Here is a 72,089-nt window from a genome sequence, read left to right on the forward strand (position 1 = left end):
ACAAAGAATATCTCTTTGAGTCTAAAGTCTGGAAAACAAGGACCTATTCAAACAAGGAAACTCATTCATTAGATTTATTTAGTATCTCCATGTAACATTCCAAGGGAATGCACAAGTAACAAGGCTTGCCCTTTCTAATGCTTGCTGTAAATTAGAAATAATCAGATACCTGCCTAATTCCCTTATATTATGTTATATTTTAGTACATTATGTTACATCAGAATTAAAAGCAGCTACAGACCTTGCTACAGAAAAGTTCAAGCTAGCACCTTCATCTCTTTACTATAAACAGGACCATGGCTCCAGGAACTATTGTGTGCTTTTCTTTACAAAACACTGCATTGCCTCCTCAATCAGTGGGGTTTACATTTACATTTCTCTGCAGTTCTAGTCCCAGTTCAAAGCTGTGCTTCTCCAGGTTAACTATAGCCTGCAGACGTTTTGAGAAGCTAGACATTCACAATAGGTTAGGGCATCATTTGCATCAGGACCTGGATGTTGTGTAATAAATGAAGAAAATAGCTGGGTAAATGCTTCAGTGCTTCCTCAAGCTACTCAAAGGAGGGTTCAATATGATAGTGGGTCAAACAGGTTTCTACAGATAATAACTCATATCTAATGAGGGAAATTTTCACAAAAAAGCTCACATGATAGGAACTTAGAGCTGCAATTCAGATGCCAGAACAAGAAAAAGTGTCCATTTGGCCTGACCTGCTCATAAAAGGATACTTTTGAGTCTAACCCTGATGTGTCTTAGTATGGTGATGACAAGTTGGAGTCAAAGAAACAAATGGGAATAGTGTTTTGCACTGCCCTTACACAGAAATTTTGGGGGTTTTTATCAGAATCATAACAAAATTTCACTTAAGATGGAATCCAGATTCATCTCTTCTTGAGTAGTTACATCCTCTGGTAAAGCTCTGTAAAAGGTTTTCCTTCCTTCCCTAGACTCCAGTAATAGCGATAATTGATTAATTGATTCAAGATAAGAAAATCTGGGTTGTATTCCTGGCAGAAGTTACTGTGAACCAAAACCTTTTTTTACAAAAAAGATGTTTAAAAATGAATTACAGGAAAAGATCAGGAATTACTGCTCTCTTTCTTAAAAGAAAAAAAAAAAAAAAAAAAAAATATATATATATATATATATATATATATATTGGGTTAATACTCAGATGTTTGAAACAATTTCCTTGAAGATGTTTTAGGTAATATCAGTTAATAAAATCAAAAGGGTTTTAAGAGTCAAATATACTTTCTTACATTTATGTGATTTGTATAACCTTTTGCACCTTAGCCCATCTCAGCAGTAAAAGAGGTTTTGCCACAAAACTGAACTGTCCAGCAGCCAAACACTGCCCCACTGTTTAACAGGCTGTAAGAGTAACAGGCAAGTTATGCTTCAAAAGAAAATACAAAAATGGTAGACATTAGAAATATTTCTCTATTGCAATGTTCACATGAAATTGAAATAAGTATTAAAGATAAATGGCTAACCTTCACATATATGGCCCATGGAAGAATTCAAATTTGTTCTATATGAGGAGAAAGAGATTTTTCATTCTTTTAAAATAATTGTTTAAAAAGTATTCCAGTCCAAATTATGAACGTCAAGCCTACAAAATGTTATTTTTAAACATCAAGCTGTTTTCTTTTACTTAGAGAGAAGCCAAGGAATAAATTGCTAAATATAGTTTATATGTTGGAAAAAGTGACACAACCTTCATTCTCTTGGTGGTGTAAAATATGTATCTTTAAATACAAATTTTACAGAACAGTATTTTGCTCAACAGAGATTTCATTTCACTGAGTGAATCACATTAATAACACTTAGCTTATATAGTGCTTTTCATCTGCAGATCTCCCAGCACTTTACAAAACGTAAATTCATTACCAATATTTTACAGAGATGCAATAAAGGGATTTGCTGAAGGTTACAGTGAGTTGTAACACAGCTGCTGAAGGAGTGAAGGCCCAAAATCTTGTTCCTGGCCTATTAGAAGACAATGTCACGTACATTAATTGGTTTTTTGTTCTTCTTTCAGATTGTGTCACTGGAATAACGCCCGGAGACTTTATTATGGTGAAGCAAACCAAGTCAGGTATCCTGCAACATTTTGTGATCCAGCTACTGCATTTCTTTGCCCTGTTTATCATTGTGGTGTCTGCATGGACAACTGAGAAAGCCACATCTATACACAGAGCAATCCCTGATGAAGGAATTAGAACAAAATCAGGGAAAAAAAGAGAGATATGACAGAGAGATGTGAGCCTTTGACAAGTGACCAACTGAGTTCATTATATCTCTTTTTTTTTTTTTTTTTTTTTTTTTTTTTTTTTGTCGGTTACCTTGGGAATCCAGAGCTAATAAAAATTAGAGGGGGTCCATTTAAAACAAAAAATACTGTAGAGGAATATTCCAGAGTGGTATATTCAGTCATGGTGATGGCTTTCTGCAGGGATTTCTCCAGCATAAGTCTCACTATGGCGTTTTCCCCTTTCTGAAATAGAGGCTTCCCTATCCTGAAATAAGAGAGGAAATGGGAGACATTAGAAATGAAGACATGAAAGAAATTCTTTAGTGCAAGAGCTCTATAACCACTCTCTCCAACCTTTCCCCAAGCTGCAGTACCCATGTTTCTTACTTCCTCCTGGCTCTTATTGGGCTCAGGAAGATAACCTCAGGGAGATCCACACTATTTCCCAAAAGATACTTATCTTCCTCATTAAAATTATCTGCAATTGATAGGAATTTAAGTGGAGATAGCAAACAGCATCTTCCCCAAGTTATCTGTATTCTGCACAGCAACGTCTCCAGAACTTGTGCCTCAATATTTTCCATCAGAAACGTTTTTCCCCAAATATCTTTTACAAAATATATGGTAAAAACAAAAAAAAAAAAAAACAAAAAAAAAAAAAAAAAAAAAAAAAAAAAAAAAACCCAAAAAAAAACCCAAACCTGAATATGGATAGTAGATAACAAAGAATTCATGATCTTAGGTAGAAAACAAATTATTCTTCAGGTAGTTTTCCAAATCCTTAACTTCAAAGGTAAAAAAAAAAATGGGATTTTGTCCTTTCCAAACTCAAATGACAGAGATATAAATTTGGATGAAGCATTTCATTCAGGAGAGTCACACTGGCTTTGTGTGGATGGAATTGCGAGCAGCATCTGAAGAACCAGCATGTCAGAGCTCACTTGCATTTCTTCCCAGAATTCTTGAGGAGGAAAAAGAAAAGTTTTCTGTTACTTCATTTGCAGTCATGCTTTTAGCAGTACAATAAAATCCTACATATCATACCCTTGACAGATGTGGAGTGGTGTGTCTCCACATAAATAGAATTAATTAGATCATTGATTCACAGCAGCTGAAAATCCAACCCTCTATTCTACAGCACGTCAATGTTATTACACAAACAATAAGATTTGCTTAACAAAAATATAACTCTGGTCTTTTCAGGTATCACTGATACTTGATTGTTTCGAGTATTGGCTTTCTGACAGGGTTTGGAATGAAGCCATTTTTATTAATTTAGTTATTTTTGCTGATATAAAAGGTCGTCTATCATGTTAATGATGTATCGGTCTGTGGTACCACCGAACAATAATTACAGAATGTTCCTAATAGTAAATCATTTGTCACAATCAGGGCTCACTACAACAACCTTTTGTTGAGCAATAGAATACATTAGGTGAATGGCAATACACCTTTATGCTTACCAATTAAAGGATCCCACACATACAGCATTTACATGAACTTTACAGTGAAGTATCATGAATTATGAACTGCTGCTCACCAAATCGTGCTAGGTATAGAACTCGCTGCTAATTTTTAACTTGTCAAATCATTTATATGTATCTTTTCAAGTATAATTGGAGCTGCAGACAGATTTCCCAGTCTGTCAAATCAGAAGTGTTTGGAAAATTTCAGAGGATCAGGGACTTTGAAAATAGACACAAATAAATATTTAAAAGACCAGCTAATCTATTCAGAATGCAAATATGTCCTGTCACTCTATTACTCCATTTAGATAGTAATAAAATCTCTTCTTGTTTTATCCTTTTGGTGAAAACTGTAAAAAGATTTCAGTTTAGGAAAGAGGATTCCAAGCTGTAATGACAGGTAGTACATGAATTACTGGCTGGTCAGCTATGAAGAACAATTTGATCACACCCTGCTGGAACATCGATTTTACTTCCAGCTGCTGAATGTCATTAGCATATATTAATAAACCAGAGCAGAAACTTTTAGCGCTTATTGTCACAGAGTTGCCACATGAAGTTGTTCAACAGAGGTGTTTCATTAATTAATCTGCCCTAAAATGGACAAATTAGTCTGCCCTTAAACAATAAATAGATTTAATAATTTCTGGGTTTGGATATTCCCTCCACATGGTTTTAAGGGTCCAGGTTGTGTTCAGGTTCAGTAATCCTGCCCTTCCCTTTACCTTGTAATACCCTGCAGAAGGGAGAGGCCATGGCTGTCACTGATGTTACGCCTATTACAAGCCATTAAATCCTTGGCCACATGAGCCCAGTAAAGCCTAGATTGGATAAATTAACCAAACCTGAAAATAGATCTTTTTTCCAGTGGTTCAGAGGCTTCTCACGCTGACTCTTGGATCGAGTCAGCATGGATTTGCCAGACCACCAGGAGATTGTCCTCTTCCCTTGTGAGGTCCTCACGTGCTTCAAATCATGGTCATCTCCTGGATCCTTCTCCGTGCTGAACTGTTGAGCCTTCTGCCTCAGGAGGAATGAGGCACACAGAAATGAGAGAAAAAAGCAGATGAGCTGCCAGAGCAGCACTGTACTCCACCCATATGCCTCAATTATCTCTCCCAGGCCTCTGCAACACCACACGCCACATCAGGAGCAGCAGAGGGACTACCAATGAGTAATTAAACCTCTTATTGCTTTGCATGGCTGAGTAGTTTTCATAACAGCACTGCACAAAACTTGAGATTCGCAGATTTTTATATAAGCTCCTCAACATTTCTACTTGCCTCTCTCTCCTTTTTTAATTTCAACCGTTAGAATAAACTTTATTGTGAACTGCTGGGAATAAGAGGATTTGAGCAGGCAAATGCTAAGATGATTGTTCATTAAACCCAATGACTTTGAAACTGCCTCTGTGTCAATTAAAATAAAAACTGTCAAATGCTCTAAAAGAGCAGCTTTGTATAATAGGAACTCTGTTGAGTTTATTGGCAAAGAAAGAGAGCCGTTCGTGAGGTTATGCAGAGGAAAATAATACACTTTGCTTAGGAATGGTGTCCCATTCTCTCTTGTTTCATCTTCAGTGAGGAAAACTGTACATAGCATATGTATTAACATATAAATACATACATACACACTTGCTGGACAGCTGGAGAAAGAAGGGGTTTGGCCTTTTTGTTTTTCCAGAGGATTTTTTTTTCCCAAGCTAACAATTAGGATTAATTGTCAACTTATAAACCACCGGGTTTTGTTTTGTTTTGTTTCTAACTGGATGCAGATTTAACACTTCGTATAACTTAAAAATGCCATTTTGTTACAGTAGCCAACCAATCCGACAGGGGATCTTCACGCCTGCGTGTCAAGTGTCAAACATAAAATAGCTGTAAAATGGGACAATAAAAAGCGTGTTACTGTAGGATTCTGACAGCCCCCGCACTTGGCAATTAGGGAGCCTTCATAACAATTAAGAGAATTGAAATCAGATTGAAGAAGTAACTGTGGGTGCGTAGGATGGACATGATGGAAGTGCCTTCCTTCTGCAGATGTCCTTCTTTCCCCATCTAATGGCAACATGTGCATGCAGTGGCCATTTCTGGTCAAGGAGAAAACAAACATGAGGCAAAGTAACTGGGTCCTCTTGGAAGAAACAATGCTGGGTCCTCAAGAGACCAACGAAGAGAAGGAGGGGGGATATTTAAAAAAAAAAAAAATTAGAAAATTCAAATGTCTCTCCCCCCACCCCCACAAACACCACCCACCCCTCACCATGTTCTGTCCAGAAGAAAAATCCCTCAGCCGCAATGGTTGTTTTTATTAAATTCTCCTCAATAAAAAGCTCAGGCAGGATTTATTAGGTACTCAGGGCGGACGTTTAGTATTTCGCCAGTTATTAAGTGAAAATCAATAGAAAGCAAAGAAAATGGAAGTCACTGCACTGTTAGCACGCTGTTGTCGCCCAGATATTATGTCGGCTGTCTTGTAGATTCATGACAGACGAAAGCGGCCGGGAGAGAACTCTTTCTGCTTACATTGCAGGAGCCAAAGTGGGGTTATTCATTAGATCAGGCAGCTGGCCAGATGGATTTCCAGTTCAGTTTTACCATTTATCTTAAAAACGCCTGTATCGAGTGAGAAAGAACACTGATATTATGTGATATCGATGGCAGCTTTATGTATCTAAATCAGGATTTATTGTTATTTTGTTCTGAAGACCTTTTTTTCTCAAGAAATACCATTTCACTGGAAGAAAATAATAGCTAAAACCTTGTCAAAGATAACCTTTCATGTTGTTCGTGCACCGCTGGTTGTAAAACAAATAGAACCCAGGGTATAAATAGGTTTAACCACATCCTTACAAATCATTCCCTTTAGGATTTTCTTTCTTTTTTCCTTTTTTTTTAATGGTACAAACGTGGGGTTTGTTCATTAGTTGTTTTTCTTGCCAGTAATTTAACTATAAATAACGTCAGCATTTGTTTTAATTGCATTAAAAAGCTCTAGATGTTTAATGTCTCTGAAAGGCCAGAGCAGAAGGGGCTTTTTCTTTTAAGTGGGTGAGTTTGGGGAGGAATTTTTTTGAAGTTTTTTAATCTTTTGCTTTTTTTAAAGCCTCCCTCTCTGTTACCAAACTTTTCACCCAGATCATCACAACAGAAGCAACAACAGCTGTTCTACCATAAAAATATGTGTTTTTAAGAGGCAGGACCAGATCTCTGAAAGAGATTAGCTCCTGCTCAGGCGCTAGAGGAAAAGTGCGGCTTTTCAAAAGTTTTCAGCATTCAGCAAGTTCCATTTTTTCTAGATCTTAGAGTCCTTTTGCAGGACTGATTTATTTTTGCCCTAATCTGGAACAGAGTGCTGTCCCTCCTGAACTTCATCTCCCTTACAAATGTGTGTTTGGAATGGTTGCAGCATGAGGTTCTTGTACCTTCCAAAAGCATCAATTGGGTGCTCGGTTTGAACTTCATTTAAATACACACAAGATTCAGCACCCTTTGACAGTTCAGTTGTTGATGGCACCAGGTCTGATGAGCAGTGCAGGCACACCATGGGTTGGTGATGGCCATCCCAGTGTGGTTTATTGAATTTTTTGTTTGCTGGTCCACAAATAAAACTTCATACTCTAAAACGCAATACCTGAAAAGCCAAACTTATGGTAAAATAAAACATGGGCTGCCAATTTCTAAATTATTCGGAAAGCAGTTGTGAGAGGTGGGAGTGAGATTGGTGTTCCTTCAGATAAAAACAACAGCCTTGGTTTATGGGGGGTTGATTGCCCACAAACTAAATTGAAAGAGACCCATTGGGACACATGAAGAAGCCTTAGAGATGCCACATCTCCATGACCAAGACCCTCTTTATGCACACAGGTGTTTTAATTCCTTTCCTTCCTCTGACCATGCTGTTATTAAATGTCTTGGCTCTTGATTAGACAGCCAGTTCAACCCATCCAGATCGATGCTTGGCCATGACAGCACCATCCAGGCTGTCCCAACCAGACTTTGCCCGTATCAGGATCTCTTTGGGAGCCTCAAACGTTTGTCATGACTCAAACAATAACTTCAAACACAGCCTTCAGCCAGTCATCCTTCAAAGAGTGTGAAGTCTGCGGAGCACAGGAAAAAATAAAAAAGCCTCTTTGAGTCAGGCAGATACATACAGGAGAACTTAGAAAGTTGTAAATAACATCACAACCCTGGCAGGAAGGAGCAGAGTGCATTGCTTTTACAGTTCTTTCCTATTTTCCTTCTGAAAGTGTCAGCCTGTCAACATTTCATTGACATGCTGGACAGTTTCCCCTAGCTCAGATGTTTTTCTAGGATCTCTGAGTGTTTAGGTTGTCTTTGTATCCACTGTACCACGGGAAGAGGAAATCGTTGTGCCCAGGATGGAGTTGCACATGTGTGCTCTTGCCCTAGTGATGGTTCAGCTATTGCTATCCTGCAAAATCCTTTGATTTAGCACCAAATCCCAGGCAACCTCCACTGTAGATGCTTAGAGAAGCAGTGGCAAAAGCAGGAGATTTTTCTCAGCCACAAAGGTGTTCTTTCTTGTGTTCAGAAATCTTTAAACACAGGGTGGACACAGTTTATCTTTGCCGTGCATGTTACTGTGTTCATGCTAGAACATCTCTGAGTCACCCACAGGCAAACTGGACCTGGTGAAAATCAAGAGCTACTGAAGGACACTGGGACCCTCTGTACTGGTGACCATTCACACTTCAAATCTTTTAAAAATGATATTTCACCAAGAAAATTAGGAGCCAGAGCATCCACCCAGAGCATCTTGCTTGTGAATACAAGCAAAGGACACATAACTGTGCCTTTTTTAAGCTCTTATATATTTTGATAGAGATGCTGGGTGAAATTCCTATTGATAAATAAATACAGCAGAAATGTGAATCTGGAGTTCCTAGGTCCCAGGTGAAAGCTGTGCAGCATTTGCAGTGGTTTCAGTTTTATATAGCCATAGGCAGTGTTTCGATGCAACTCTGCAAAATATTCCTGTGTATTTGTTCTCATCATCACATTTCTAGCTAGGAAAGTTTCACATGCAATAAAACTAGCCGAGATTCCTCTCTCTAGATAATAAAGAAAGAGTCATGCCTAAAACTGTTTGGCTTCGTTTCTTTTTGAATTTGTGTCCCCCATATCATCCCAGAAGTTTAACAGAAGCTTTTCATTCCTCTGTGACGGAAATGCCTTTTTCTCATTTTGACCAAAGTGACATGTAACACTGAGCTACCTCCTGATGGGATTTTTAATTGTAGTTATGTAACTTTCACCAAAACATTTCAGCATTTGCAAAAAGATACATTAACTGTTTAGTTCAGTTTTATTAAAAAAAAAAAAAAATCCATAGTCTTTTCTTTCTTAGTATGCAGTTCCTATGTCCTCTGGTGCTGGCAGTGGCAATTCTGTGACTGTGTACAACAACTTGAACCATTTTTGCCCTAGAAATTTTTTTCCCAGATGTGTTTTTTCTGTAGTGAATTTCTGTTTTCTTTCTTAAAATTTGCTTTTAAATGACAACTTCTATAATGAAGCTAAGGAAAATAGAATGTATTCTCTTTAGTTCAAGGTAGAAAAGTCTTCCTCCTCTAGAAGACATTACATGCATATTTTTTAGAAAAGATAACTTTTTAGTAGAAAATATGGAAAACATATTTTTTGTAGCATTTTGCTTCACTTTGTTGCTGTCTGATGTTGAAACTCTGCAGGTCTGTTTCTTCCTTCCAATGCCATCTCCACTGCCTCTCCATCCCCTTCTCTTCTCTCATGGGCACCTCTGTGGTTGGTGCAGACAGCCAGACTCACCCTACGAGCTCCACCAGGAGATCTCTGCAGTCTCTAAAGGGTTTTCCAATTTCCCACATCAGTCCCAAGGCAGAAACTCAAGTTTTCTTTCTCCCCTCTCCCTGCCTTGTCCAAACCAGTTTAGTAAGTAGTTTTCTCAGTGAGAACATTAAAAAAATACTTACACCTGATTTGATTAGATCAAGGCTTGCTTTTCTTTTTTTGAGAATTGTTAATAAAATCACACTTCTGGAAAAAAAAACCCAGGATGGAATGTAAATGCTGCACTAATTTAATTACACTTTGGCGCTGGGAGACACTAATGTAAATATTCTGGTGAGTAGGCCTAAGACACTTGAAGTAATTACTTAAAGGCTTCCTTTCAAAGAATCTCCCCCTTTTTATTAAATGCCTTTTAACATTAGCACTTTCTTCCTGACAAATTAAATGAAATTTCATTACTCTCCCTGACTTAATGGCATGAGGCTGCCTGCTGCAAGTGAGAGTTAACCCTCTCTGGATGGAAGGCACAGAGTTTGCGTGCTCTAGTTGGCTCTTGGTGTCACCACATTGTCTGAGCATCCTCCTGGATCCCCATCATCATCCTCAAATGTGCCTCTAAGTTCTGCCTTGTACCCCCTGTCCCAGAATATCCCATGTATCAGCTTATGGATGTATCCAGCTCTTCATTTTTTCCAGGTTTAGGGGAGCACAGGTTGAAGCTGGGAGCTGATCTTAGAGGATCCTTAAGAGATATGCCCATAAAATTAAAATCCCTATGAGGAATTTCACAGAATTTGTAGAAACATAATAAAATATTCATATTTATAATGACCATCAAACTGGGTAGGCTAATAATCCAGCATTTCATGACACTACAAAACTTCTAAAATATCACAATTCTGGGACCACGGGCACATTAATGCTGCATTCATGTACTCACAAAGAGAATTGAGAAAGAAGCTATGTTGCTGATCAATACTTGTGTGAGCAGATTTACTTTTTGATCAAAGCCCACTTGACCAGTTCGTTTTGTTACTTCCCCTTTCCCATTGATTTCTCTTTAAATTAAATAGAAATGGGGTCAGATTATCTCCTGTTTTATTTACATACCTACATAGAATCCACAGGTCCCAGCAGAACAGCATCCAGGCAAGGGAGCTGGTGACAAACTCTCTGTCATGCTGTTTATATACTGTCCCTGCTCAGCTCCCTAGGAGCTGAGCAAAGCTTTTAAAATACCTGTGGGAGCCAACACTTGTAGGCTGGCAAAGAAAGTAAGGAGGCAGTGAAACAATACCCCTCTGTCCATGGCATTCCAGGCAGGGAATCCCATCCTGAGGATACCTCCTAAAATCCCATCCTGTAGACACCCTCTAAAAAAAGACTTCCAGAGGTGGGCAGAGCCTGGCAGGTCAGGATGCTCCCAGCCTTCTGGAAGGTTTGATGTTGCTGGCTGCAGCAATTTCACCCCTTAGAAAACTTCTGACCCTGCAAGGCTATCAGTGTGGTACCTGTTATGCACGTGATTTTGCCCCTCTCTGTTTCTTGTTCCCTTCTCCTCTAATTGTGAGATAACTGGAGGGCCACTTCAGAGTCAGCCTCCCACCAAATGTGTCTCATGTTGACACAGAATCATAGAAAGGTTTTGGTTGGAAGGGATTTTAAAGATCTTGTAGCTCCAATACCCCCACCATGGGCAGGAAATCTTCCACTAGACTTCTCCTCCAGTGTACATTCCTGCTAACCCACTCTCTCCTGCATTATTGTCCCACAAATGAATTTCTGTGTGCACACAGCCACAAACAGAAATATTGCCCCTTTGCTGGGGGGTTCAGCTGTTGCCCCCCAAATGGAACTGATGGAGGATAGATGGTTCCAGTTGAACTTTACAGCCACCTCTAGCCAGCATCTTTCTGTCAAACAAGTCAGCAAACTCTTCATTTTACTCCAGCAGGGAATCTGGCCTTACATATAAATAGAAAAAACTACTGAGCTGCTGTATCAAAATCAATCCTGTCCTGCCTCTTGAAGCTGCCAGAAACAGGGGAAATTTATGCTAGTTTTAATAATGGCTTTAAAAAGTTCTTTGATGAAAAATTACCTCTGGGTCTGCCTCTTTGGAGTGTGCTTCACCCATAGTACATGAGTTACCAGTGCCAATTTCCATCTTATCACAGATGTCCTTTCTCAGAGCACAGAGTATTTGGGACTGAAAAACAAGGGCCTTGCAAACTCAAGTTCACATGGAACATTTTTTTTGGCAGGGTCCATAGGTCAGCCTATAAAGAAAGAAAATATCTCTGTTTTCTTCTGCAAAGTTATCAGATTTTGAAAAGAGAGCTTTCTCCTCTTGTGAGGTCCAGGTAAAAGTTCACCCATTCCCCGGCTGCTTGCTTCTGACAAACAAAAAATTAAGGACCTGAAAATAACTGTTTTATCTGAAAAAATGCTAAACATCCCAAAACAAACATTCAGCTGTGCCGCTGCCAAATTCCACAGTAAGAGAGCTGCAGGCTGAGACAGCTCTCCTCTCGCTGGGGAATAACGGGTAAAGTTTGGCCAGCTGCCCCTTCCAGCCCTTCGGGGACCCACAATCCAATTGCAGTGTCTTAGCGGATGTGAATTTCAAGGTTACACCTGGGTGTTCAAGGGCAGGGCCAAGTGTAATCGGCACTTAGATCATAGATTAATCTTATTTGCCATCTATTAGGTTTGATTCCTGCTTCCCGCTCTCCCTCCCTAAAGCCAGGATTATTGTGATAGTTTAAGATAATGGATTCTAACGGAAGAAAGGTCACGCAGGCATTGAGATTTGGAACCTTAAGATAATATGATTAATCTAAAAGCTTCTTTCTAAAAGGGGAGGGTATACTCTCATACGTTTAATTGAGGGGAGAGAGCGAGAGAGAGGGAGGGAGGGATGGAATTAGCAACATGAAAGGAGGAGTGAAGGATCCTACTTTTGTCAACTGCAATTAATTAACATAGTGAGGAAACTGTTCATTTTCAAGCTGATAAAACTGATCTTTTTTTTCTTTTAAATCTCTAAAAGTGATGATTATTCTATTTTTAGATTTTTTAATTGTAAGACATTAATTGATAATAACATGCATATTGATTTTCAGGGATACATACATGACCAATATAAACTACCTGGGGTGCATGCAGATATGCATGTAAAAATTCATGTGTTGAGGGATGGATTTTGCTGTAAAAATAAAGATATTCTAGTATCAGGTGCTTGGATTTTATAGGTACTGTAAGAAAATTCCACAAAAGAAAAATACATTGGAACAAGTTTATAGGGGTAGCCAAAATGTTCTGGGGACTGTGGAGAGAGGCTTGCTGTCCCAAAGAACCAGCAATACTATATTGCTGCACAGTGTGACATAATAAAACCTATCCTTAGTTATTTATACTGCCTGAGATTATCAGATAAAGAAATTTTAGAACAAAGAAATAGTCCCTTTGTTATTTATGTTGTTTATTTACTTGGGTATTTGGATAACCAAACATAAAAAAAAATAAAAATAAAACCGTGTCCTTATGTTCAGCACATGTTGTTTCAATACCACAGGAATTTTTTCAAATATTTTTTTGAAAAATGTCTGTCATATTTCTATTCCATTTTTAAATCATAAAAATATTTCCCTTAAGATTTATAAACAACTACTGAATACTAATAAACATGTTACAGGCTCAAATCAAGATTGCTATTAACAAGCATTTATGTATGATGACCCTGCCCACCCACTGACTTAGAATAATAAAGTGGAAATACTTTTTAATTGACTCCTGGCTCTGCAATCTTTTGTCCCATCCTGGAAATGTTCAAGGCCAGGTTGGATGGGGACCTGAGCAGCCTGAGCTGGTGGGTTCACCCCTGCCTGTGGCACTGGTGGGGGCTGGAACTAGATGGTGTCTAAGGTCCCCTCCAGGCCAAACCTTTCCATGGTTCTGGGTTTCTATGGTTCCATGGTTCAAATGCCATCCTTTCCTCACTGGTGCTTTTCCTCAGTCAAAAATATGGAAGTGAGATACACACACAGCCTTCTTCCCACTCTACAGGACTTTGTGCAACCCCTTAAAAATCATAGGCTTATGGAAAGGGTCACTGGTGTTGGGAGTGCTGTAGGGAAATGGGGTGTTTTGCATTTCTTGTGCCTGGGCTTACCAGTTCTGGGTTAATGGTTGGACTCACTCATTTTAGAGTTTTTTTTTCTAACTTAAACACTTCTATACTGGATGGATTTAGAAATCTTCACTGTTATGCTCCTTGGGGCTCAGAAGACCAACCCCATAACTTCAGCACCCTAAAGTGCACCCGCATGTCCATGTGCACATCCCCAGAGCTCGCTTCCCGGGGTGTCCACCCTGCCTGGAGCAGAGCCAGGATGCTGCCACAGTCCTGTTTACATGGAATGCCTGGAGGTTCTCATTTGAATCCCCTCCCTTCATGACCAGTTTTGTCTCTTTCCACAACACACCCTCTGAGCTCCTGCATGAAAAGGAGGGCAGGAGAATTTCCTTTCTCCCTGACCTTGCAGCCTGATGAAGAACTACTGGGGAGATCATTCCTAGAAACTCAAGAACCAAACCAAGTGTTACTGCTGCCGTGGCTGAAGGGTAATGTAATTAGAACTTGAGCTACGACTGCTTAATACAACCTGTAATAATAATATATGTCTATCATCATTCAGAGCTATTCTAAGACTCAGAGCAGTATTAAAAGCCATAGGAAATAATTAGTAGTGAAGAGGAATCATGAGTTTCAGGGTGCTGCATTCACACAAGAACCAGCTGCATATGGCTTTAAAAATGACTGTCTCCAACATATGCCATCCCTGCCAGAGCATCTATAGATAAGTTAATATAAGAAAAGATAAAATCCCACGAATGGATTAAGCTATATATTAAGCTTTATAATTCTGTGGATAACTGAGGGAAGGACATTAACGAGACTGGAGAGAGAGAGGATGGAACACTTAAGATCTAACTGTGGGTATGCACAAGTGAAATGGTTGCTGCAGTTTTTGCACTGAGTTTGTGAAAATGTGAGTTTTTTACCAGGTACTGTTGCTCTGTAAAGTGTTTTAGAGTATCATATGGAACAGGAAATACAGGTTTCCCAGGAAAAAGAGCAGTGAGACCAGACAAAGCTGCTGGGGGAGCAGATCTGCAGTAGCTGGATATACCTTTGAGAGGGGCTGCACAGGAGTAGGTGGAGGTAGGGGTCGGTCACAAGTAGTAATGGATCAGTCACAGATCAGTCAGAAATTCACTGTCTTCATTTTCAAGGTGCCACTTTACCACACAGTTAATTGTGCATAAAACATTTGAGAGCCTCTGTGTTGTTCACTACAGTTCTAATTTGCTTTCACAGAAATGTCATATTTTTTATGGCATTTTAGCCATGTTGTCATCACATTCCTTGAAGAGACTGCCTAATTCTGATGGCAGAAAAATAAATAATTAGGCCAATCCATATTTTTTAAAAATTCTCTATGAAGTTGCAAAACAGAAGAGGAAATTTAAGACTGCCTGAAATTCATCACTTAGGGCTGAAGGACCTGATCCTCCAAAACTCCTTGGCCAGGGACACCAGACATTTAAACAGACACACATCAAGTGCATAGACACTTCCACTGGCCTTGGTATAAAAGTAAAGATGTTTATGCCTCTTTTGCTGTGTCAGTACCCAAAATTTTGTGGCTCTGGGGAAAGCAATTTTCAGACATCTCCTTCAGAATCAGGCCTTCTATTTTTAGAGAAGGGTATTTCCACAACTGGCTTTGACCTTCAGGTTCAGGCAACCCCAAAGGTGCAAAGGCAAATACTAAAATATCTGCTATTTTGCTTTTTCTCCCCCAGTTTTTGCAGGATTTGTGACACACAGTGATGCAAGGGGGTGCACTTCATTAAAGAGCCATAAAGGGGATTCTGTTGTGACATTCAGCAAAAATCCTCTCACTGTGAAACAACATTAGCAATTCTCCAGGTTGATGTTCTGCCTGTTGGTAGAGCAGAAACAAGTATTTCCCATGCTGGGGTGCTCCAATATTACCCAGAAACACATTAACACCAGTAAACAAGAGGTACTCCATCCCTTCCACCCTCATAATACAACCATGCCTTTCTGAAGCATGCAGACAGCTTCAAAGCTGATAACAAACCTAGGAAAGACTTCAAGATGGAAATTAGTGGAATAAATGAAATAGAAAAGGAAAGTCTCTCTGTTGCTTGGGACGTGGGGGGCTTCACAGGCATGTAAAAGCTCCCCATGGAAGGTTTCTTTCCTACAGAACAGGGTTGCATCTGGAATTGTTGGTGCCCATTTCCCACAGATGAGTCCTAAAATCTGCCACCACAGGACAAGAGCCTAAGTGCTTTCAATCACCTCATCAGATAACATTTTAACAGAGTAATTCCTCTCTCCTCCTTCATCCAGCTGCTGGGATGAGTATGTTTTTCACCTTCCTTGGAAGTAGTTGTCAGCTCTCTTGAGGCTCTCCAGAGGAAAAGCCTCTGACTAATATATGATGTGCTTATTCATCCCAGACGTAGGGCATATCATTCTCAAATGACTGACAAGCATTCTAAAATGAAGAGAGCTCGAAGTGTGCTCTAATAGTGATGGGAAGCATTTCTAGTCAAACATAAAGCAAATTAATGTGAGCCCCCACTGCACCTTTAATCTGGAAATGTCATAAAGTAATAAGCAGAGTGACCCTGGCAATGTCTAAGGTTGGATTTCAATAGATTTACATCTTAAAGGGCAACTACATATTTTTAAGTAGTAGAGCACCAAATTCAGAGCTTCTCTTTCACCAGTGCAAATCTGGAGGGATTCCACCAGTCTCAGGTACACCAGAGATCAGTGGATGATCTTATTTTCTAAGTCTTCATTACAATAATACTCATCTCTAGATCAGTGGGAAGCTCCCCCATCAAAAAAAAAAAAAATGCTGGCCCCTGAATATCTCTCATTAACTTCAGAAAGGGCAGACTCCAGTCTGTGTGTCTCATTTCAAACTAGCTTCATCAGAAGTATATTTAATTAACACACTCTTTTGATTAGCATTCAGACTGAAAAGCTGTTTTGAGCAGCTCCCAAAACAGAAGATTCAGTAATACAGATAAAAAGCAATAGACTACAGGTCACATCCCAGTGCATAAGAAACAGTTTTCTTCCAGAAATGGAGTATCAGTCCAGACCTGAGCCTTCTGTTGCTGTAGCAAATGCCATATTTTCTAGGTGAATAAATGAATAAATGCACAAAATACTCAAAGCAATGACACCTGAGGAAATGCTTTAAATTATTTAATCCCTCTTCTCCATCAGTCTTATTTAGCGCCTTTTGTCTTCCTTCTTAAGACCTATTTTAGACGAGGGACACCAAGAAATCCATTTCCTAACTAGATACAACATTCTTCAAGAAAATAAGGAGACTCAAAGGAGTGAATATTGATGATGAAGTGGCAGTGACTCCTACGAGTTCTGCAATGCATGATGCCACATCGTGGAAGAGAAATGTGCTTTACTGGGACATCCAGTAGCTCTTTTCAGTGTTTGCAACTGTTATTTGCATTCTCTGTATGGCCTTTGCTGAGGTCAGCCCACACCAGCTGGTGCAGAACCTTCTACCACCCTGGTCATGATCCAGCTGTATGTCATACTGAGCCATCCCTGCCTTTAGCACATGACTTTGGGAAAAATCTCTTCCAGCCACAGTTGGGCACCTCTCTGGGTGAATGGATAGGTTTTCTTCTGACAGGCACGCAGGATGAATTAATATGGAAGCACCTGTGGCTCAGGAATCCAGAGCTGAAGGAGCAAAACAGGGAGTGAAGCAAAATGAGAGCATTGCCACACAGTTCCATCTCCTGCAAAAGCAGAGCTCTGCTTGAAGAGGCAACACATGCTCAGGGGACGGAAACTCAGTAAGCATGAAAAAGTTAATACAATTCAACAATTTACAGCAAGATTTCATGTTAAAGACATCTATTTATTTCTGCACGAGGAAAAAAAAAGTAAGATAGTTGTGTTTTTGCATTAATCCCCTACTCTACCTGCCATTTTCTGTAAAACACAGGAAATTATCAAGAAAAGATTGATAAAAGAATGGGAGACAAAGGCATCAAGTAGCAGGTATATCATTGTATTTGTGTGATTTCACTCAATACAGGATTACATTTCAGCTTAAATCATTCCATGGTTTGGAAAAGAAAATAAAAAAGAAAGAAAAAGGAAAAGAAATGAAAATAAAAAAGAAAGAAAAAGGAAAAGAAAATTTATTTTGTGGTGGGTTGACCCTAGATATTTACCAGGTGCCCACCAAAAAGGCTCCATCCCTCCCCTGCTCAGCTGGGGAAGGGAGAGAAAATGCAACAAAAGTCTTGTGGGTCAAGATAAGGCAGGGCACATCAACCAGGTAAGGTTTTTCTTCTTGAAATTCCAGTCACTGGTATCACTCCAGCGAGGAAACAGAAAGGCAGAGGTGTGCAAAAGCATGGGCTGTCCAACAGTCCAGGCAGGGAAGGGAAGACAGAGCCTTTGGAGCAGCAGGCACAGAGTGGCCATGTAGCCCTGAGGCGGTGGCAAAGCGCCCGGCGCTCAGAAGTGTCAGGGATGACTCCAATTTGAATTTCTGGGATCTGCAGGAGCCAGGCACCTCTTGAGGAGAGGTTCTGAAATGTTATGGTTTCCCCCAATGTAAAATGGGGTTAATCATACATCCCTAACTCACAGGGGTGTTGTGAAGATTGATCAGTTAATGTTTGTACAGAGCTTTGGAAATGTAAAGTGCTATATAAATGCTAAGGATTATTATGTTCCACTCTTTCTCTGCAGCTGAACCCTTTGGGGAAAAGGAAGAAAAATCTATTAAAAAGTGCTACTTGCATTTTATATCTCTGCTTCTTTTTCTCTTCCTTGATGCTTTTAGTAACTTGGGGGGGATGATCTCTAAAAAGGGTTTGTGGGCTCATATTCTGAATCCTCTGTCAGCCTCCCTCACCAGTAGCTAACCTCGTTTTCACTCATACATATTTAAGGTGGGATATGACAGCCTTTAACATACACCTATACACCACAGCCAGTGCTTGAGTTCAAACCACAGCTCCTAGTGCAGGATATGTCCCTAATCCTTGCTCAGTTAGAACGTGGTGGCATTGGCTGGGGGGCTCATGGACCAGATCTTCCACTTGGGTTTTGGCTTCCCCCAGGAATTGACAGCTGGATGATGAGCCTGTTATGTGGTCTAGCTCATCCCTAACTGAACATTAAGGAACATATTTAGCCCTGTGAGAGGAGCTTTTGGTGACTGGTGTCTGTGAGCCCTAAGTGTAGGTTTCATGGCAGAAGCACCACTGGAAGTTACCCCTAAATTTAAAAGTATGAAAGAAATAGGGTGTACAAACAAAATAAATTCTGTCTAAATCAAGAGTGACCTCAGAGTTATTGGGGCAATATTTCTGTCTCTTCTGGCAGAAGAAAGTTGGAGTTATTTAGCCTGGAGAAGACAAAGTTGCATGGAGATCTTATAGCTGCCTTCCAGTGTCTGAAAAGGACCTACAAGGAAGCCAGGGTGAGATAAGACAAAGAAGAATGGCTTCAAACAGAAAGAGAGAAGATTTAGATTATGTTTTAGGAAGAAATTTTTCCCTGTGAGGGTGCTGAGGCACTGGAACAAGTTGTGCAGAGAAGCTGTGGATACCCCATCCTGGAAAGTGTCCAAGGGCAGGTTAACAAGGCTTTGATCAACCTAGTCTAGTGGAAGATGTTCCTGCCCATGTCAGGGGGTTGGAACAGGGTGTACTTTAAGGCTCCATCCAACCCAAACCATTCTGTAATACTATTAGATAATACAACCCTACCTAAAGAAACTGTACCTTGTTCTAGAGCTAAATCTCCTGCGTGACATATAAAAGCTTTAAGCCCCACAAATGCAGCGTGTCTACAGATGTGTGTCACTCTGGGCACACCCTACAGGAGGGCTGATGCCTTCCCAGAAGGCATAACCCATCCCAAAACTTCAGCATCTCATGCACAGTGAACATTGTCCTGCACACCAACAGACACAGAGTCCCTTGTCCTCTCTCTCAGCCTTCCCTGACATTTAGGATTAGACCAGTGATACACTGAAACCAGTGGAAAGGTTCCTGTTGGTCCCTGGTCATGGTAATCCCTTTAGATGCAAAGCTGGTTAAGTTGCTGATGATCATACATGGAAACAATGGCTAAACACAGGCAGGTGGCACTCGCCAGCCCCGGTGCCATCCCCAGCAAACACACTCTGCCTCCTGGAAAGATGTGGAACAGTAGAGCAAGGCCCAGGATAAAGATTTGCAAGCCAGAAAAGTGGGGAATTAAACTTTCATTTGCTACAGTAATTCAATCAGAGGATTTGCAAGGATAAATTAATTAAAAGAAAGACAGAACAACAACACAAATGGTCTCAATAATACACTTTAGCCTATACCAATATCGCTACAATAATGTTTTAATAAATAAATGGTTCCTTTTTTTTTTTTAAGGAATATCCCCCTCTCAACTAAAATCCTCTTCAAGTAAGAGCTTTATTATCTCCAATTTCTTGGCAGCCACTAGAGTAAAGGTCACTTAATAAAGTGCATTTATTCCTCATTGCAGGAAAACAATATGTCATCCCTGTGTTCATTATTTACCAAATTGTCTTCATTTTTTTCTTCACCTGCTGGGCTTTGGGCTATAAAAATAAATAATACTGTAAAACGAAGCCAGGTATTTTTATAAAGGGTCAGAATTTGTCAAACATACTCAGTTCACAGAGAGTAAAGGAGAGTGGAAATCAGAGCAGTGGTGCTGAATGATTCATCTTCAGGAAAAGATATCCAGTTAGAAATGCAGACAGGGAGAGGGCTGAGTTTAAATAAGCTGAGAAGGAGTCATAAACTGTGAGTGTAATCACTGCTAATAGCTCAAAATGTATGACAAATAACAGCTGAAAAGAGTCATTTCAGGATCCTCTGATCCTGTGTTAATATTTGACCAAAGAAAAATTCAGATCTGTATTTTCTTTTTCTGAACCAGAGCCCAAATTATCATTTGACCTAATGAATCCTTGAAGAAAATAAAAATAAGCATTTCAAATCTGATAACAGATTTCAGGATCTTCGAAGACGGTACCTGGGAGCACAAATAGTCAACAGGTTTTAGGGTGTAAACATGAAAAAATATCACACATTGGAGGTTCATACATTCAAACACTCTGGTTCTTTTAACACTATATTCTTCCTCCAGCCTCTCACTTCCACCTGTGCACATCCCCAGCCCCAAGGTGAGCGAAATGGCACAAGGTAAAACTAGAAGGAGGCTAAAATCTTTATGCTTCTCAACACCATTTTTTTTCTTTTAGCAACCATTTAAATTTTTCTCCCTAGCATTTTTCAACCAGTTCCAGACAAAACTAATAGGATATGCGTCTACCACATCTGCAACTTTTTAATTTGTGTATGTTGCATCCTATTTCCCTGCTCTCCATCTGCTTGTTGTCTTTTTAAGCTAGGATGGTGCAGCAAGCCTTACACAGGCGGATGATGAGGGGCTGGAGTCTGACTGCCTATATCCCCTTTCCAAATCACAGCCTTGCTCCCTGGAAAAGAGATGTGTCCCTCCATTCTTCTCACAGTGCCAAACTCCATGGGACTAAGGTTAGAGCTGGGGGAAGACTTTATGACGACCAGGCATTATTTCAGATGCATCAGCATCCCCCCGTTGCAGATGTAAGTGCAATAAAATCACCTTACTTAGAGTGTCCGTGAATTTCTGTCTTAAACACTTTAAGTGGCAAAGCTTTACTTGTGCCTGCAGTGCATACAAGTTAGGGGAGCACCTAAAATGTAAAACTAAGCCTTTATGGGGTTAATATGCCAGCTGGAATAACTCCTTTGGTTGAAGTTTAGTAAATCCAGCCAGCAGACTGTCTGATTGCTAATAGGATTTCCAGTGTAATATCTCCTTGTAAACAAAAATACTGCACTTATCTGCTGGGCATCTCCGTTGCGTGCGTGTGTGTGTGCAAATGCGTGGTCCCACGAATCTCTTTTCTGCATTTATTAAGCATCAGGAAGTAATCTCCTCATGGTGCAGCCAAATGTAAAACCAGAAAACTCCTTAAAGCAGCCTGTAGCATGCAAAGCAAATCCCTGCAAAAAGCAGGGCCTCGGAGGAAAATTTGTTAAGTTCTTCAGAAAGCATATAAAGATATTTAGCCTCTTGATCACATATGGAACAGAGTTGTCTCTCTTTTGTGCTTCTTTTCCCTCCACCCACTGTTTCTTGTTTTTCCCCACATCCCACAAATGCACAAAATTTTGTCCCACCATTGGATATTCATGCACTGCATCCCTATAACACCAACCTGGCCAGTGTCCTTCTGAAGGGAAGTGTGTTCATTGTGTCACCTGCAGGCAGTCAGGATTATCAAATACTTTTACAATTTGAATGAGGTCCCCTCTCATTCACCTCTTCTTGAGGCTCAACAGGCCCAGCTCCCTCCGCCTTTCCTCACAGGAGTGATTTTCCATGCTCCTGACTAATTTAGTGGCTCTCCTGGACCTGGAGCTCCATGTCTCCTTGTACTGAGGAGCCCAGAACTAGAGACAGCCCTGCAGATGTGCCTCACCAGGCTGAGTAGAGGGGCAGGATCACCTCCCTTGCCCTGCTGGCAGTGCTCTTCCTAGTGCATGCCAGGGTACCACTGGCCTTCCTGGCCACAAGGATACTCTGCTGGCTCATGGACAGTCTGTTGTTTACCAGAACCAGCAGGTCAGCCCCCAGCCTGTACTGGTGCATACAAAAGCATATATTATCAGATAATAGTAATTCATGTGTCATTACATCTTAAGTTTATGCATTTATCATAGTATGAAAAGTCTCTGTCTTAAGTTTCCCATAGGGATTGCCACATGTAAAACAATGACAGAAATAGAAAATTTATGTTATCATATCAATATTGGGTAGTGGTGTCACGTGAGCTGTCTCTCAGCCCTCACAGGTAATCTCATGCAGCTTTCCTCTGTTTCTTCCCAAATGAAAGCAAGAGCAAGGCTAGGACATGAACAAGTAGCAGAAGCAGCCCATAGCCTGGTGGTTCAGTGGATGGGAAAGTCATAGGAACAGCTGGTGCTTTAATCCAGACATTTCTCCCTCCACACCTCAAGGCTCCTTTGCTGTAGCAGCAAGAACTTTCCTCCTGTGACTTCTAAGGAAAACATTCAAGACTCAGGCACTAATACAAAGTCACCTAAATTCTGCATATAACTGTAAAGCAGCCAGGATGGAACAATTGCCTCCAAAGTTATTGCTGTTATGAATGATATTAGACATTTAGATATCTAATATCTAATATTAGATATTAGATATATATTAGATATTAGATACATATTAGATATTAGATTTTTTTTTTAGTCAACAGAGGTTCTCCAGCAAAGAGCATTTCAGGAGTGGGGAAGGCACAGGCAGACAAGAATTCCCCTTCTTCATAAAGAAACACTTCATAACTTTGCTGGAAACCTCACAGGCAAAGCTGGCACCACTTTTTCTTGCTCACAGGGAGTGACCACAGGGTCTGCCTTGCATGTATGAGCATAAGAACTCACATTTTGAGACCTGAATAGAGGAACAAACTGGATAGGCCAAACTCAAACACCTGGGACGTTTCCTGATTGCCAATTCATACTGCTTGAGATACCTATTATACAGAGAAAAGTAGTTCCCAATCTTAGCCTAGAAATCCACAGACTTCTTTTTTTTTTTTTTTTAAATTAAAAGCAAATAAGACTCCTAAATTGCAACCCTCACTTATCAAATGGCTAATGTTATCTCATTCTGCAGTTTTAGCCAGCTCTCCCCAGTGGTCTGCCAAATAAATACCATTCTTTGTTTCATCCAGATTGATCTTCAAATCAGTCTGCCCTCCACCCAGCTTCTATCTTCTGAAGACACTAAATGTATCATTCTAGCACATTAGTGTAATTGCCTATAATAGAGATGTGCAGTTAGAGGTAATTTACATGCACATATGCCTAACAGTGCCCTCACATCCTCATTGAGCATAAGGGATGGCAGGTAGAACCTTGTGAATGAGTTAGATGAACATTTTCTCATTATTATTCTTTATATATTTCTTTTTTTTCTTTTTTTAATCTTTTTTTTTTTTTGAAGAAAAGGAACAAAAGGACAAAAGTGACGTCAACAGCATCTCTGTGTACTTCTGAGAGGGGGCACATTTTCAAAACAACTCTTGCTAATAGCAGAAGCTTTGCTGACAAATCAGAGCAGTTGTGTATATTTACTCCACAGCTGGAATCCCACTAGGACAGACCCTGTCCTTCATGGAAATCTGAAATGATGGGAGTAAAAAAAATATGAAAGCTTCAATAATTACTAACCTGATTGTCATGTACTTACTCCACAATTCCTTATCCAGAACACCAAAATTCAATATATAAAATACTTCATGTGATTTTCTGCATCAATATTTTCATAAAATCCTCACCAACACTGTCCTTGAGGTCCCTAAGGATAGCTGAATCTGAAAGACCTTTCATGAACTGAATCTAAAGTAAATGTTTTGAGAATTTCTATTTTAATGGGAAAGAAAAAAAAAGAAAAAAAACCTTTCACACCATATAACTTTACCTTTATTTTTCCAAGAAATTCCTACAGATTGTGTCCCTTCCAATAAAAATAGATTTTTCAAAAGATTGAAAAAGTCTTCTCTCTGGAAAAGAGACTCTTACATGAGTTTATAGGAGCCATATATTCTCTGCAATTAAAGATTTTTTTCCTAAAATAAACTATTTTTTTTAAACAAGTAGAAACTGAACTTAAAAGAAACAAAAAAAAAAGTGGTTTAGGACTCAAATTTTATGTTTTGTAAATGATTGTACTATCCCTTAATATCCTTCTACTACTTTTGCATTTTCCACATGCAGAGTAATTCCCATTCCCACTTTGTCATGCAAACCTCTGTGGCACCCAGGCTCAGCTTCAGCACACACATGACAACATGGCATTTTGAGTTAAAGAAAAAGGTTACTTAATGATTGAGCTGAAGTCCCTGCACTGGATTTTAAACATGGCCAGATTTTACTTTCGGTGCCATAGAGAGGATCTACCCCACTGAGTCATGAAGCTGAAAATAAACCAAACCTAACATTTAAATTATGATTTCGCGCAGCTGAGATGTTTCTTTCATACCTCATTGAGTAATTTGCAATGTAAAACTGCTGCCATAGAAGATCCTCATTCAGTGATTTTTATATGGATCTTGCTATTTAGGGAGAAGAAGCAGAAAGAACCAAAAGCCTGCTCTAGAGGAGGTGTAAATCAGACTATTTCTCCTGAGGACCCAGTCTGGAGTGTCAGAAGCTTTTCTAGTCAAGTTCTGAAAGTGTAGTGTTTTCTTATGTGTCCAAAATTATTTAAAAACTTGTCTTACATCTAATTTTTAAGCAATCTTCCTACCTAAAGGGCTTTTGTAGCTGGAACTCTTCACCCTCATACTGTGGAAAATCCCTTATGCTGCATTAGTGGGGAGGAAATCTTTGTAAACCACCCTTTGGAGAGTTTCATACAGTCTATAAGTCTGGATTAGCAGGATTTGAGTCCCCTTTCTCATCAGAGCATAAACCCAGGCCACATGGAGAGCACTTTTGTGGAGCTTGAGCTCCCTTGTGAGCACCATGCCAGGCAGAGACCTCCTTGCTTCTTGTTGTTGCAAGAAATCTCATTTTTTATGTTCTCCATAGTGATGAGGCTCAGTGGGAGGCTTCAGGCTCAGTGTTGATGACTTTGGTGCCAACACACTTACACCCTAAGCCTGTTTCTTCAGCCTTCTGCTTCAGGGAGTCTTTGTGGAGGAGAGACATGGGTGGGAGAGCTATGGCAGGAAGGAGACCCTGACTTATCACAGGGAGACACAGATCTGTGTACAGAGACATATTGCAGAACAATAGATCATGTTTTATGGCACAGGTTTCTTTCCATAAACTGAAATGCTTATGTAAGTAATCATTGACTTTTAATCTGTATTAGTGGTATAAATGGATTGGGCAGAGGCAAGCAAATTTACACATGGTTAAAGAAGCTTCCTCAGGGACTTCTCTCTTCTTTGTTCGCCAGCATCAGGTACATTTTCTCTGCCTTTCTCCTGTAACTTTGTCTTTATTGATTTTATAATAAACCACATGTTTCAATGATCAGCAATTTTTCAGATACAATGATAATACTTTTGCTCTTATAGAATAATATTTTGCACTCCTAGCTTCTTCCATTCAAGTATCTCAAGCACTTTGCAAGCTTCACTTACTTAATGCAGATCAATTACAGGCAGCACCTCTTTTAATAACTCGGCTTTTCCTTCAAGGGAATTGCATTTGGCAAACCTGAATCATGGCTTGGTGTTAACATAAACACACAAATAATCCAATACAAACATAAATGACTTCCCTCGTTTACAAAAGGCAGCGTGACACGTGGCATTAACCGCTAATCCAGGTTTCCTAAGGTTACTTTTTTTTTTGGTTTCCCCAGAAATGAAAGTGTGTTCTGATTTTCCTCTCATCATTTGTTGGGGTGGAGAAGTTGTCACTAGGAAAGCCTGAAACTATTCCCATCTCTTCCTGTCTCAGCTGTCATCAAGTCCCTGGCAGATGAGGTGGTTGAAGCAGGATGCCTCACCCTCTTCTTCCCCACACTTGGGGTTTCAAGATTAGGGAAAACCACCACTGTTCCACACATTATAAAACTTTTAGCAAGAGGCTAATGAAATGCAAAGCTTTCTATAAGGCCAACACTAGCCTTCCTATCAAATCATCTGAAATATTTATTTGCCCTCCTGAATAATTGATAGGGGCATCAGCTCTCCCGGTCAATTGATTTATTAAGGGACTGTTTGGAATTAAACAGCTTAAAGATATTAGATTTAGCAGCGACCTTGCTTGTTAGCATATTCATTTACCTACGGGAGCTCCCATTAGATATTGTTAATACATGACGTTCCCAGTCACGGCCTGGATCTCCTCAAATTGCATTAACACTGGGCTGTTTAGCCACAGAATAACAGGTTTGATTGAGTGCTTGGGCTTGGTGTAATTAGATTTTCCTAGAAAAGGGGGAACTATTTTAATGCTGTGTGCGTTAAACTGGATATGTCATCAGCATTACTGTAATTGGCAAACAGGAGCTTTGGAGACCTGGCTGTGTGTGAATGTTTGTGTTTATGGCTTGTCCTGCCATTGTCATAGATGCCATATAACAGCCCTGCTTATTTTCCTATGACACTGATAGAAAGTAGCTGGTCTCTTTAATACACATCCTGTTTGAAATCAGTGGAATATTCTATACTGAATAATGGGATCAATTTATTGCTAGTTAAAACTGCCAATTATTTATGGTACTGAAAAGGTCATGAAACTGGTTAATCAATGATGAAAACATAGCATGTGTTGGTGTGTTTTCATTCTATGGCTTTGTTAAATATACAGGAATGTAGAATCAGAGAATGGTTTGGGTTGGAAGGGACCTTAAAGATCATCTCATTCCACCCCCTGCCGTGGGCAGGGACACTTTCCACTAGAACAGGTTCCTCAGAGTCCCATCCAACCTGGCCTTGAACACTGCTAGGGATAGGGCATCCACAGAGAAAGATAACCTTCCCAACTTCCCTCATAAACTCTACCAAAATTTACCAGAGAACATATTTACACCCCTCTACAGCACTTTGAGCAGGGCACATTGTTCATTTCAATTATTCCAGCATGAAATAGAATAACAGAGCAGGGAATCAGGCACTTCATTTTTAATTACACACACAGGTAATCAAATGCTCGCTATCCATGTCTAACCACAAGAATCCTTGAGGGTCAATACCTTTGGATACATGAAATTGCCATTGGCTTTAAAAAGCTCTGTCTGCCAAAACTCTCTTACAAGTGCACCCATAATTCTGTACTGGACACTGAATTAGCAGGAACACAAGGGTGGAGCCCAGGGAAGAGCTAGAAAAAAAAATAAAATAATAGAACATTGAGGAGTTTCATAAATCTGAAGAAAGCACAAGTGTTCATTGTGACTTTGAAAGGCAAAACCAGAGAAAAATGGCTGGAAGATGTACTCAACTGCTCTGTAAATTTCAGTGAGTGCTCAGTGTGGTCAATGGCAGCATTGTCTCCACCACCAGTTTGATTATAAATTTTTAGGATGGCTCATGAAAACACAGTTGTTCACAGCCAATTCAGGACGCTAACAACGAGCCTGTGTTTCAACAAGTTTGGAAGCTACTGATGCAATTACAGAGGGCAGGGAATGTATTTATTTATATGAGTAGACACACATACGTATATTAGAGCAACTTGCTCAGCAGAAATTGGACTGAAGTTGCTACAGGAGAGAAGTGCTGTGGAAATAAGGAATGTGCTGCAGTCAGGAGGCTGGATGTAAAGCAGTGTTGTCAATATGGCAACTTCCACCGCTTAAGAGAAGGAAGAGCAATGGGAAAAATAAATAAAATAAGAAAAAATATGGTTTAGCCTCCTTCTGCGAAACATCTTGAAAGATATACCCTGATATTAAAAAGTCAGAAATACCATGCTTTCCTTAAGTGTGTGTTCTCTGTAATGAATAGATTTGTTCTGCTAGTTCTTCAACAAGTGAGGAATCCACTCTTCCCTTATTTTGGCTTTTTTTTTTATTTTTCTTTTTTTTTTTTCTTTTTCCAGTGGGACAGAAATACTGGAAATGTTGCAAGCTGGTTGTTTTTTTTTAAAAGCTAAATTATTTCATGTGCCAAAGTACCATACTTGGGAAAGAAGCAATTTCCAAGAAGGGTTGTGTGTACAGCCAAAGCAGTAAACAAAAATGAACAACAAAAGTCATTTGTCCCTGAGCAGAGGCTAAGAGGATTTTAAGTTAGAGGAAAGGACTTGAAGCAATAAACTGGCAGGTGACTGGCAGAGACAGCTGCCTGAATATTTGAAACTAGGCTGAGTTTTGTAAAATGTACTTATTTTAATTGAGCTCAAACATGCACTCATTAGTAATGTGATCCTGCTGCTGAACGCCGGGTCAGTCCAAGGGTGCTCAGAGCCAGGGCTCCAGAGCTGGACTCCAGTCCCACACAGGCAAACCAAGACTGGAGAAAGATTACTCTTGGTTACACAAACAAAATAACAAAACAGCTCTGATTTTCCCTAAAAGACGGGCACAAAACCAGAAGAGAATGACCCACCCTCAGAGTTTGACTCGGGCCCAGAGATGTCAATACGCGCATTTATTTTTGCAGGACTCATGCAAATTGTTGTTATTGTGACACTGCATTTCCTGGCTCCAGCTGACCCTGGAGCTTCTCAACCCGTGTATTCCCTTTACAAGGCAAGTTTCTTGGCTCACAGGCACATGGGTCATCAGCGTGCAGCTAAAGTTCACCAGAGTTTGCGATGCAAATTTCCAAGTGGTAACAAAATGTGGCTTTTCAGTTTGAAAGCCTCTGGCAAACTTTTTGAGGGCAAAACTTGGATATTTTTAGAGTAAGACTGTTGGGAAAAAAAAAAAAAAAAAAAAAATAAAAAAAAAAAAAAACCCAAACACACAAATAAAAGTAAATAAATTTCTCCTGTTTTAGTACTGGAAATCCCAGGAGGATCAGTAAGGAAATCTTATCATAAATGCAAAGTGCAACTGGCAACCTGACTCTCCCCTCTCACTCAGAGAGAAACAAAATAAAATCACCACTGTGATTAACAAATAAGTGAGTAGATTTTATTTGCAGTACCTAATAATCTATCCTTTTTTTTTGTTTTTTAAATCAACAAATCTTGTACTAGTTCACATTAATTAATGGAAAAAAAATGTAAAACAGTTTCCAGAATCTGGAGTTCTCTGCAGAATAACCCTTAGAAAGAGGCACATATTCCCACACCATGGATCAAGCCTTTATCCTTGTGCACCCAAAAAAGCCACTTCCCTCAGTGACTACCACAGTGCCCATGTAGTCCCACACTAATAATCAAATAGTCCCTCACGTGCAATCAATTCTGTTCAGTGGTAAAGAAATCCTTGCTGTAAATAAAAGTAGAATAAACTGGAACTAATGATTTATCCCATGTTTTCTGTGAATTGCTATTCCACTAGGCATGACATTGAACCAGGAAAAAAAAAAGACAGAGTAGATGTTGAATATAAACAGAGTAGAGTTTGCATTCCTGGGCTGATGTTTTATTTAAAAAGGCAATTCTGGTTGCCATTCTTTATATATATATATATATATATATATATATATAAGGAAGAAAATGAATATTTCCTGAGTATTGCTTTTCTCTTTCATTCATCTCATGTGCAAGAAACTAGTCCCTAAAATAACTTGGAGCTTTTTTTTTTTTTTCTCCCAATGCCTGAGCAAAAAAACTTGTATTCAACAGCAGAAAGCACTGCCCAATCCTTAATCATTGCTTACTGATTTAAGTCTGTTTTATTAGCAGGCAGTCCTTTTCCAGAAAGCCATTTTCTTGGCAGGGAGTGTTTGTGGGGGCAGAGGGCCTGTCCCCTGTGGCTGTGCCCTCTGGGGCTGGGCAGCCCCCAGAGGCAGTGGGAGTTTGAGTGCCAGAGTTTTGTCTGACAATACTCATCTCTGGTAAGTGTGAATGAGTGTTAGATATAAAGCAGAAGGCCGGACACAAAGGACCCAACAGGGCATAAAAACAATACATATTGCACACTGTGACTCCTCTGATGGGCAAGGCAGGGGTGGAGGGAGAGAGAAACAGAGAATTGCACTTTTTACATTGAGGGATTTTCTTGGTTCTGGGCTTGTTTGCAATTGTTTGTGTGTCAGAGTAAAAATAATGGATTTGGGGAGAGCGACCTGTTAAAAACCTTGTTTTAGAACATTCCCTCCCCCCCTCCCTTCTCTAGTCACTATTTGTCACAGTCAACTACTGAAATCCTCTATTAATCGCTAAATCCAGATAATAGCGGAGGTGGGTTGGCTGACCTGTGAAATTAGGTCTGCATGTAAAAAGGAATTGAACTGTGCGAGCTTTGGAAATAACTCTGTCGGTATTTACACTAGCATTTGAACATCAAAGATCTCCCCTGGGCTCCTGTAGGTGCCTCTAATCCACGTACCAATCAACCAGCTCAGCTTTTCCACCCAGCTTGGAGACCCTCGGAGATGTATCCCAGCCAACCAAGGGGCAGGTGAGAAGCTTCTTGCTGGTTGTCAGCCCCCAGGTTTCCATGAGAAAGGGGCCTTGGGAAACATGCTAACAAAAGAGATGGGAAAAAAAAAAAGACAGCATTTTTATTTCACAGGAGAAACAGCCTACTCACCCCGCAAGCAAGCATGTGCACAAATTGTAATTACCATCTTTAAAAGAGGCCTTTAAATACAACAGGCTCAGCAGACTACGGGAAAGTAGAAATTTAAAGGAGGAGTAGAAATTATTTCCTTTGGTTATTACTAGCAATATTGCTATTGTTTTAAAGAAGGCTTCACCTCACAGTCCTGCAGGGCTCTGTTTCTATGGCCCTCAGCTCTCTCACTGTTTGTATGGCCACAGTTGCTGCCATTGCAGATGCAGAGCTCAAAGCACTGCCCTCACTTAAACAGAAGTCCCACAGTGGCCATAGGGATGTTCTTCTTCCCGTTCTACAGATGAGTAAAGAGAGGCCTCCAGCAAACATCAACCACCAGTTCCAGCTTCTCTTACTTCACAGAGACATAGAATGGATGGGACCTTAAAGTTTAACTCTTTCCAACATCCTGCTCTGTGCAGGGACATTCCACTAGACCAAGTTGCTCCAAGCCACATCCAACCTGGCCTTGAACTCTTCCAGGGATAGGGCACTCAAACTCTGAGCAACCTGTGCCAGTGCCTCAGCACCCTCAGAGTAAAGAATTTTTCCCCAATATCTAATCCAAACCTATTCTCTATAGTTTTAAGCCATTCCCCTTGTCCTGTCCCTACATGCCCTTATAAAATGTCTCTATACCTGTAGGCTCCCTTCAGGTACTTGAAGGCCACAATTAGGTCATCCCAAGTCTCCCACACTTCCTGCAGGAGATGGCTCCTCTGAAGTTCGGATAATTTGGATACATTTGTTCTCACCTGCTCCAGTTCAGTCCCAAGGCATCTATTCTATGCCATTTGACAATAGGTTTAAATTTAGGCAAAAGTATTTTCAGGAGGAGCAGAGAGCTGTATTCCCTCCTCATTAGCTCCAGCCTCTAAGGGTGTGGGAGAGGATTGGGAGAAGGGGAGGAATCATTTGCCACCATTTGCTAATAGGGTAGGTGAACTGCACAGCATCAAGTGTGCTTCTCCTGAGATCCATTCTCAGCCACATTTAGCCACCTATTTAGCTCAAGAAACCCAAGGTGAAGGTTGATCTAACATTTATCTCTGGATACCTTAAAGAAAACTTAAAAAAAAAAAAAAGACATATTGGAAAGCAATCTAGGAAAAAACTCCACAATGGCCATATAAAAAAGTTGGCATGATTTTCCTGATATTTTAAAAAGTCGTCATCATTATATAAGGCTGCAAGAGAAATCCCTTACCTTTGGACTGCTCCACCACCACTTATTTTTTATGGGCCTTTACTAAATTTACCCAGGGAGAAAGAAGAGGTAGAGAAGAGATCACCTTTAAGGCTTTTCCTTTCTTTTCCTGTCTTCTCTTTTTTTTTTTTTTTTTAATGACAATAGAATTTTTTTTTCCTAAAGTTGTATTAGGGATTCACTTAAGCAGAAATGAACTGTAATATGCAAATAGTTCTAATTGGACTGCTAATAGAGCGTGTCTCTGTTGTTTTTTTGTAGGGAGTTTTATGCCTATGTAATCAGTGCAGACAGCCGTTAAGTAAATGAAGAGGCAACTAACAATGTCAGAAAAGAGACCGGGCGGTTCCAGCTGACACTACCCTAATCTTCCAGGACCCATTAAATGGCAGTTTCAACGCATTACCTACCATAACATCCTTGAATATCACTGATTTTATTTGCAGTATCAAACATTCCATTTCATGCCCCATTAACAGTAGGAGCCTGGGCTTTTTGACGCAGCTAAACATTTTACTAACTACCTGGACTAAGTAACCAATTAACTTTTGGAGACAATACGGCCAATTAAGCGCGAAAAGGTAAGGCTGTCATCCCCCACTAAAATTGAATTTCCTTTTCCTGATGGCACTTATTGTCGGTGTTCAATTGTTAATGGAGATTTGGTCCCTATTAAAAGGATGAAGCCGAAGGATAATGGGAAAGTTCAGAGGACTTGGTTCCTAAAGAGTAGGTCAGAAAATGTCCCAATTGGCCACTAATTCAGTCATCTTTTCTTCATGCCAGCTCTCTTACTGGAATAGGGTTGGCAATGTAGCTCTAATCTGACCCGCCATGGTAACACATTGTGCAATATGGCAGCCTCAGAGTCACACACGCAGGGGTAGTTAGGGAACTTACAAATAATCAAAAGTATAAACAAACATAATGGTTGGGTTTTCAGTGCTGAAATATCATTCTTCTCACACACTGAGCTGTTCAGCACAGCTCTGAGCTTTGGAGAGAGCTCTTGAGCCCAGGGAGCAGGCGCTGTCATGGTGCTCCTGTGAGCCTCCCTGGCTGCTGTCAGGAGCCCTGCAAGAGACAGACACTTGTGCAAGTCTAAAGTGTTCAACTTCATAACCTACATGGATTCTTTTCAGTTGTTGCCATCAGGTTGAAGTCTTCTACCTTGTCACCAATATGTGAAGAGCTGACACCTTGGATACTCTCAGAAATATGCTTTTCTTCCTCAGAGAAAGTAGTGATGTGCCCGTATATACCATATAAAGATAGAAATAGAAAAGTTTAGGGTTGATACCTTCTAATTTTTGATAAAATTTTTTTAATTTTAATTTTATACATCTGCTCTGAGTAAAAGCATCATTCCCTACCACTGAAAAATGTTTCCACCAAAAAGCTTGGTAGCAACAAGACAGAGGGTAAGCTAAACATCTCCTCAAAGACATGTACTTCATGAGGTCTTCCATTACATGATCTCAAGGCACTTCCCACACTACATTTTGTTAGGATAACTTTTTAATATGATTTAGCGTTTTTCCCCCTGAAATGAGCTGAAGGAAGAAGCAAAAAAAGTCCGTATCCAGAAACAAGAAATGGCACAAATACAGAAGGTGGTGTTTTTTACAAGCATAAAACAGAAATGCATGAAAAACATAAGCAATAGGTGGAAAAGTCTGACATGGATCTACCCTAAAGCTGCTTTTTGGTCTTCTGCCAGACAAGTCGGTGCTCTTGGCTCTCTGTGTCAGGCAGAAGACGTGTGCAGATAATCCCCCATGCCAAAGAAGGCATCCTCTTTGATAAGGATAGCACATGTCCTCCAAGGGCACCTGGTGTCTGGGAGAGTGGTGAGCCAAGCGTGGCCGAGGCACAACATTTGAGAATCACATTTTTTGTCAAGCTCTGTGGAGCCCCTCTATCTCTACCTGCAGCAAAGGTACCTGTTGAAAAGTACTATAATCAAAGTACAAGTATTATGTAACCATTATAAGGAGATTGAGAAGTAACATATTTTTGACACTAAATAAATCCCAGTGCTGGTTTTGTGGCTTTGCAGACTTTGTGAACATTTCCATCACGTAAAGCATAACCCACATTAAGATGCAGGCATAATCTGCCATAACATATTTAAAGATTAGCCCAGCAACCACATAGTTGTCTTAGACTGTTATTAATCTAATCTCTTAAATGCATAGAATATCAAAACAAGGAAGCAAGTGAACTGATTTCTGTCTTCTCTAATAGCAAAAATATGACTTCGGCTTTTCTCTGCAACGTTTTACACCACTTGTAAATTACTTGTGGGCAGAACCCCAGCCCCCATATTGCTGCTTTTGGTTTTAGGGATTTTATTGGTTCATCAACTACACCTTCCAATTAAATCTGGTGTCATTAGGCTTCTGTGGGACCCTGGCTCACATCACACTGTGGAGTCCTCATTACCTTTAGTGACTTACTAGCCCAGTTTGAAATATGTAGTACCCAGGTTAACATATGAAACAAGGTTTAAAACAGTTATTGAAGTATCCCTGAGATCAGAAAAGTAATTAAGAGGAGTTTCCATCTCCTTTTTGACCATAATTCATCTTCTACTCTTCTCCCAGCCTATTGCATCAAATCTGCAAAAGAAATAACTGGAGTTTTTCTGCTTTGCACCTCATCAATGACTACTGAAATGCCACAGAAAAATCAGCTTTTACTTTTACTGGAGTAAAGGTTTAAATCTCTTAACTTTTCTTCCTCTCTCATCCTGGCAGAGATCCCTCGTTGAATCAGATGCAGCAATCCTTACACTTTAGCTTGAAAGATCCTTGAATTTGTGTTACGGTTCAGATATAAACTACCCCAACCCATTTCTGTTTTTAACTTTGGCTTGTGGGGTTTTTTTTAAGTAAATAGATTTTGGCATATTCTCAGCTCCAAAAATATAAAGATTTGTTGCTTGGTTATAAAAATGGAAACACATTAATTTTAATTTGAAGAAGAATGTTTCATGAAACTGTTTAACTTAATATCAAGTTGTAATGAGAAAAGTTAAGGGAAGAAAAAGCTTTTTAAATTAATTGTTTAAAAATATTTAAAACCCTCCCTCTCCACACCCTTGAAGATATATGGAGCTAAGTTAATGGCACAGCAGAGGGGAACTTTGCTCAATGGGAATTTTCCATTATTCTCAACAAAAAGCCCCTAATGCTCATGGGTTCTGACAGAAACCATAGTTACGAGAAACATATGTCCCTAATAATAAATTAAATGTTTGGTCAAAGATCTAAATCACTGTTGTGTAAGTGAGGACAGAACTTGGCTGGGCAGCAAGGCTGGAGGCAGCTGTGGCAGTGGCAGCAGCACCCAGCCCCTCTGCTCCTCCAGCTCCAGACACATTCAGGACTGTGCTGCAGCCCCCAGCCCCTCTGCTCCTCCAGCTCCAGACACATTCAGGACTGTGCTGCAGCCCCCAGCCCCTCTGCTCCTCCAGCTCCAGACACATTCAGGACTGTGCTGCAGCCCCCAGCTCCAACAGCCCTCTCCACCTCAGCGGCACCAAGAGCCACCTCCTGAGCATGTACAATTCAGACTCAGCCAGCACAAGATATAATTTTCATGTGGTATTGGCACACACATTTTCATGGAAAGCACCAAGCCCCCTCCTTTCTCTGTGAACAGCCCCACAGCTCAGGCTGCCACCCTGCTTGAGACCCAGGTCCCACAGACAAATTTTCCATCTACAAGAGCTGATTTTCTAGAGAAAATGCAAACTTATTGAGCTAATCCTCATCCAGCTCTAACTGTGCTTCTGCAGAAACCCTTCTATCTTCCTTTCACTCTAACAGTCTTTGCTTCCAGCTGCCTGGATAACAGCACTACAAAAGCAGCTGAGGAGAAGAAAAATCTACCACTTCCTTCAGCCCTCAGTATAGCGCATCTGGTGTAATCAGAGTCACCTGTGAGCTGAGTTTCCCACACCTGCAAATTCCCCCAGGTTGGTGTAGTTACTGTAATTAGTACACACATTTAATACACAGATTAATACACACATTTTTCACTTCTCCATTGTAAGGCTGCATCTTAGCAAGCGTGAAGCGTGGGAAGAGACAGATTTCACACGGAAACATGTCCTTTTGTTCCAGGCTTTTGGCACAAGGCGTGTAAGGCCTCAGGAGGGTCTGGTTCCTTGAGCCAGAAACTCAGACTCCTATGGACAGTGCTGCTTTCTACATCAGTGCACTTGATAAATCCTGAGTTTGTTTCACAGCTTCATGGATCGAGAAACCAACTCCGTCCCTAAAAGATTGTGTTGTGAAAGGGTAAAGGGCACACTTTATTCATCCTGTGTATCTCCACGGGTTCCCAAAACAGACCAGTGCTTCACAAAGCAGTCTCTTCTATAAACTGAGCAAAGAAAATGTGCAAGGTTTGATATTGCAACCTTCATAGATCTGACTTAAACACCTTTCTCTTGTCTTTCGGTGCTGGATAATGAGTACCCCAGGTATGAAATTCTATAGCAGTTGCAGAAGTACCATGCAATGCGCTAAGAATTTTGTGAGGAGTTATTCTGGTTTATACTGCAGATGATCACTGCTCTTCCCATTTACCCAAGCTTAGATCCTGACCCTTTGCAGCACCTGCAGCTCCGTGTAGCCACCTGAATTCTGCTTTGCAGGAACACAGCTTTTCTTTCTTTTTACCAATATTCCCTCTTATTATCTTTCCCTCCCTACTTTCCTTGTGCTACACTCAAAACAGACATGGGCCTTATGCAGCAGCACAATCTGAAATCCCACTAAGGGGATGTTTCCACTGGAAAATTCAAGGTACAAAATAGACCACCTTACGTGGGGCCAGAGGGTAACTTCTTGCCTACCTGGTAATTACCAGAGATGTAGGGTTGCATACATAATTATGGAGAGGTTGGAGCAGGATGAGGCTGTAAATTCTCTGCTGCCTGCTTGAGGAGTTGAGTGCTGAAGCTGTTTGGGTACAAGTTCTTTGCCAGGTTAAAGTTGTTAAAGGAAGACCTCATGACCTTGATGCAGCATATTTGTCTCTGGTAGGGAACATATCTCAGGCCTTCAAAATTCTCAACTGGAAAAATATGAGGGAAATTGGACCTGGGACCCAATAAACACTACTGTCTTAAGATCACAGAGAGGAGATGTTTGCCTGCACTCGGTTTCAAGTCACTCATCACTTATGAATGTCTGATTAATCCGTATTTCCCCTATTATTTTTGATAAATGTTAATTTGCTGAAAGGTCTTCTATGTAGTTTGCAGACTTACGTAACTTACAGAACTGGCAGAAACAAGCATTTCATCAGTTCTGAATTACATTCCTTTTGCATCTTTTCTTAAAAACAAACAGCTGGATTCTGACTGCAACCTGTTAGATATGAGGACGGCTTTAATTCATTGTCAAAACTATACTTTTGATAGCCATAACCCAAATGAAGGGAGGAGAAAACACATAAGGAATTTACCATTTCTTAAAGCAATTTTATTCCATTACTTAAAATCATTACTAACTTCTGCAACACCTAATGAATTGAAATTACTGTAGCAGTCTGTGATGAAGAGGTCTCTAACAGTTACCTGTAATTCGACCTGGAATTCAAGATAAAAATTCTTGAACATTTTCCAAGGAATGAAAAATAAAGACCCCGCTGACTTTAATCACTCATCCACTTTTTTTTTATCCTTCCTGTTGCTCTCCTCTTGGGGATTTGCTGGACATAACTCTTTGTAAGTGGATGTGCACAAAGTACCTGCCTAAGCACAACTTTGGCTTTGGTAGAAAGATGAAATAATGTATACAAACCACTTTTTTTGTTATTCAAACTACAAAAAAGTCAGTTTCACTAAAAATCCTTACTCCAACCCACTCTAAACTGTCCCTTGGCTGATAAGAATGGCTCATGTAATAGTTATAAAGATGACAAGCTCTCTGTAAGAGACACTCCCTGCTCATTCATATTTATGATAGCAAATTGTGATATCCCAGCCTGATTAATAAAGTTTGTGCTGCACTATTTTTCTCAGAAAGGATTCCAGCAATTTTTATCCAGCAAATGCCTGGGAATTGTTTTACTCATGGCAGAGACATGACTGATTCAGATACAGAACTCACTCAAATTTAGGGGAACAAAAGAGCAAGAAAGGACTTGGAGGTGCCGGAGGAGACGTAGCTGAGTGGACATATAGGAAAGTATAAGATAATCATGCAAACTACATCTGGTCAAAAGAAGGTTCTAATAAATCTTCTTAGTAATTTAAAAGGGACATAGCATGTTTATGAACTACAAACAATTGGAGTGATTCATTAATGCAGATTTCTACAATTAAAGTGCTCAGGGAAGCACAGGTTATTAACCCCATATCCTGAAATTATTATCAAATTTTTTTTTTTTGTTCTTTGGGATTGCTAAAAATTCCTAAATTTCTTCGAAATCATCTGGTGCTGCAGTCATTCTACACAGCACATCTTGTAAGTCACAGTGTTCCTTTGGGTCTATCCCAGAGGATGAGGGGGAGAGGAGAGGGTGAACAGTAAAAATCCCAGCACACATTTACACAAGATGTTCAGACTTTCCTGGATTTTCTTATGAGCCACACATGAAACAAGGACTTGGGGACAGAGTTGTCATATAAAAGCTAACACTTCAGCCTGCAGAAAAGATGTCACAGCTGTCCAGTCTGACTGAGGGGAGACCAATGCAATTATATCAAGGTATACTGAGGAATCCTCGGTGCTATAAATAATAATAAAGGGTAAATAATAAAAAAATAAAACAGAACCCCCAGAAGTGAGATGTTTTAAATGAAAGGTGATGCACTGTGAACTTAACACACTGGCCCTTTAGCCTTTCTGTTAAAAAGGTAATCTGATTGCCATTGATTTTTTTCACCTCTGTTACTAAGAAGGTGATGGAATGGTGTCCACGCAGATGTATTGAATCAGATACTAAACAGAGAGCAACATAAAGAACAATTATCAGCAGCCTTGCCTTCAGCTTGCTGATTATGACATTACTGAAAAGACAAGGTCTGGGTGACTTAAACCAAATGGGAAAAAAAAAAAAAAAACTAACTAACTAAAGAGGAGAGGGAAGAAACTGATACACGTTTACCATCTGTCTGGGTACAGACAGTTCTTTGCCTTTACCAAAAATATGTATTTCCCCTTTGCAGTTTGATAGGTGTTAGAGTGTGATCAAGCTAATTGGTTTGATCATGTTACAGAAAAAAAAAATAGCACAGAGGCAAAGGCTAACCTGTAGTTCATGTGTTTTATCCTACCTAGAAAATTCTGTATGGAAAATTTTATGTTCGTGGTTCTGTCTGCCTGAGTATTACTGGACTTAATTATTGCCTGCATGATCATCAGGCAGATTTTCCTAAGGGCCTGTAAATACAGAGGCTGTTATAAGGCTCAGAGTAACTCAATAGGCCATTAATAGGTGTATATATAGCCAGGTTTCAATGACGTACAAAGGAATGGTTGGCCAAATTCTCCCAGGGCATAAAATGAAAAAAACACCATGCACCCACACAACCCTTGATTTCAAAGCAGTTAGGCCAATTTACACAGGGTGACAATTGGGACTGGATAACAGGAAGACTGGTGCTGTAAACTCTGACCTTGTGGTATTAAATTTCAGTCTGCCCAAATGGCACGGGCTGTTCCACTTGCATTTCCAGCAGCACAGTTTTACCTGACCCAGGCTGTGTAAAGAGTACAGCCAAGTAGCTCTGGTGCTTGGCTGCCTTTATGTACTAGCAAAAGTAATGACGCCTAGTATGTAGTATTATTATTTTATGACATCAGCATAGTATGACATTTTCTCAAGGGCAGCCCATATCCCTTGCCCTCCTCCATACTGGCAGCCATCACTAATTGACTGTGAAAATGGAGAATTCAATGGTTTAAGGTGATCTCTTCTCTGAACTCCAAAACAGTTTGTGGATGGAAATCAGCTGAAGCAAAACATTGGTTCAATTACTGTCAGGGAATATAGCTCCTGTACAACAAAGAGGTAAACACTTAATCCACCAGTACGTATCACTGATATTATAGTTCTATTTCAGATGTGAGAATCATGTGAATCAATAAAAGCCAGCACTGACATGACCTAACTAAAATAAACCCTGATGAGCTTCTGTTGCTGTAAGGAATGAGTATTACATGTTTGGTCTGGATAACACCTCAGCACTCTTGCTGGGTTAGCAGCTCCTCTGTCCAGCTGAGGGTACCTTCCAAACTGTGTCACTCACTGAGAATAAGACAAGACAATTTTATCCTTGAAGTTCAAAGGGCAAAATTTATTCAAAGGGCAAAACTTATTCACCTCATCCCTTTCATTGGTTTATTCAGGGCATAAAACATTGGCTAATATGAATATGGAAGAGAAACTGCTTGAGTATTCAGTGTCTATGGGCCTCTGAGTGTGTATTTTTTACTGTGCAATAATTAATGACATCCTCCAAAGACAGCTTAAAGGACAGGTACATAAACTGCAGAAGTCCAAATCTACATACCTTAAACAGGATCTGGTGGTGCTGAGACTGGTCTCACCAAACACTTATTATTGAAGTATATTTGCTTTTGCCTATAAGGGGAAGAGAGGGTGAATCAGATACGGATGAGGCCATTTAACAACAATTTACTATAGCATAAGCACACTATGGATTGCTTTTCTTCACAGATGAATAGTATCTAGTAGAAAGTTAGGTTGCACACTTTCACATCATTGAGGAAAAACTTTGGCATCTGTTAATGATCCTGTGATCAATATGAATATCAATTTCAGCAATAATGAATTGATTAGTCATTTTTTCAGCCTAAACAAATTACACTTCTCAAATGCTTCTGCAGATAACCAAGAGCTCAGCATTTTAGCTTTATGATCATCCACCACAGAATTAATTGGACATTGGTTCTTAGGGTGAAAATAGAAAAACATTAGTCAGGTATTTTTTTAACTACTTTGTAGAGCAAAGATATACAGGTGAGTGGATGCCCATGTGTCAGCTGATTTCCTACTCCCACCTCAAACACCATCTCTTCCATAGAAAATCCACCTTTGATATAACAATGTGACAGCCAAGACTGCAGCCAATGTCCTACCTGAACATGTCAAAGGGCATAAAACCAGCAGCAGCAGCTGCAGCCAGGAAGAAACAAAGGAAGGTTAAAAAAAAAAGCTTCCACCCTTTCCACCCATCATCAAAGGTGATGTTGCATTTAGATTAATCTGGAGACTCCAGAAAAGTACTGAAACTATCACACGTATAAGTTGCTAAAATCTCAGACTGAACTTGAGCTCCTCCATATGTCAACTTAGTCACCACAGGGTGTGAGGCAAGGAAACAGCCACAGTTTTCTTGGTTGGCAAAAGAAAAAGCAAAGATTTTTGCCAAGTGATGACTGTTTGAACATTGTTCAGTGAAATGGACTGTTTGCTTGGATCATTAAAATATTCAGAATTGGATTACAAATCCAGGTCAGGTAATTCCCAGCAGTTCTGCAGTGAAAGGAACTTTGCCCAGAAATACTGAGGAATCCAGCCTCGTAAGATATGGACTTTAAGCAAAGAACTATACAGCAAAAAAAAACTGGAAAAATCCTTGCTCTTTGCTGGTCCAAAGTCAAGACGTGAACTTGGAGCTGAATTTACAGCTGAGAACTGTTTAGAAACTGAGAAAACAAGACTTTTACAAAGAAGTTTTGCTTAGGGCATTGATTAAACATTTTCCCTGATTTCTTCACTCCACTCCTAGCTTCTGGCTGTGACCAGAGGCATAATTACTGTAATTAAGACTGGTTATTGGATACAACCCAAGATGTAAGAGGATATACCGTGTATAAATATATAGTTCTTCTTAATTGTCTTCTATTTAAGAATCTCAAGGTGATTTAAATTTAATCTCATAGCACTTTTGTGAAATGACTATTATAATTTTAGTTGGACAAATAAAGAAACTGAGGTAGAGACAAGATTTATGTATGGTCAGAGCAGAGATATGAAATAAATCAAACCCTGGAAATGAGCTTCCTATCATATAGACTTGTCCTTGTTCTTTTTTCATTAGTATAGCTATTTTCTCAAACTTTTCAGCTCATCACCAACAGATTAAAGTGATTTGGGGAATCATCCAAGTCTCTGGACGTGATTTCCAAGTAAAAGCAGAGACAAGAAGTATAACAAAGCCAAACTTCTACCAACACTCACAACTCAGCACTGGACTTCAGTGGAAAGAGGAGGCTTGGAAGGAGGTGACTTTGGAAGAAATGTGGTTGAAAGATGAGAAAAATAAATAAAGTACCAGAATGGAAGGGAGAACCTGACCAGAGATAAATGATTCCTCTCCTGAGATGTGTTTTTGTTTTATCGCAATGACCTTTCAGAGGAAAGATGAAGCCAGCCTCAGGTAAAAAGAAATAGCCACATTTCATCTACAGTTAGCCTTTGTGACCTCTGAACTCTGCTTTTCTATCTGAACCTATTTCCATGCACCATTTCTCCTCACCACAGATAAGAGACTTCCAATTGCCAGAAAGAAACTTAGAGCTTCCACACAAAGGTTAGCAAGTGAGCATGACTACTCTTTAATTTGGGAAATTATCCCTGCCTTGATTTTTAATGTATCTTCCTTCCTATATGCCACAGGAATCTGATAAGTGATGCAGGAGTGTTGGGGACATGGGGCATCTCTGGGTGTGGGCTGGCACAAGTGTGTGTGTGTGTGTGTGTGTGTGTTTGTACAGCATATCTCATTATCGTATCATCACTTTTCAGCTATCTCTAACATGGGAGTCAAGGGGTTTGGGAGCACACACAAAAAAAGAGAGATTTCTAAGAGAGCAGGAGACTGGGCTGGGGTCATCCAAAAGGGTAATTATTGTTAAATGTCAGGTTAACTCTGAAGGCCTCAGCTCATCCAACTGAGAGCAGATTAGCCCAGATGGAGACATTTTCAACACGGCTCTGTCTGACCAATCAGCGACAGATGGGATTAACCAAATACCTTCTCTCATCTGCTTGCTCACAGAAAGGTCAGTTTCTGCTCATTGCTTCCCTTTTAAGATGTGCCTTTATTTTTTTTTTTTTTTTTTAATATTTTTATTTTTTTTGTGGTGGCTGTATGCAGGAAATCAAGGTCCTTTTATCAGTGAATTAAACATTCAACATCTAAACCCCTTTTTTTTTTTTTGAGAATCAACTTCATTCACTTTCAAGAGCTCTTTTATCTTCTATTTTCTTTCCTTTTTTTTTTTTCCCTGTAATGCTGCATACAGATAGATAAAATATATATGTAGCTATCAGACCCCCAGCTTGTGCAAAGTGATGTTTCATGGACTTCACTGGAGGTATATTGATTTCTGTCCATTGAGAATTTGGCCCAGTATTTCAGCATCATTGCATGAGTGCTACAGGACAGAGATTATTTTTACTTGTTCTCTCCTTGATTTTCTTTCCTTTCTAGAAAGAAATCTTTGGTAATTTTATTCTCAGTATTCATCTGTTTAAGAGCTGCAGTTTATGTCTTCTACCTAAAGAGCGAAAAAAACCCCAACAACCCCACCAACAAGTTAAAACTAAACAAAACAAAGAATTCTCCCTCAATCCAACCCTGGAGTGCTTTAAAAACTCATCGTCTTTTATGTACAGCCTCTTTTCCCAGACAGCTTAAATAAGTGCAAACATAAAACTCAGACATAAAATGAACAGAAACTGAAAAAAAAGAAAAAATGGTCAGAACATAGTTCCCAATAATTTAACTTCAGTTCCCTAAAAGTTCTTTCATGCCTTAATTATTCTCATTAAGAGGGAGATCCTTTTGGTCTCTTGTTAATTTTGTTTCTGGATTTCTACTGTGGGTTGTAGACATAAATGGCAAGGGCCAAACTATCTGAAAATTTTATTGGCTGGTGTTTTGCTTACACTGAGAATCTGATGGTGCAAAGGGGCCTTTCCAAAGCATTTGCATCACTTTTATTTTTCCTTTCTCTTTCTAGAACTATGGAAAAAGGTGTTGGTGTGAAAGTGAAGTGTTGGGCTTTATAAGAACTGCCCTAGTGAGAGCCAGGTCCTGATCCCTCATGATGCTCTGGTGTGATTTCTTTCAAGGGAAGTGATCCAATCCTGGAATAAAGGGAACATTTCCTCCTAAGGCAGAAATGTTTTCCACCACTGAAAGAATTCACTGGAGAAATGACATGGAATTCTGGGCACCAAACAGATCTTAAAACAGGATGGAGAGCTGAAACTAGAGAATCTTAAAGGTTCCCTCCAACCCAAGCCTTTCTATGGTTCTAAGCCTTTCTATGATGAACAGAATATGGGTTAACATTCAAAGAGAAGCTGGAAAAATCCTCACATTTAAGATATTTACAATGGAATTGTAGAAAGACCTGCAAGAGACACAGAAACAACTCAATAAATGGACAGATCCAGAAAGTGGTTTATCAAGTCTTATCCTTCTGTTGTTCCAAGGAATATCCCTGCTCCTCCGGCCTGGAACTAAGGTCTAGTTGAAACCAGAAACTTAAATATGAAAATAATGAAATAAGACTCCTGGTTTGGAACAGCAGGAAAAATGCAGGGAAGTCTCAGCAAACTGCAGTCTAGCTGTATACTCTTCAGAAATATTAAAAACATGGATAAGATCTTGGTAGTTGTTATGGGTTAAATCATGTTTATGGACACAAACTCATCTAAAGGAACTCATCTGTGGAAGCTCCAAAGGTTGCCTTCTTCATAAGCTGTCCAGAATGTGAGTCCAGATACAGACAAGAATACCTGCTGTGAACACATGCCATGATGGACCTTCATCACCAGGACCTAGAGGAGCAGAAAGAAGCTGTTCAGGAGGAATACAACATTAGTGGTTTAAATTTCTTTTCCTTCTAATGTGCATGAGGTTGCACTCACCCATCCTAGCTCCTAAAAGGACTATTATTTCAATATTGATTGGGAGGACTGAAGTGAATAAGTCAAAATTGCCAAGCAGTTTAGCAATAGAACCAAGTTCTGATTTCCCTGATCTATTCTTTCTTGGCCTATGGGTATCATTGGTTCTCTGCCTGCCTCAGCACAGTGCCTCCCTTTGCAGCATATAACCTTCACTCAAGCAGGTAATATCATCAAAATCAATTACTATGTCAATTAAATAGCCCTGCCCATCATCACCACAAATTAAATGGAACTACTATTCAAGTTGAAATCATTTTTTTCATTTAAATTATGTGTCCACTGCTGCTGTCTATGCCAAGACTTTAAGCTCTGCCACGAGTTTGTATCTAGATGCAACTGGGCTTCCTTAAATCCAAGGACTCTAACAGGCATCAATTATCTGTGAATAATGCCAATTTTTTACTTCTCAGGCATTTCTACGTATCAAACTTGAGTGTACTATAGTGACACAAAACTGTCTCTAAGGTAAAAAAATATTTTACTCTTGATCATTTCATGGATAGGAAAAGAAAAGCAAAGGCTGAAATGATTTGCCCAGTGGAAAATAGTAGGTCAATGACAGATTTCGGAGCAGAACCCAGGTGTCCGGAATTGTCGGCTACTTGCCTACCCATTGGACCACAATAATTCCCAAGAAGACCTCAGCCTTGCTGTTTTGAAGCTCACTTTCCTACACAGCTGCTCTTGCACTTCATCCACTGTGCTTCTAGGAAATTAACATATTTAACAACATGTCACATACAAAAAATAGATGTCTTTGATAATAATTTGAATCAGGCGTACAGGGAGTCCAAATTCTTTTTAGTATTCAGAGCAAAGCATCTTATCAGAGATCTACTTAAAATATGACATAGCTTTTATATGTAATTGTATTAATTCAATAAACCACTGTTTCAATAGCATGGATTTTTTTTTTTTCAAGAATCCTTCCAGGAAAAAAAAAAAAAAAGAGAAAGCTTTTAGTAAACTTGGGAAGAACCTATGTTAATCTGAATGTCAGACCCAATAATGCAAAGAACAAATCAGTTTATTCATTAATCAAGTAGATTAATACTTGAACCTGAATTCTAATTTACACATGCTTTTTGCTTCGTGTGCACAAAAATTTATATCTCCCTATATATAGACATATAGATATATCTCAAGTCAAGCAGAGAAGATTCAGTGAGGTTAAGAAAACAAGATTCCACAGGAAACAGCTGAGCTCAATTCTGTTTCCCAAACCTCCCAAGTTGTAAAGTTGTTTAAGAAAATCGTATTAATTTACTGCAGAGCTAATTTAATAAATGAAAGTATTTGAGCAACTGACCTTCTTAGTACAAATATAAATCACAGTGTTTGAATTCACATGGAGCAGGAACAGACTCCACCACAGAGTATTTACAAAAGTGTAGGATGAACTTTGGGGTACAACATGCAACTGGACTCTGTCCCACCCTGTGCTGCACATCTTTTCTTGGCCAAGATTTACTTCTAGTCCAACTCACATGAGTCCATGAGTCTTGCCCAATGTTGTTTTGTCTCTTATTTCCAAGGAGAAGAAAAGTGTCTTTTGTATAAACAGTCAGGTCATAACACTGCTAAGAATTTGAGATCTCAAAGTAAAAATTGATGACCATCACTGTAACTGAGGTAAAATCCATATAAAGAAAATATGGGCAATACATGCAGTTAATGTGTCTCTACTAAAGCCAGGACAAATCCCAGGTGAATTTATTCACATTTTAATTCACCACGACCACACCGATGCTACAGTATGAGTACAAATCATGATTTTCTAGTAATTTTTAATTTTTTTAATAAATCTCCTGCTTAACTGCAGGCCTTGACATTGGGAATTAAGGATATGCATTGAAAAGATCTTTGGAAACCCAGGAGAAGCATCTACACAAGGTCAAACTTGGTTCTTTCAATCCATAAATAAAAATATTTTTGATCCAGGCTCTATTTACCCCCTAATGACCATATTGCTTGAGAAAGATGAAATAGGAAGTAGTTATTAAATGGGAATTATAATTTTTATCTTTTTAAGGAAAGATTTGAATCATAAATTAGGATCTTGCTGTTAATGGAACTATATTAGAAAAGCAAATTGATGAATCAGAAGGAACCATCTCTAGGAAAAGGAAAGTGTTTTCTGTGCGACAACTTTATTCCTTTGAGTGACTAGAATAGGCATATCTTAGCCATCTAAACCAAAAGCCTCCCAGTACTAAACAGTTAATATTTATAGGTAACTTTGCAATCATTACTATCAACAGACAAAAAGCTACAATAATCCGATTGCCATCACTTTAACCAAAGCCCGTGTCGTAAACCTTGTAATTTTCTGCTGTCATGCTCAGGCACTTTCAACACATTTAAATTAGAAAGGACTATGCTAATTTTGCTTCATAGCCAGGGTAATTGTTGTAAGACATAATTATCTTTTTTTTTTTAAAGGATCGTTTTATTCTCCAGAGTTGTTTAAATTCAGTCTCAGTTACTGCTCGTCCTTTCATCCCTACACTGCATTCTGGCTCCCACCTCCATTAAATTATTCTTTTCATCTTCGTTAGCTGGAGACAACTTAACCCTCCTTTCTGATGGACATTTCAGGCCCTGGCATAACTCTATTAAAAGGGGGAAAGTATGCTAAGGACAAATCTAGCTCTTTGTTTCCTCCTGACCTTCCTGAGGAGTCGTCAGAAGGTTTGACATGTTAAGTCATCTTCGATGCCAATTTAAAGTTATAGCCCAGCATAGAGCCTTCTTGATTATTGATGCATCAGAGCTTTGCCTTTATATAAGCAATGAGTTTAAGTTGAATAATACTGAAACACAACCAAGCACAAAGAGAATATGTGGATTTTCCTCTTGAATAAAGTTCACTGGGTACGGTGCTCACATAGCATATTTCCAAGACTTTTAAGTCAGTGTATTAGTAAGAGTTTTGACTGCAATAGCAAGCAAGGGGCACAAAATGTAGATCCAGACAGAAGTTGGGTAACTCTGCTAATTGGCCAAGTCTACTCTATCAGCTGCTCCACCCACTGGCAGGTACAACATGTTGGAGTTGCCTTACAAACCCCCTGCCTTGTGCTGCAGCTGAGAATATCCCATGGTGTGTCCTTACAGCAGGTAAATCAACTGCTCCCTCATTATCAGTGGTTGTCCCAGGGCACCTGGAGCCAGAGCTAAAGGAAACACTCCTGAATGAAAATACCAGTGATACTAGTTACTGATTAAATGCCGGGAAGTGAATGGAAGCATTGTTTGCCGTCCAGGTGGAACCATAACATCTTCTGATGCCAAATGGAAGACCTGAGCAGAAAAAGGAGAAACATTTAGGCTTGGTGCCAGCAGACCTTGGCAACTCATATACTCTTCAGAGCATGTCAGCAAGTCAGTTTCTGGGCATGTTAAAAGGCATGCCTTGGTAATTGAGAACCTGATGCCTCATCAGAGCTTCAAATGTCTCCTGTGGGGTTGCTCAGAGGAGTTTCCAGTAGACAGTTTTTTCTTTCCTTTGAGTGTTTTTTCTCTGCTAGAAGTTCAATAGGAGAGCGGAGGAGAAAGGGAAGATATTTTAGTGATAAAGTTTTGGGTCTGTTATAGCAGTGCCTGTCGCCATACTTCAGCTGCCACCGACAGGGCTCATTTGGAAACATGTTCTCCATGCTGTAGTGTTGGTCCTAAGGAATGAGGCACTGAAGAGCCACTGCTGTGACCTGACCACAGGGTAAACCTCTTCTCCTTGTGTCTGTACTACAAAAAGTTGGCTTGTGTTATGGCAGAATAATTTCTTTCCCCACTCTGTAGCTGTACATTATGTGAATTCCAGCTGTTGGAATTTGACTGTCACCTCTGCTGTCCCCATGATAACCCCACTGCTTCTTTTTCTGGCCTTGCTGTCACCTTCTTGTATCTTTTTTTCTGGACAAAAAGAATGTCTCCACAGACTGGGTTTTGGTGGATTTTTTTTTCTGCTTATGTCCTTATACTGTCTTTTTCATCATTGCATCTGAGTAATTTCTTTTTAGCAACAGAACTATCAGGTACCACATATCTCTTTGCTCTTCTGTCTTCTCCCCAAGGAAGGATATTTGCGCAGTGGAATGACATTGCTGGTTACAAACATCCTTGTATTGTCAAAGTAATCAATTCTGCTTGTATGGAATGAAATGGTAACTGAATAATCACCAACTCAATTGGTAACAGTCAAATCTGTTTGCATTATTCAAATATACTTGTACTAATATGTAGCTAGTGGATGTCTGTGACAGATATGACAGAAATAATGCCATTAAGGATAAATTCATTGCTTTCCCTAGAACGACCAGACTTTCACAAAACCATCAAACTGAGATCTTAACTGTTCTTTTGCCATGTACCAACAGCCTTAGGGGCGTGTCTGTGACTGCAGTCAAGTGAAGCACATGGCCCTCCCCATGTTACTGAGCTGCTGATGAAGAAACCAGGATCTTCACTCCCTGCAGGTTGATTTCTTGCCCATGTTCACATGAAGCTGAGATTCTTAAATGAGGAGAATCACAAAAATCATCTGCCTAAATGACAAAAATAGAATATCTCGGGATATTTGTCTATGCCAGCATTGGTGGAGGAAGAGAATGTTAATGAAGGAGAATGTTTTTAATTAGGAACCTCTAACAGTGTCCTGGGATGAATGAGGAGTGAAAATTGTCTCCCTGGAAGCCCTGAATGCAGATGTTTTGTTTATGCATGCACACATGTGGATACACACACACACACTTGATTTCCAAATGCCACGAGTCATTTATATCACTGTTAATGACTCTGATGAGTTTCATGTGCTGTCACTGCTCCAGGCTCTGTGTTTCCATGTTCATGTGGTATTAGGGGTTAAGTTAATTCCTGCTGCAGTTGTCATGCTGGAAATGCCCAGGGTTAAGTAGAGATGACTTGGACCAGTGGAAGTGCTGAGTCTTGTCATGCTGTACCAAGCAGCAGATGTTGTAATCTTGTAATGTCACAACCGATGCTTGGAATTGTTTCAGAGAGACAAACCCCAAATCAATGTCCAACACTTGCTCTTTTTCTCATCAGGAAAACTTGAGGTTATTGTGGTCTCTGGTGAACTTGGACTTCCCATGAGAAACGCAGAAAAACTTTACAACAGCCATAAAATATTCAATCAGATCATTTCTACAGTGGCCTGAGAACAGTCTCATAGCAACATTCCACTTCCAGAAGATCATGTTCTGGGGAAAAGAATAGGTTTTGTGGTTTTGTTCCCCTCCATTCTACACTGAGAAGCCCATGATAAGAAAAGAATCATCAGTGAGACAGACAGATGGACAAGCTGTAAGTCATTGCAGAGGTGTGTAACAAGAGACAGGCACAATTTCTTCCATCTCAACTCCTTGTTTCCTCTCTTCGACCCCACCTTGATCCCCGGTGTTCTTTAATGTCAGGGCACCTGGGGAGGATCTGTTTATGGACATTCATCAGGCAGCAAATAAACCCTCAAGTTATTTGTAAGCATGGCATTTTCAAGAGGTATCCTTGGTTGTTTAACAACGTACAGTGTTTTTGTAACTGCAGAAAAGGTCCTATGGGCCATTAAGCAATCATTTATTGGTTAAATATCTCCATGCCCAGTAATGAATTGCTATTTTGCGAGAACAAACATTTCCTTTCTCTTTAATTTTCAGATTTTGAGGTCGCAATGGTGTGTGCTCTGGAGAGGGAATAAAGTCTGGGACCATGACGTTAATACACTCCCAACTTCTATTTCTTTCTCCAGCTGTGACTAGACCTCCAGTACATTAATTTCCCTGTTTTTCTTAAGCCTCCAGCCTCTCAAGGAGAGATATGTATGTCTTTACTACTCCTCTTGTCTGCCTAACTCCCTTATCACTGAATATTTACCTGCAGTGAGATAAACATTGAATTCCTTTAATTGGGTGTTAGTAAGTTCTGCCCTTACAGATTTCTGAGTATAGGAGAGCAACCAGGTTGGTTTGCTATATTGCTTTATTCTTCTGTTGTTTGGTTTGGTTCTTTTTTAATTGAAGGATTACAGTCCTGGATTAAGAATCTTGGAAAATTTGTTTTTTGTTCCACTACAGGGACTCATACAGATTTTGCAAAAGTCTCTTAAGAATAAATCATGTTTTCCAATGCAGGTTTTTGGTTTTTTCACTTTTCTGAAGATTGTGCTTTTGAGGATAAGGAACTGGTTTCTGTAACCTCTATAATCCTTCTTTTTTCTTAGAAAACTCTGAGTCTAGCCAGTGTCAGTGACTGATTTTTTTGACCCCAGTGAACTTCATGCCCTGCAGTTTTCCAGGAGCACCTCAGCCTGTTCCGTTGACTTGAGAAAATTATTTTTAGCCTCATGTTGTGAGTGGGAAATCTGAGATATGAAGATCTGAAGTGCTGGAGACTGCACGGCTGAGCAGGGAACATGGCTGCGCAGAAACCAGATTCATGGACCAGTGTCTGACCCAGCAGGGCAAGGATGAGCCCAAAGACCCGACCTGAGACCTGGTTAAGGACAAAGTTCACAGCTTTCCCTTAACCCCGTGAAGTTGTGAGATTTTTTTTTTTTAATATTTATATATAGATATGTATTTGGAATGACTGAGATCATTATAAAGATTAAGGAAAAAGTGGTCAAATGGGCAAAGCAGGTAGCTTTGATTCTACCCTTGGCTCTACCACTGAGTTTCTAGGATGGCCTCTGGCAAGTCTTTTTGTCTTTTTTCTCCCTCAGACTGTTAATTTGCAGTCTCTATTCTTGCCTGAAGGCACAGTGGGGCAGTGACAGTCTCTGCAAAATGTTAGTCCAGTTCCTAGCATGATGGCTTACTGCATAGAGCAAAAACCATGAGGCACAACCATAATATTATTTTTATTCTACTATTCATTACATTCACTGTGAGTACCCTTGCAGCAGCCCTTCAGTAATTTTTTTTTTTTTTTTTAAGGAAAAAAATGAGAAAACAAATCCTGGACTATTCACAGGCTTTGTAGGTGTGTATATGTAATTTTATGGGCTGGAAGGAATCCTTAAGGCAGGTGTATGTTACATGGAGGTGAATATGACCCCACTTGTCCCTGCTGTTAGAGTCCATCTTATCTCAAGGGGGGAAAGTGAGTCCAATTTGATACAATTCAGTGGATATGGACCAGGTGATATACCTTCAGTATCCAATTAGAGCAGCTGTAGTAATGATATGAACTTTAACCCTTGCCACATCAATACTTGCAAAAAGCAGATTGAAACCATTTTAGAAATGTTGCCAACATCATTCCCACCTCTTCCAAGCATGTGATTCTGGAGCTTGGGCTCAAATGTGGTGACTGGGAGCAGGACAGATCCCTGCCAGAGCTTGGTGCAAGCACATCTGGGATGGGAATCATTGAGGCAATCAGCACAAACAAAATATGTCCTAATTTTCAGCTGCCAGCAGGGCCCCAGCACGCTGGAAGAGGGAATAACAAAAATAGGACTTTCACCCAGATGAGCTCTTAATAAGCAAGTGCAAATCCAGAGTAAATAGACTGATGGAGCTGTGTAGAGGTGGCACTACCTGCACTCACTGGCTGTTTACTCAGAAGTTCTTTTGCTGTGCAAACGAGCATGGGGAAGGCCACCTATTGATTCGCTTTCTTCCCTCTGGACATTTACAATCTATCAGGCACAGAGAGCAAAACAGAGGGAATGAATCCTCACTGTGGCACAGCAGAAGTTGCTGAGAAAAGAGAAACTCTTCTTTCTGCCGTGCTCAGTCAGGGAGTTTTCCCTGCATTTGGGCAGCACATCTGAACAAGTCCTCTCCTCCCTATTAAGTCATCGGAGGGGGCAAGAGCCTGTTCCAGCCTCCCTGCTTGGATTTAACCTCAACGGGTTAACTTCATAAAACTGCAGCTCTTTATTCCAGCCTGTGATTTCCCATCATACTTTAGGACCAGCGAACCGTCCCTTCATTGATGGCACCTTTTGGCTTCACAATAGAAGCCAATTTGTTAGAATTCTTCACAGGTCAGGGGCTGCGTGAAGATGTGGAGGGCGCAGCAGTGGCCGCTGGAAAATTAAGTTGTATTCGCTTGGCAAATTATACGTCTGCTGCACTTTATGGGCCTTGATTTCCTTTCCCCTTCTCTCTCCCTCTCCCTTCCCACCCCCCTCCCTCCAGCCCCTCCCTCACCCTCTCTTTCTTTTTTTTTTAAATTGGAGAAGCGTGTATGTGAGCTATCGTCACATATCCAGTTAATGTAGGTTAATAGATTGATTCCAGTGACACGGATCATAATGAACAGTAAATTGTTTTATCTCTTAAGTCTTATTTGGTCAGCCAGGAAAACATATGAGGTAATATGGCTTGGACTAAATGGACCGTATAATAGATCTCCCTCTAAAGAATAAGGACAGGGGTGACAGCGCCTCTTATGATTAATGAAAATAATAATGGTCCTGAAATTGAAATTTTTCTAATTTTTTTTCCTTCTTCTCTCTGGGCTGCCACCAAAAACTTCAGCCAGCACATGATTTGTGCACAATAACCACCTCTGACTTCTCCCTCAACTCCTACTACAAGTTAAGGGAGTGCTGGGGAGGGAGAGTTGAAGAGGGATGGATGGTTGCCTACACTTCTAAAAGCTTGGCTCAGCAGTAGAGTAGCATAAAAACACAAACTGCTTGCTTTTAACCCTGGGTTTGAAGCAGAGGCTTTCAGGTGCTTGCAGCTTGCCCAAATACAGAATTTCCAAATGTGTCCAAAGGAGTTCCATTATTTAAGTGCTTTGGAAATACTGCAATAAAGCCTTAAACCTTGAGACACATCTGCTTGTTTATTTATGCAAGAACCCCTCCATTTATTGGTTGTGTTGTGTGCAGAATTTGGAATGATTTGTCATTATTAATGAATATTTACATTTGCTCAGTGTCAGTGCTTCTTGCTGTAATACAGGTACAAGAAGGTCAATTCTGCAGCTGAAAAAATAGGTTGGGGCAGAATCAGACCTTTTACAGAGCAGTTAAGTCTTTTTTTTTTTCTTAGGGGTTTCACCAAAGTGCTTCCGTTTGGCTCAAAAGAGCTTTCATAAAAGACTTATGGACATTTATCTTGAACAGCATCAGATGACCTGGCAGACAACAGGAGATCTTTGTCAAATAGAAAATCTTTAACAACTGTTAATGAGGGTGGGGAGAAGAAATCCAAATGTGATCAGTAGGTACATGTGTAAGTATCAAACACTGTAACCCAGCACGACCAGAGGATTCACTCCAGGGCACTGGAGAGCAATTGTGCACATGTGTGTGGGTGATCCCCCGGTGTCCTCCAGTAAAGCCACAGGGGAACAGAAATATCACACTGAATATAAATATAATCTTCAGTCCTTTCTTTGGGAGATTCATATAAAGTAAAACAAAAGCAAGGATCTAGAGAACTATGTCATGGAGCACCATCCTGTATGAACCTGGCACTGTGAATCAGTGTACCTATGACCAAACCAGGATTTTGCACCCCCTCACTACTTTTTATGTTGCTTGTCTTTTTTTAATTCCTTTTTTTTTTCTACATTTAATTCCTTTTAAGATTGTAACAAACAACAGTAAGTGCCTTGTCCTTTTATTCCTCTTTTATCTTTGTGCTTTACAGCTTCTGTGTTGTATCTGTGTTCATTCTTATAGGATCAATAAAAGGTTTGTCACTTTGCAAAGTTTTGGAAACCAGAAATTGCACTTGAGGAGTGGGATAATAGGACTTCTTTCCTGATGCTTATGCACAGTTGCATCCTTTTTTTTTTTTTTTTTCCTTTAATTATTTTTTTTCCATCTTCCAATATCTAATCTCAATATCTGCAGTCATGCTTTTGGGTTTTACACTGGCTGTCAGCAGGCAATCAGTTCAGGCATTCAACTTCTTTGGATTAACATCAAGCTCTGCAGTTTGGGTATATTAGCAGCAGGGTCAATCACAGCAGCAGGAAGCAGCCTGAGCAATAAAAAGAAAAAAATAAAAGGAAAAAAGGAAGACTAAAAGGAACCCTCTGAACTTCAATAGTCTGGAAAACCCAAACTGAGACTAAACTTCATAAATATCCCTAATCTCTGGTTTAGAAGCCAGGATTGTTTATGATTCATGGCATTTGATGACATTTAGCAGCATGCAACCCATTACAGCCCTTAAGTCATTACACAACACGGCAGAAAATGTCATCAGGTGCCACAACAACAAGGCAGGTTATTGGAGGGGCAGGGTTCAGTTCAGATTAGTTCAGACTTCTGACAGATGCTAGCCTAGCTCCAGACTGAGCCCAAATTCTGCTTGTCAGGCTTATCTCCCTAACAGATCATCCTTGCTTCTCTTTATGTTGTACAACTTCCTCCCCCACAGCTCAAAATCCAAATTCCCAGCTTCTGGTGAAGCACTGGCAAAAGTGATGATCACTCTTACGCAGGGATTCCATTAATTACTTTTGTAAGAAGAGCTGGGGTCAGTCTGGATCCTCTTTGAATATGTAGAGGGTTACTTTTATCTGGCATTATATCTTAGTGATCTGCACCTCAAGACATTTCTGCTGGTCTGAGAAGATTACAACTTCTAGTGATGAAATCAAAGTGTTAGGCATTGGTTAAGAAACCCACAGGATTAGTGAGCTGCAGCAATGTGTGTGAATAATGTGCTCCACAGCCATGTTTCAGGGCACTACAATTAACCTTAATAAAGTTACCAGCATCTGGAAACAAATGGGGCATTAAAAATCTGTATGAAATATTTAGCTGGAGATCTTCCCATAAGTGAGTGGAGATTGACACACCATGTCCTAATGCTCTGCACCAGGGGTGAACTTCCTCCAAGATAAGGAGAGTTTACAGATGCCTAGCAATAAACAGCAATAGGTAGAAAAGGAAAGAATTTTTATGGTGCTGTGCTGGCTTTAAGAGCTGGACTTAGAAAAAATCACCTGCATTTCTTAAATTTGAGTTTGACTGCCAAAACTCAAGCACTAACAAAGTCCACACCACCCGGGGAGCTGAGAAGATCCCACATCTCCTTATGTACCTTCAGTGCCTAAACCCTACTGATCTATCCAACCTGGGCAGAAATTTCAGAAAAGAGCTGGGGGGCATTCTGAAGACCCTGCTTTTCAAACGTTGCTGATGTCATAATTTCCAGTGTTAAAAACCTATGAAGCATCCACAGAAAGACAGGAGAGTGAATATTAGGGCTAAGTAGATGGTGACCAAAGGGGACAATGAATCTTTGCAGCCTGAGAAAACTTTGGCTGTTAGATGCCATTTTGTGTTTCCATCTGATTTATCTGAACCAATTTAGACTCCTTGTAACTAATTGCAGCCTGGCTATCTTTTATAAGCTTTTAAGTGGCCTAAAGTTGCATAAAGAAAGACAAAAAGGCAACATTTTAATCTGCTGACATTGTGTCTTTTCTGGTCAAAAAAACAACAGCAGACATATACAATTCACTTATTTATTTTGGGGAAGTCTTGGGGTGCAGATATTGGAAGTGATGTATGTGTCATGCATAATAATAATATACATGTATCCCGTGCATCTGAATATCCTTTTCATTTAATAGTGAGGTGTGTGAATATGCACACATTTACATGTAACAGAGTGTTGCATTATTTTGTCTCTTATGGAAGAAAAAAAAGATATTAAAAAAAATCCAATGACTGATTTTGCTTCTTGAACCAAGTCAAATATTTTCTTGTCAGTATGCTCATAACTTCAGACTGCAGAGGTCATGGCCTTGACTTTCTCCTTCAGATGGTTTGTGAGTGGAATGTCCTTGAGATTAAGGTTCCCTTTGTTTTCCTTGGGAGGGGCTTTGCTTACACTGGCAAGCAGCTGAGACTTGCCAAGGTCCTCCAGACTCTGTTTATTAGATTTTTATCTTCTTATCAGAGTCTTCCTCCTTAAATCATGTCAGCATTTTACCACTCTTCAGGGATTCCTGGTGTTTTATTGTCTCTGAACTGCTTGGGGGGTGGGGGTAAAGGAAGATATCCTAGCAAAAATAACATTTATATAATGGCAGTGATGGGAAAGATTCAACTGTCTCCTTAAGATTTTCATCCCGACCAAAGTGACCAATAACTGGCCATCTACTCTGGATTTAATTAAATCTATATTTAAACAAACTCCTATTGATTTTGTTGAGAGTTTTGTGCCTGGGGAAGGACTTTATAATTTGGTCTGGCATTCCTGCCCAATTCTGATATGAGAAAAAGCCAACTCAGTTGGTTACTGTCATTGTATTGCTTTTCTTGGCAAAGCAGAATTTCTTTTTGTTATTATTTTCACATTAAAAGGTGCATTGTGACTTAATAAGATAATACCAAAAAATATTCAATCTGCTGGTTCCTACTAAAATCAGCCAAATCTATTATTCAAAGTGGATACACATAAGTCCATATACAGAGTTTAATGTGTGTATACAAATATATTCTCTAAAAGATACACATCTCTGTTTTATCTTAAAAATCTCAAAGAACTCTGTAAATCTTAATGTCTAGCTCCTTCCAAATCTACTCTGGAGTAAACCAATTATGAAAAATTCCTTTTCCCAAAGTCTGAGCCAGGGAGTGAATAAATCCTTATCATACACAAAACAAGTGTGGGGCATCTCTAGCTCGAGTGCTTGATACTGTGCAGAGGAATGTAAATGTCTCATGATAAAGACACAGGCAGATCACAGTTTGTGCCACATGTGCCTACAGATGAGCAGAAGTGAAATTTCAAATGGTTTGAAAGCACATGAGCCTCTGGTGTGAAGGTGAAGGCTCACTTTGAGTTCTAAGATGCTGATGAAGAAGTTAATCCTTTTGAGAAGATGACCTGGAATTGAAAAATCAAAGAGAAAATTCAGCCAGTGCTTCAAAATATATGAGCAAGTCCTCATGCAGTGTAAAACACTTGTCATTGTTAAAGGTAGCTGCCTGTTGGCATCCGTTAAAGATGTGCTCAATCTGGTCATACAGCAATAGCCATATTACACACAGAGACAGACACACCAAATTTGTACTAGTCCTCGAAATATATTCATCTTGGGATTGCTGTCACCCTCTGTCAGGGGAATGAATCAGTGGTACTGTTCATACTTTTCTGCTTTAGGTAACTACTCTTTTGATAATGAATCTTTAATGATAATTGCTCTTCTAAGGAGAGCATTTTCCACCCTTGTTAAAGCAATACTTTCTTGTGGAAATGTGCTTAACATTATCGCTTCAAGACTGGTGTTCTTTTCCAATTGATAAAGATCTCCATGGACAGAGACCTGAAAATTTTGGCCAAGTGTCTAAGGCACAGAAGATAAAAATTAATTGTGAAAAAAGATGTATGAGGTGTTATTTCCGATGCTCTCTACAACATGTGACAGTAATGTCTTTAATCCTAGTGCTAAACCTTACCTCATCTAACATATTATACATTATAAAATGAATGAGAAAATATATTTTTTAACCTTATTCTTTTATACTGACATTGTAAAACTTCAAAACATTTCCTGTTTAGGGACAACCACAAACTATTCTACGGTTTAGCAACAGATGTCTTTACAAACTCAACACAGTTATGGCAACCTTACATGCAATTGCTTGAATTTTCCAAACAGAATTTAGCATTTCTTCAGCATTATGTCTTGGAGAAGTTTTTATGCCAGCAAACCCAGTGAAGCTATGGTTAAAACAAACCCAGTTTTGCAAAGTGGTTTAGTCGCTGTAAGTCCTAGACATGCAACTCCACATGTTCATCCAGCCTTTCAGGAGCACACTCATCCTTTCTGTGCTGTCTGGAGGAGTGACAAATGCCTGTCAGAGCTACATGAAGAAGGAACTCACATTTTTAAGGAAATAAATATAAATTGCAAACGAAAAAACATCAGCAGAATGGCATTTTGTTATTCCTGGAACATAAAGGGTGGACAGTTTGGGACTATGCAAGACTATAGGACTGGTGCTGCTTGTAAGTACCTGATTGCAATGTCTCCTGCTTTTTCCTTCAGCTAAAATGAGCTGTACTGAAAAAAAACAAACTGGGTATGTGTGCCAGGGCCAGCCCTCAGCTCCAGATTTGCTCCAGAACCAGCAGGAACGGGAAAGGAAATGAAGGAGTGTAATGGTGCATGTGGGCAGATCTCTGTGCAAGTGTGAGCACGAAAGGCTGCATCACAAATTCAGAAACATGAAACTACTAAACTAATCTGGCAACTGAAAAACATGTCAGGGTTGTTTTGGGATTCATTTACGATAGGGAACTGAAATGATAGAGAGGAATTAGCGTCCAGTGAGTTCTCTCCCCTGCCGTTGCTTCAGGAGAAGGTGCCCTCTGCATAAGTCTAAGGAAATGCAAATATTTTACCAGCAAGTAGTTCCATGACACTTAGAGCCATGTGCAGGAACTGTTGCAGCATGTGCCTGTGATGTGACTCTTTCAGTGGAAGTCTATTTACAGGATGGAGCATGTGATTTTAATTGCAAGTATGTTCCTTCTTCCTTTTAAATTCCTCGTGTTTTCGCATATACCATTAAAAGATTGTCATACGAGCTTTCATTGCATTCTTTGGCATGTCTTCCAGAATGAGAGGAGAAAAGAATCCCTGTCAGTGCCAACAAAATCACATACCAAATATGAGAAACAGATAAGACAGCAGATTCAGCATGAAGCAGAGTGGGAGAAGTCAGATAAGAGGAGATCCAAACTCTTGGGCTTTCCACACTCCACTCATTCTTTTACAGGACTGACTTTATTCCCCTTGTTTTCTATGGGATCATCTTCCTAACCTGACCTCACCTCCAAAAACTGGGAATTGGGCTCCATTACCTGGGAAGGCTCAGGAAAGGACAAAGAAAAGAATGAGGGATTCAGGAAGGGACTTGTTGTCTTCAACACACACATTTGAAAAGGAAAATATTTCTGGGGACTGTGGCCACTAAGTTCTGCATTTGGAAGTGCAGAGGGAACAATAATGAAGTTTTCAAGGCATTAGGCTTAATAATACTCAATAATTCAGGCCTTTGGATTAATTTGTACCATATAAGCAAACTTAAAATGATTTTGCTATTAAAAAATTGACTGTATTTTTAATGAGCTCACTGTATATTTCAGTGGGAAACATTCAGTGTCTCCTTTTTCCTGCTCCAGGCTAGAGCTATCTTTAAAAGGAGACACTCATGCTGGAACAAATAGAAAAAAAAAAGAAAATAAAAACCAGGCAAAGAATTACATACTACAATTTGGGTTTTGTCAGTAATATATGGTAGCACTTGGTAGTTTTGCACTTCTTTCTCATTTTAATGTATTTTATTTCTTAATCAGAATTGTTTCTGTTCTTGATTAATGTTTTAACAACACTCTATTTAATTTTTGTAGGGCAAATTAAGTCAGAAACCTCAAGGAAAAAATAAGGAATATCATATATGCTTCATAAGACATTAAAACCCCTCAAACAACCCTGACATTATAATTCCTTTGTGTCAGTGTCTATCCACATTTTTCTGAACTTCTGTCATCATGTTATCTTATTGGAAATAAGGAACATCAAAACTTAATCTAAACCATAATGTCCTGGTATGGGATCAGATCCAAATTCCCCTAAATGTTGAGAGGACTTCGTGTTGGGACCTACAAAGCTCAGTTGTTGAGTATAGCCACAAAGTTACATTTTATGTTCAAAACCACACAAATTCTCTATTCAGGAGTGAGAAAGATAATCTCACAGATTGTTCTACTGAAATTACAAAAAAAATCCATTTAAAAAAATCAGCATGATTTGACGCTGTGTGATGTGTAAAAGTTTTATTTGAGGGTTAGAGTCCATTCCATAATGAGTATGATCCTGTAGCTTTGACCAATTTGAATTGTCCTTTGTTGTTTTATTTCCACTGTACCTTTCCTGATGAAAGCATTTAAATTTTCAGACCTAACTGGGAGGTAAGGGACAGATCAACCTAGCCAACATCAGCACAGCCTGCCCCTGGCAAAACTAAGAAAACTTCTCCAACTGGCAGGATAAATCTGAAGAATTTTCACATTTCCTTTTTTTGTCTTTTGTGCTTAGAGGTGATATAGGAAGAGTCTAGAGGTTTCCAGCCTGAAATACTTCCTCATATGCAGTTTCATAAAGGAAAATCTTCATAAATATCAATAACTCCCCATACTCATATTTTCTGTAATTGCTTTTATTTGTATTATTGAGGATGCTGAGAGTCATGGCACATGGCTGGATGGGAGACCTGAGAGCTTTCAGGGAAATTGCAAGAGTGTGAAAAGCTGCTGCAGAGGCACTAAATTGTACTCTGGAAGCCACACATTGTGCATGTTCCTCCATGCACCCCAGTAATGACAAAAGGTGCCTTCTTCAGCAGTGGTGAAGAGCCAGGAGCTTTCCCTGGATTTGAAGTGGACCTTCATATTCTCCCTGTAATGCATCTATGCTTTAAATGGCTCTCACTTCCAAAATCATGTGAGCTGAAAGTTCAGAAAGTGACATTGTCTGAGTGGTAGTAAATTGTTAGTGTGTTTGCTTAAACCTACTTGCTGGGATTAGCTCTGTCCCACTTTGTACGTTCTGGATTGAGGGTTAGACAAGGGTCAAGTAGGTGATTTCAACACTCTCTGATACTGGCTTACCCCCTCCAGTAAAAGGGAAGCTTTTCAACCAATCCAGTCTAATTCTTCCATCTCAAACTCTGCTTTGTTTTGCTTGTGTGTGTAAGGATGTTTGAGGGCAAGAGGGCACAATTTTAAACCCCAATTCTCAATTCCATAACATCCATCATTATCTGTCTATGTGAGGCTATTATTGCCTTCCTCACAAAGCCCACTGTTCAAATACACCCAATTCTCCAGAAAAAGCCATGCTCAACTGGACTGTGCCCTTGTTGAAACTGTCCTAACTCTCTCACTCATGTGCACACTTATGGTTACAGGAAAGGAAAACACTCCTACCTTAGGCTAGGATTATCTAAATGGCCTCCAAAACTGAGAACATAAAACCCACAGAAACATCTCAGGAAATAGATATGCAACACCTAAAGTAAGTAACCTTGTCCAATTTTTTAAAGACCAAACCTTACTCTCACCAAAAATTTGATTTGGTGCCAGTGAAGAATGTTAATTGTGAGCAGTTGGAAGCCTTAATGGGTGGATAAATAAAGAGGTAGGCACAGACAAACACTAACCTTTCCCTCTTACTAATTTAAAAATCAGATATAAGGCTCACTATAAAGAAACTATGCAAGATGAGGAGGTTATAAAGAATTCATCATTATGGCCTTACATTTTATTAGATCATTTCTTTGGCCTGAAATTAGCAATGGATCAAAGTGGGTCTTTTATAATATAAAAAAAAATTAGTTTTATTCAAGTGACAGAGATAAAACTTGCAGTGCCAAGGTATATTTTCCTGCTGAGGTTCTTCTTTAGGTATGCTGAGGAAAGTGACTGTAAAACTTATTTGTGTAGTCTACACAAAGCAAATTCTGCATGGAATTGTTCAGGTTCACATCAGTCACCATGGAATTTAAGGCCATGCTTTGAACCCCAATGCCACCTCCTCACCCCGATTCCTCAGCTTTCTTTCTCTCAGGGTTTCATTTATGTGCTGTTTCCTTTCAAACAGATTAAAATTTCCAGTTGGTGGGGGAAATATTTACCTTAAATTAATTTGTACTAAGGTTTAGCTTACTTTCTTTTCCTAAATAGAAAAAAAAAAAAAATTTAAAAGGAGAAGGAAATGGAAAGGAGAAGGAAAAAAGGAAAAGAAACATGACCTTCCTAAGCCAGGGAGATCAAAAATACACAAGCCACCTCTTTGGAGGTCAAACTGAAGAGATTGACTGGTCCTCAGAGTAATGTGGTGGCCCCTCGACATTTATGGTAAGTAGTAGCTGAGGGAGAGAATTGAATTCTGACCTTCCTAATTCAGCAACAGAGGTAAGAAGTCATCTCCAGCACAGTGGAATTACAGAGCACATAAAGGAACTCCCCCTTCAACATTATTTATTTGGTGAACTCTCTCTGTATCCCAGAAAAGGCTACAGCATGCTTATTTTGCAAAGGGATCATGTTGTTTAGTTCCAAAGCAAGCACATTAGAAGAATTCCACATAGACTTCATAATAAATCCACCCAAGGCCCAGCACCCAGTTGCTGTTGTGTACAGGGCTTTTTATTTATTTAACTGCCTAAAAAAAAATTGCACACATAATGAGAGAATGTCCTTCCCTTACGAGAGGAGAGTTCAATAGTTTAATTTTTGTTAACCAAAATCCCTTGTACTAAGGTAAATTACATTGCATTTTCTATTACTAGCTCTGTTAATTGTCAGGCAATAAGAGTTTATGCACTCATCCAAAGCAGCAGAGAATTTCCCATAATGTTACAAAATAAAACCTGACAAAGCACAATAATCTTTAGTTTATTGATGTGCTGCTAGGCTGTGGAAAGAATCAGATCTGTAATGTGCTTTTGGTTAGGAGATTGGGGCCTAGAAAGATACACTGGGAACAGCAGAGGAATGTCAGGTTCCAAATATATATATACATATCCATGTGTGTGCATAAACTAGGGTGTTTTTTCTAAGGAAAATGATGATGAAAGACTTTAACATCAACAGTAAAGGTCCAAAGATTGAAAGAATAGCAAACAAAGAAAGTAAAAAGTGTGTGAATGCAAACAGAACTTGTTGGTTAGCAGTGTTTCAGGTAAAAAGGATTTAAAGACAATGTGAAAAAAAAAAAAAAAGCAAGGACAGTACCCAGTACCATGGATAGGATGTTTCACTATGTCCAGGTTGGCCCAAACATATATAGTGAGTAAATTTATCTCTAATAGTCCTGAAAGCACAACAATGGTACCTTTATGGACCCAAAACTTTCTTGGCATTAAGTAAGCAGCCTCCCTTCAATGAAGGCTAGAAAAAACTCTTGGGAAGGTTGGAAATATTATTTGAAAGCTGTATTTAAAATAAGTGGGGATTTGGGAAATTCAGCTTTTGGAGAAATGCCAAAAGAAAACCAAACCAAGAAATTAATGGACTTTAAATTCCAAGCTCATGTTTGATTCCAAAATAACATGTAGACACATGATTAGGGAAGGTTCTGACCTTCTTTAGTTCTTTCAGGATCTCTCGAGGGTATGAGATGGCAAAGTGCAGGCTGTTTGTGGCACTCAAAGTCTGGATCCACCACATTGACATTTTTTTCTAGTTTTGATAGAGAATATTTATGCCTAGGACAACAAAACAGGTTTTTTTTCCATTTTCATAGGAGAGGATTAAAGGATACTTGATTTCTGTATCTGCTATGGTTTGGTGGATAGCTGTGCATTAAGAGGAGGTTCTTAGCAATGCAGAAGAAGCTACAATTTGGAGTTTTCCTGTGTACTTTCCACTAAGAACCAGCATGACTCTTGCCCTTTTACAGGCAATGATGGAGCATGATAATGTACATTTCTGCTTCTCAGAGCATTTATTTTAATTACAAGAGCTTATAAACAAATAGGGAGAGGGAAGAGAGGGAGGAAAAGGCAGGGGGGGAAGTGTCTATTGTCCTGATTTTGCATTTAGAAAGTAGAAGAGAAACACAGAGAGAGAGAGATCCTCTACCTTGCATAAAAGATGGCAAGGTGATAAATTAGTGCTCTCAACTGAAATTGATTACTTTGTGTTCCTATCCAGTTCATACAGCAGCAACACAGATGCTCTGAAACACAGTAATGACACATTGGAGAAAAACCAATCAGGTTGGTCTGGTGGAACATTTTTCCCTTTCTCTCCCACCGGCTCAGAGGATAAACCACCATGTGCTCTGCCTGCACAAGGGAAAGATACTCACACCCAGCACCCCCAAAACTTGGAAACTTTTCAGCCAGCCATGCTAAGGACATTAAATTATAAAATGATGAAAATTGGTGATGTTTTTTTTCCTCTTCTGTGCCTGGATATAGCTCTAATACTCAGAGGGAGCTGCTTAGGTAGCAAAAGGTTACAGTAAAATCTAGTCACCTTCAGGCAATTATACCTGACATAGTGCATAGAAAACAAGAAACAGGGCATGATTTATCAGCCTTCCAGGATTCCAGATGATACATTCAGATGCAATGGGTATCAGGCTTTAAAATAATAATTTTGACTTCTGTAATGGTTAATCTGCTTTGAAACTACTATTATTTCATCTTTACTAAGCTGGGAATTGACTGCTTTCATGGCATAAGGTTTATGACTACAAGGATTTTCAATGAAAGACAGAATCCTGCTCACATGCCACAGGATTGGTTTTGGGGTAGATAAAAAAAAAAAAAAAAAAGAGAAAAAGTGCTGAGCAATTTATTTCTTCTCATTTGTCAGATCTCCATGTACTGATTGTGTAAGGAGAGATGCCAACATGATGGACCATTCAGGAGCTGGAGGACATCAGAATATCACCCTAAATTTCTACTTCATATAACTAGACTTTAGGACTAGAATGAAGGAAGGAAGAAGATGAGATTTAGTGTAATTATTCAAACTTATAAATGTTATGAATTTCCAGAGTTATCCCTCTGGTAGAAATGTTCTCTTGAGTGTCAACCTACTCTCTCTTTTCTTCATTCGGCTTTAATAAAGATGATCAAATAAAGTCAAGAGCCTTTCCTAGAGAAAGTCAGCCAAAGGACTGAGTCCTCTTTACCCTCATACACTGCTGTATATGCCGTGATGTCTCCCCATTTCTGCTAATTTAAATCAGCTCAGACTTTGTCTCCAGACCTTTCATCCTGGCAAAGGAAGGACAGAAGGCCTCAGATACCTTTGATCACCTATGAAAAATGCCTTGTAGTCACTGCAACTTGTCCAATCAAGTGGCCTCAAACCAAAGCTGTTCATAAACTTCAAGCAAAGGAGAATCAGAGTTGTCCTTTAAATGGAAGTCTTTCATTTAGCAGTGACTGTATAATTTAGATGAATGGAGCAAGCCACATAAAATTACACGTACAAAAATTTAAGTAGACTCTTGTTGAGGTAGTTTTCTTACATTTCCCTATATTGTATAAAATAATAAATTATTTGAATAGTTCTATTATCTGTCCTTAACTGAAACGTACAGTGCCTGTCCTAGTTCCTCAAAAAGCTTGTTAATATGCAATCACCTAGTACAACTGCTAAGTTTTTAAAGGTCACCTATGTTTTATTCATAAAGGGTGGTTTTCTGGAGGGAAAAAGGTTACAGTGTCATGTAATATCATATTCTGATAGAGGCTCAGCTTCAAAAATGTATTTCCTAACAGTTTGTAGTGGAGAAAGGTACATTTGTTTGGGAGCTCTTAGTTTGACTGAGATCTGCCATGTTTCACAAATTGTTTGCTGTGTGGGAACAGCACACCATTTCTCAGACATATTTAAAATATTTAGACATTACTGGTGTCTCTCTTGTTTGCTTATTACCCCAATTTCAGGACAAGAGTCATAATGGCCTTATTGCATTTGTTTATTTCCTTTTAAAACACTATTTAAAATGATACCAGTGGGAAACTGTGAACAAATTTTGGGACTGGAATTCAGTATAATAACTGCAGTCTAGTGAAAAAATCGTGAGCCCTGAAGTAATGGGTGACTGTTTAAGTTTTGACATCAAAGTCTTATCTCTGTGGCATCTCTGTCTGGGGTGAGGTTTCTTCTACCTGCTTTATTACAATGGAATATAGGATATTCATAAGTACCTCTTTCACAGGGTCCTGCACGTTTCATAATATATTGAGCATTTAACTTTCATTCAAGAAAAAAATATCAAATCAATCTTACCTCCAACATATGCATTAAATGGCAACTGTTGTCTTTATTCTAGAAAACAGTTCTGCCTCTCACAGCAAAGCAGAACATTACTGTGTAGCTCAGAGCCAGGCTATAAATTACCTTCCACCCTTCCCATGCTGCAGCAGAGTTTCCATCAGGATAAAGATCCAAGCCTCTGCACCAAGGCTACCTGGCACAAAGGACCAAAAATGAAATTCTGCAGAAATACTGATCCATAAGACAGAAACAAGTGTTATGGTTTCCACAAAGCAGACACTGTAACTTTCAGGGAGGAGTATGATGGACATATATTTTATTTATTTGTCCAAGTGTCCCTTTTTTTTTTGTTAACCAGCTGATATATACTTTCCTCTGGGAAGGACTCACCAAAATGAATTAATTAATTTGGTTTTCATTGCAGATTTTTGTTTGCCACAAAATGGGTGGTAAGGCTGCTGACTATTAAAAGCAGTTCATATAGGGAATGTGACCTGAGTGAGTTAATTGGCCTATTTTAATGAAAAGCTCCCGATATGAAATTTCCAGCACTACTGGCAAGGGTGCCAAATTCAGCGAGGTTATGAAAATAAATGTGAACCCTTCAAAACACTTGAAACACAGGCAATTGATGTAATAAAACCATTTTGCTTAGGACAGAGTAAGCTGACTGTTGTTATTCACTCTGTCTCCAGCTGAACTCAGAGCTAAAAGCCACTTTACTTGCTGATCTGGAGATCTGCTGTATTATTAGCATTTTATTCAATTTTGGGAAACGTGACATTGCATTTGTAAGTGGATGTTGAGGCACAGCCTTTTTCAAATGGACGAGGTCTTTGGAGTTATTAAATTATTGAGGAAACAGTTTGTCCCAATTTTCAGACCTAACTTGGCTTACTAAACAAATTTCAATGTAAATAAGGTTCTAAATCTATGCATTCATTAGTACTGTTTAACAGCAATGACATTTCTTTGGCAAGAAAGCTTTCTTTGAGAGCCTATTTAGCCTCAGGTCACTTTAGCTGAGGCCCCAATGGCAAAGAGAGAGAAATTTTAAAAAGTGTTCATGTCAATAAAAGTTTTGTTTTCACTTTTTATTTAATGGCCCAGTACAAAACTTTAGTTTGGCAACTGATGGAAAGAAGAGGGCCAGAGTAAAGAATGCGTAAGGCAAAGCTGTATGGAATTTGGGATGAGAAAAAAAGCTTCTTTATTCTGTGTTTTTATTTCCCATACCAGAACATCGTCTTAGCCGTGACAAAATTATGTCAGCTTGAAGGTACAGGCCAAGATGTGGTAGCTTTGATCAGAGTCACCCTGAGTGTACACACAGGGTGTGTACACAGCCAGACATGCTAACCTTGCAGGAGGGGGTTTGTTTGTGTGTCGTGATCCTTCCCACTCCCTGCCATCTGTCTCATGTCCAGCAAAGAGTAACTCATTAGAAATCAGGAGCTGCAGGGCTGCTGGTGGCCCCACCAGTGTCACAGAGCTGTGGGTACTGGGAGAGGAGTGGTTTCAGGAAGACCACTGAAGGATATTTTGGAAGGGGTAGAAAGTATTTTGGCTGATAAGACTGCAGGTGTAATTGTCTACACAGTAGATAATCTTCTCATGCTCCAGTGGAAGTGTGCAAACACCCAAGGATGTAATTCTGGTGATTTGCTGTGAGGTCCAAGGGAAATTCCCTACCTCAGAAAGTTCCCCACACAGAAAACTCAATTATTCTAGGTTTCCAATGAGTGGGAGGATTTTATGTTATCATTTTCCTTCCCAAACTTCTGCAGAGTGTATGGTCATTGCCACTGCCATTCTGTCATGTGACATGCATTATGCACTTCACCAAACTTCTCTGCCTCTCCAGGTGACTGTAAAAGTTTAAACACCATTCAAACAGCCACATTGCAGCTCCTTGACAAGGGTAGCATAGATAAATAATCTGCTACATATTTCATAAATATACATAGGTCTAAAGTTTTGGGTCACAGGAGAATGTCTCTCCAATGTGCGACTCATCACTCAGAAATGCTGAACTTCTGTGTCTTTTACTCTAATACTTGTATAATCTTTAATTTATTTTTCTTTAAAACTTTAGTATTAAAGTGCTGTGGTATGGAAAAGGGCTATTTGAACTCAGACAAGTAACAGGAGACTAGAGGCTAAGTCCAGACTGAAAATCAGGCACTCACATTCCATCCCTAAAAAACATGTCCTATTTGTATTTTCAATGTATGTCTGGGTTCATGAATATCTTTGTGATTCTGGTCTCAAACAATCAACTTTTTCGTGCAATATGTAAAAAAAGAATCAGCAAAGCTGGATGGGGCATGGGGCAATCAGGCCTCGTAGAAGGTGTCCCTGTCCATGGCAAGGGGTTTGGAACATGATCTTTAAGGCTCCTTACAAAACAAACCATGGTGTGATTTTATGAAGAACAAGAACAATTATTTGAATTCACATTTATCAAAGTTAGACTAGCAGGCTAATTGCTGGACTAGTCTTCCTTTTTTTTTATTAGCTGGTTGAGGGTAATATTGCTGAATATTAGGGCCCTGAAACCAACAGAGTACAGTCCAGCCCTGGGTTAATGTCTTTTACCTCTAACTAGTGAAAGCAAAAAATATTTCAAGCATGAGCTGCTGCCTCTTCCTTGTGGAAGTTATTTTGTCCCTTTATCTTTTCTTTTTCTCTTCCTGATTCAGAAGCCAAGTGCAGAGCCCGTGGTTGGCAAGTGATGAAGGGAAAAAAATTAAAATAATGGAAAGATCTCTCCAGGAATGTTTGCTTCACTATATTTTCTTTCCTATAACTAATTATTCTGGCTGGACAAAAAATCAAATATAACACAATAAAGCACAATAAAATCCTGGATGTGCATTGGATTCCCAAGTTTGCTAGGAGCCAAAACTTTAGGCACATGAAGAGGAAGAAGAAACAATCCTCTTCATCACTCAGCCAAAACATCAACACCACACTCGCCAGTTACTCTCCACCGTGATTGTCTGATTGACGCACGAACCGATAATTCCCATCCTGCTCAGAACGGAGCACACGCACCCTTCAAACAAACTATTCCCTGGTGCTTGGCTTTATCAGTGACAGAACAACAACTGAAAAACACAGCAGTTGTGGAATTCCCCCCCTAGGCACAGCTGTGCCCAGGGTTTTATGTGCCAGCCTCCAGTGGGACTGGCAGGGACAAGGGAGCACAATTTCCAAGTGTTACCACAAGGCTACTACAGCTCCTCCAGCTTCCCAACACCTCCTCTCATCTTCCAGAGCTGCTCCTTAGCTACATCAGTGGATGAAACCAAGAGCTTCATGGTTTTCCACAAATCCAACATTTTTTCCTCTGTCACTCCATCAGGATGCCCTGCACTTTCTGTGTGACAGCAGTTTTCTTTTCCTGTTGAAGGACATCAGATTTGTCCAGGAGAGGGAATTGGTGAAACCACAATTTATGGAAGGTAACTATAGCCTTCCATTTCAGGAGAAAGTCTAAGTCCTATAAAAGTAGTTTATTTTTTTTTTTTTTGTAGTAGTCCATGATTTTAAAAATTTTAACAGGGAAGAGGAGAGAAAGAGCAATAATCCTTCCTTTCCTTTGTGAAACATGTGCCCAAATATCACAAGAAATGTACTTCAATTATATTCCTGACTTACAACATCATGGCCATAGGAGAGTAAAAGGTGAGATTTCTCTGGAGAACTTTGACTTTAGCTTACCTTGTGAATCTGAGGAAGTAACCTCTGAGAGCAGCCTTTGGATTTACCTCAACATTTATCAGAAAATAAACACAGCCTGAGATTCAAGCATGGATAAATATTAGTAAATTTGAGATAGAAATCCAAATGTGAAAGTGGACTGGGGCTTATTTGCATGTTCCCACATTTCTGACTTTACTGAAAATTCTGCAATAGCACTATTTCAGCTTTTCTTCTTCTGTCTGACCGTAGAAAACTTAAATCTCTGAGAAATGCTTTTTTTAAGATGTGCTCCAGGTTTTTGTGGATGCTGAGATCAATAAGGCCTGCTGTCCTTTAAATGAGCTGTCTGACTGTATCCTACAACACAGGGGCCACATGCAAGGCACAGCCACACAAACCACACTAAGTGCCTCCTGCCTGTCGTTCTGGACTGTTTTCCAGAATAAAAGCATTCAGATAAAAATGGGTAAATACGTAGATCTTTATCTCAAACCATTTATGCCTGCTTTCTGCTCATTTTTACCTTAGGAATTTCAATGCACAGCATACAGGATTTTCTGTTCTCCATATACTATTAAAAAAAAAAAAACCCAAAACCAAAAAAGAACCCAAACCAAATCTAAATCAGCCCATACTTTTTAAAAATGGGTTTCTGTAATGTGGCAGAAAACCATTGCAATGAAGATGCTCTTTTAAAATCCTTATTAATTATTATCGTGATAGACATTTCCAAGGAATTTCAATTTCAGAAGCCTCTACGGTCAACTAATAACTTATTAAATATTACTCAGTCATTAAATATCTTCAGTTTAAAAATGAATATTTAGGGGATAGACATCTGGTAATATGTCTTAATCCTATTTTTAGATTAGATCCTCTTAAGAAATTCCCATATGCTTTTAGATAAAGCTTGAACCTTGCTAATCTTTCTGAATATTCTCTGCCTGCTGCTATGTACACAAGAGCCCCTAAAAGCTATACTTAGGGGTTGTGTTTAGGTTCAGATTTCACAAGGTAATTGCACTCCCTCATTTTCATGTGTTTTAGCACTAAAATCACAATGAAGGAGGAGGTGGAAGGAGAAATCAGGGGGACTCCAACAGTAATGCTTGCCTATTAATGAAATTACTACAAATGGACTAAAAGTCAGAATCAAAAATAACCCTGACATTAATGGACTACTTATTTGAACCAATTGGATAGGAAACTGCTCCATGTGTTGGGACTAACTAACAAATATATGATTAAATTTAATTCCCAGCATTTAAAAAATGCTTGAAGTGATCTCTAATATAAACCAATGGTTGGTGGTGAGTGTCTTTAGCAATGTTCCTGGGTTTTAACAGCATTGCTTTATCTAAATATATTTCTTAGAGTCACAAACCCTAAAAGGTATAAAATAAAGTAGATTGAGATGGATTAGGTTAATTAATGGGTATGAACTGGCCTTTCACCTCAACAATTGTAGACAAGTTCAACCTAAGAGCTTAAATCAGAGTTTGCTGTTCTAAGCTCTAGT

Source organism: Vidua chalybeata, chromosome 13 (assembly GCF_026979565.1).
Source record: "Vidua chalybeata isolate OUT-0048 chromosome 13, bVidCha1 merged haplotype, whole genome shotgun sequence".
Lineage (NCBI taxonomy): Eukaryota > Metazoa > Chordata > Aves > Passeriformes > Viduidae > Vidua > Vidua chalybeata.